At 44.7% G+C, this 52018-nt stretch overlaps 1 protein-coding gene across 1 annotated transcript; it reads left to right on the top strand.

Moving 5' to 3' along the window:
• The first annotated feature begins 8954 nt into the window (after nucleotides 1-8954).
• LOC308571167 (keratin, type I cytoskeletal 23-like) lies at nucleotides 8955-33691 on the top strand. Its single transcript, XM_081166656.1, has 8 exons — nucleotides 8955-9654; nucleotides 18564-18646; nucleotides 20467-20623; nucleotides 26629-26790; nucleotides 28912-29037; nucleotides 29771-29991; nucleotides 31562-31590; nucleotides 33329-33691. Exons 1-8 carry the CDS (start codon nucleotides 9241-9243, stop codon nucleotides 33427-33429), a joined length of 1293 nt encoding a protein of 430 aa, XP_081022782.1. The 5' UTR covers nucleotides 8955-9240; the 3' UTR covers nucleotides 33430-33691.
• Nucleotides 33692-52018: the final 18327 nt, after the last annotated feature.

Consider the following 52018-nt stretch of genomic DNA (forward strand, 5'->3'; position numbering starts at 1 on the left):
CCTCGAAGCCAAGTCGCAACTGCAGCTGCTCAAGCTAAGCACCCTTGGTTTTAACGGTTTTTGCACAAAGGAAACAAAGTCGCGAGACGTTTTCGTTTTGCGAAGCAAGCCCATAGGGGAATTCGTCTTGCGAGGCAAATCGCGGACGAAAAAACCTTTCGTCTAGCGAGTTTTTTGTCTTGCGAGGCATTCGTCTTGCGGGGCACTACTGTATTTCCAAGCCCTAATGCTACTCCACCTTGAAAGAGCTGCTGGAAACAAGATTGGGTAGAAATAGCCTCCCGATTTGCAAATGGAAAAATGGTGGAAGAGGTTGCCAAATATTCATGGGGAAAGAATTTTCCAGTAGTCTTTTTTTGGGGGGGGGGGAGGGCGCAAATTAAGTCTCACCAACTATTTCAGAAAATTCCCTTTTGAGAAATTTCAGGTTTGTCCATAATGAATGAATCTACAGTGTTAGTTCATGCTGATGGCGGATGACGGGTGCAAAGAGCTAAGAGAAGACTGAAAAGATCAGAGGCCAGGCCTGTTGCTTCCTTCTGCAAGAAGAAAATCATACTAAAATAGTATTAAATCGGCAATTTCTGCGAAAATTCTGCCATGCATGGGTTGAAATTCTCAAGTAGTTCAGAGGATGCACGAAAAGAAAATTCTGTGAGCAGTACTGAAAAATTCCTTTCCACAGAAGTTCAGCCAAACTCATGATGGAGACATCTTTTCCTCTTCCTTCCCCCACACCCCACTGTCACCTTTTTTGCAGTTAAAAGGAGATCTGCTATTCCCCTGTCAAAGCACTTATTTTATGCTTGGATGGAGATAAGCCTAGGGCCCCAATCATCAACTCTTCTTTTCTCTTCCACAGCTTAGAAGCAATACTCACTGTTCTGACAAGCCTGGCTTTGCATCTGAATGAGAAGGATTGCATCCCAGGCTGCTGATTGCCGCTCTATACTCAAAACATTTCACATTATCTAGCAGGGTCAGGTGAATCTGCTCTCCGAAGTCGTTACAGTCATGTGACTGGCTCTGCTCAACACTGCTGCATCTTGTAGTAACTTAAACCTGTACTGTTCTGCATGCACAGCTTATTTGTGGCACACAAGTCTTTTCAGTGACGTCCCCGGGGTCTGCTCTGCTTACCCCACAATTCTAGAACTAGAGTGATGCTGTGTGGATCACAACACCACTGCTTTGCAGTTCGATGTGCAATGCCTCTGAAGCAACCACAGTCTATGGATTCCAGCACCAGTTTCCTGGACCAACACAAGAGACCAAAGAGGAAGCGGCGGATTTGGAAGAGCTTCCACTCCAGTCAATCGAAAGCTTTTTCCACCCAAGGTTTGCATTCCCTTCTGGACAACAGGACAGCATGCTGGTGGCAGACAGAGCCAGATGCAAAAGCAGGTGGAGTTTCTACATGTCCTCTCACTTATCTATCCTCCATCCAGGCAAGGAAGAGACATTACCCAAGCTCAAGAACACTTTCCAACCTGACAAAAATACTCATGGAGGTACAAAGCAGGATCAGTTGAGGAGGTATGACTGGGGAATAGTCCTGAGGGCCAGATAGGGAGAGTTGGTGGGAGGCATTTGGCCTTGTGGCCAAAGGACCCTCACCCCAGATCCATACACACCTATTCCTCTTCGTGTTTCAGCTCCAGAAAAGCCACTTTCCCAAGGCTGTAGCAGCCACAGCTGGCTGTGCACAGTGCTGATTGGCTGACTCTGTAATGTCACCAAGAAACCCTCCTTCTGGGGACAGTTTTTAACTTTTCTTTATTTAAAAAAGCCATAAAAACACACAAATTTATGCAACTGATACATTTATAAACACAAGTAACTTCACGTGGCACTTTTAAAAATTAAAAAGGGCAAACAGGTTGCGTAGAGGAAGAACAAAGAAGCAGGACTGGTGGCTGAGCCTGTGTTCAGATGGCTGGCTTGCATGTCTATCATTTCAGCTGTGAAACTGGACTCACCCTGTGGTAGGAGAAAGCGCAGTGAGCAACCCTTTTCTGCCTTGACCACTAAAACTCAAACCATGGTGCTCTTTGTCTGAATCAACCTCAGGCAAATGCCTGCATAAATTGGGTTGCCCTGTGTCTGTGGCTGGATTCACCACCCCCACCCCCTCTTCCTATTTTGAGTTGGCATTAAATGCATCGTGCCTGGAAAACAGAAGATGGTTGGGTTCCTTCTGAGCTGCCAGCATTTTCAAACAAAGGGTCTGTTCATGGAACCAAAGACACGTAAGCATCCCACAATCCTGCTCACCCGGTTTAAATCCTCTGCCTTATCACTAGCTGCCAACAAGCATTATTATTTCGGTGCTGCGGGAATTGCAGTACTCCTGGTCTCTGCCATTCTAGCATGCGAGGGGTTTTACTGCAGGCAAAACAGCCCTTGGAGACCTTGGAAGAAACACCCAGAAAACGGTGCCAAAGAATGAAGCTGAGGGTGGCTAAGTCCTTGCTCTGTAGTATCCTAAGTGCCACAGGCAATCTCACTCCAACCTTCCTATCTCAGTGGAGTAAAGCAGTCTTCCTTTTATTTCCTTCCACTCCTAATTGCTAGGCAAATGGAGTTTCTATGCACTTAATACAGTAGCAGGGGGAAAACAAAAAAGCCACCCATAGAGGTGCCTGCAGATGACAGAGAAGGGCAACGATAGAGATCCGTCAACCAGCTACCATGTCTCTGTTATCAAATCCTTTACGAAATCCCTGATAGTGGATGGGCAGGCCCTCTCTGAGTTTCAAAAGCAGGGTATATTATTGACTTATGGAATGTATAGCCCGCCCTTCTTCACAAAAGGTTCCTGGGTGGTTTACTTAACCATTTGAATAAAAAGCGAGAAACACAATAGCAGAACAACAAGCTGAACAAAACGTGAATTAAGACAGCAGACAGAGAACTCCCTAAAAAGGCTTGGAAGAATAAGAAGAAGGTTGCCTGACACCTGAAGGTTGATCAGGTAGGTCTGGGGTGGGGAACCTCATAACCCAGGGGCCAAATGCTACTCCACCTGGCCCATGGGGCACTCCCCGGGACACAGCTCCTTCTCAAGTCCTGTTCTGCAATGGCCTTGCTCTGCACCCCCCCTTGAGTGCCTTGGCCTCTGAGGAATGTGTCCTTGAGCAGGTATAATATCTCCTGCTTTCCTGTCATGAGTCCCATGGAGATGTCATGGACTGGGTGGCCTGTTCCCAAGGAAGAATGGGAGGAGCTCAGAGAACTGGAGCAGGACGACCTTGGGAGAGGGTCCTAGAGGGGTAGGAGAAGACTTGGAAGGGGCTGATGGCATGGAGAATTGTGAGCTGGAACCCAGGGAGGATCTGAGCAGGCTAGCAGAGGAGTGCTCTGCTCCGAGGACACCAGGCACCCCTAACCAGACTCTGCCTGTCATAGAACCATTCCCAGAGTCTCCTTCCCTGTTAGTGATGAGCCTGCTTCAGAGAACAGGGCTACTGAGAGTAAACTGGATGCTGAGCTGCCATCGACTCTGACTCCATCTCCTAGGACACAGAGAAGCCAGTGCAGGCACAAACAAACCTCGCAAGCTCAACCCACCCAGAGCAGTGCCTGTTTACTTGCCCAGTCTTGGGACTCTGGCCATTTGCTGCCCTAAGTGCTGTGCCTGCCCCATCCTTCAAAAGGAAGGTGCGGGAAGCATGTCACTTGTTGACTCAACATCTTAGCTTGTGCCTAGACATGTATCTAATCTTCTTGGCACACCTGATGTACCTTGCAACTGTGCCTCGCTGATGTGCCACTCTCATTTAAGCATGAAAGTCTTGGGCATAAACTGAGCTGGGTGTTTGAGTTCTTTTTCTGGCGTTCTTTAGTGCCAGGGCTGGCTCAGATGCAGGTCAGCACTCAAACGCAGAGACGAGCCGGACGTTTAATTCTTTATTCAAGAAAACAGCAAACAACACAGAGAAGTTTCGAGGCAGGACCACAGTTGCACAGGACTGATGGTTCCGGCTTCCCACTTCCCCATAAGACCTCTCCTCCTCGGGAGACTGCCTACGTAGATGTAAACTATGACGGGAGGGAACTGTTGCTCATTGTTCAGCCATATGCATAGCTCTTCGTGTCCTTGGAGCTAAGGCGGGGTGTGGGGGAGCCTAACAATAGGACAGGCGAGCTCCTGGGAAGCCTCATGTGCTGAGTCTGAACTGCTTTCTGCCCTTGGCTCTTCCCTCTCACTCATGCCTGTTGCTTTTTCAGTGGCCAACCATTCCTCCTCTGCTTCATCCTCTGACCTGTCCTCAGTGTCCCACCCCCATCCCCTGTGCTCTGAACATTCCTCCTATGAGGCTTAATAGATGCATCTCACCACTCCTCTTTGTCCAGCCAGTTCCTGACATCTAGGCAACAAAAGGGGGCAACCAGCCAAGTGATGCCTTGCATCAGCAGCGGGTGAATGCTTTAAGTCAGTCTCCGCACTCTCTCCTGTAGGTCCTGCCCACATCCGCAGTGCCAGAACACAGGTGTTAAAGGCAAGTTGCACAGCTCTGCTGAAGCCAACAACGGATTTGTGCTGCAATTTGTCCATTGAAAATCACTCACCGCCTAGGAAATCCTACCACAGTATGAAGACACTGCGCAGGAGACAGATTTCTTAAAGGCAACAGGGCTGCCTGCTTGGAGGGAGCATGAGAAAAACATGGGATCCGCTGACACTGAAAGGAAGGTGTCACTTGGCAGCTTTTGCAATCTTTCAACCATAACAGAAAACGGTTGTAGGCAGAGGACAAGTCAGAATTTGTTTGGACAAGGCTTTGCAGAGCTTTGCCATTCTCTCTGCCGCTTTATAATTAGAAACCACACTGGGATTTTCTTCCTAACTGTTCTTAGCAACTCCATCATGTCATTAACACCTTGACTGTGTAGGAACTGGGGGCGAGGGAAGGTGAAATTACAGGGGTCTTGTGTCTGAAAGCACAGGAAGAAGAACCATCACAGAACAAACTCCAGAAATGGAGGGTGAGATAATTTGGCATCAAAGAAAAATATCTGCAGGTGCTACAGCTGCCCTTTGCATTCCCACTAGTTGACCTCATATCAGAGCATTTGATGTCGTGATTCCGAATACTATCCATGTGAAAACACAGTCCTTGTTTTTAAAAAAGTAATAATGGGCTAATACGTCGAATTTAGTTTCTCTTGGTTTCCCATTTTTCTAGTTCTCCACATTTCAACATCAGTATGCGATTCCCCTTCCATTCAACCCTCATGGAAATTCTTCAGCATTTTAGTGTGAATTTCTTCTAATACACACATTTGTATGTGCAAGTGTGTCTGCTTTTGCCAAGCGATTTCCTCTAATACAATGCATTGTTGCACATTCTTTTCATGAATATATGCATTTTTGTGCACATCATTTGACTGGATAACTCAAAATTCAAGAAAGTGTACATTTTGAAGGACGGCTGCGTTTCATTTGGGGTCTTGTTTCAGAAAATGTGCAGAGGCAGTTTTAGGGTAGCATGACCAGTTCAGCTGCACCGGCCAAAGTCTGCCACTGAAGTGTGAATTAGATAGGTTCGCAACCGAAGCCGCTGCCCCAATCCCTGTGATAGACAAACTCCCCCAAACTTGTCTTAGAATGAATTCAGTATTTATGAGCTTTCTCCCAAAATGTTCAGGGGCCAGGGAGCTCATCTGGTTTTATAATTCCATCCCAGCTCATAAGGTAGTTTCCATCTTAGGACACTGCCATATAAAAATCAAATACTCAAAATGTAATCGATATTTCATCCTAGCAATGGTAACTCATCACAACTCAGACAAAGCTCTGCAAAATCAGGGGCTATTGCAACTCCTGTATGTGAAAAAAAAAAGATAAGGTACCTTAGTTTTTCAGTTTAGAAAAAAATTGTAAGTAAGGTATGACATGATATAAAATTGTGTATGGTGTGAGCAAAGTAGGAGGAGATAATTTTTCTCATAATACTAGAGCCAAATAAGGTGAATGTTGGAAAATACAGGACAGACAGACATTGTGCATAAACTCTGGAATCCAGTATCACATGTAGGGTTGCCATACGTCTGGAATTTCTTGGACATATATGGAATACTATATCTGAAAGCAGTGTCTGGGCAGAAATTGGCTAAATCTGGACTTATGGCAACTGATGTCAGCAGTGTTGTTTTAGTCAATTTATTTGTGATTTTGCAAAAAAAAAAACACAAAAAAAAACTCAATAACTTTCCTGTCCAGATTTCCCCTTTTTGAAATATGGCAACCCTAACCACATGAGATTTATTTATACAATTTACAAACCGCTTAACTACAATAGTCTCTACGTGGCTTACAAAGATACAATACTCTAGAATCAAACATCAATTAAATTAATGTTGATGGCCACCAAGTTGGGTGGCTTTACGAAGAGGATCCGACATATTCATAAAACTGTTAGTGGTTACTTATCATGAAGGCTATATGTAATGGGCAGTATTCAGCTAAATATTTACATTAGCACGACGACTTGTAACTGCACAGTGTAGATTCCCTGACCTCTCTTTTTTTCCTACTACCTGCCTAAATCTGCTCCAGAGGGTTGGGGGGAAACCCAGAGCACATTTAGAGGGCACGCAGGGAGAGAAGAGGATGCACAGCTAAAAGTCATTGCACTAGTGCAACTGTTTAGTGGTCTCCCTGTTGCTGGGGAACATGGGGGAAGAGTGCTGCTGCTGCCCCCCCCGGTTGTCCTGCTCGTGGGACTTCCCAATAGGCCTCTGATTAGATCCTGCAGAACTCTTCTTATGCTGTTTTGTGTTTCAAAGGATGCTTTTTAAAGGTTCCAGGAAAGCCTCTCCTCCTCACAGAGGGGAGGTATTGTGAGCGGGAACCATTCCCACGGCAGCAGGGGGGCATGTTCGGCCCCCTGCGTCATCTCCCGGCTGCCACGCCGCTCTCTTGGCTGGCCAGCCAATAGGGCTGGTCTGGGGGAGGGGCTTAGTCTCATTCAAGCGACCATGGCAGCCTCAGCGCCTCATTCTTAACCTAAATTCTTGCATCCTTGTCTCTTATTTACCACCACGCGGGTTCGGTTCCTCGACTCACAAAAGGATAAGCCTGAGATTCAGGAATAAATGAGCTGTCCAATGAATTGATCTGACAAAGCAGGGATGTCAAGAGAGAAAATTTCTTTGAAAGTAATTTGACATTTGAATTAAAAAAACCAACACATATCAAAGTAATCCTCATGGGGGACCAGAACTTTGATTGACTTCCTGACACTCCATTTTTCTGTTCTTTTCATTACACATACATTTTGAATTACATATGCGGGACACCATAATCTTTTCAACAATTAGGTCCTCTAAAGGTCTTAATTTGGCCCTGGGTGCTATGTTGTGAGTATGCAAAACTACACTGACTTTCAACAACAGGTTGGCTCACTAGCCATCCATCATTTGTGGTCACTGCAACAAGGGGTGGCAGAGAAACTCAATTCAGCTTACATTTAAAAGTGAATCTATCAAATTTGCACTTTTCAGAATAATGAGAACCAAAACTCAACCATCCTTCAAAAGTTGCACTTTTCTGAACGCTATGATGCAGTTCTCCATTTAAATAATGCTTACAAAAATGGGTGGAAGAGGAAGCGTGCCATGTTAGTGAATATGACATTGCAAATGCCCATGTTAGCAAGAATGGCTTGCAAAAATGTGTACATTACTCGAAATAGCATACAAAGATGCATTTATTCGGAGAAATTCACACCGAAATGATGATGAATTTTCATGATAATATTTTTTAAAAAAATAATAATCAAATGACTGCAGAAGTGTAGGGAACTGAATGGAAGACAAGAAAAATGAGAAACAGTAATCTCAGGCATGCACAGAGGGCATGTGAGAGAGGGAGGGAGGGGAAGACGGGGGCTTCTCTCATTTGTGCAGGATATATATATATATATAGGCAAAGGGAACCATCCATGTCCAAGATGGCGCAGACGTCTTCTCTGCTCCTCACATGAGACAGTTGGTGGAAACTGCAAGGAAACAGATATTGGCCAGCAGCAGCAGCTGGTGTGGTGGATCTGTGGAACCGCTCTTCTGACACCTATCTCTCTGCTGCTCACCTGGATGCTGCAGGGATGAGGCAGGGAGGCAATGAGGTGAGGACCACATGCGGGCAGCTGCTGAAACAATCTAGCTCTCCTGATGATATGCCCCCACAGCCACATGATTGAGGTAAGCAGCAGCAATGCAGGTGCTGAGGCCAGCTCCACTGTGCAGTGAATGCTCCTGATTTGGGCAAAATGTTAGGAGAACAGACTCAGCAGCGGAACCGAGGCAATCTACAAAAAAATGCATATTGGGGAAAATGCATACAAAAAGCAGGAAATAGCATAAGATTGGGTATATTAGGGAAATGTGCACCTACATAGCAACTATTTATTTAAAATGAATAAATTGTGATAGGGAAATGCAGAAGACTGACCTTAAGACTGGAAAATGAGAAACATCAAGAGAGGCCAAAATGGGAGGATCTGTCCATCCCTAGAGAGGCTGTGGTTGACCTAGAGTCCCTGAACGGGTCTCAGTAACTTTTTCTTAAGTTCCTAAGAGATTTGTTGAAACTTCCATTTTTTAAGAGGTTTTATAAAACAGTCCATGTGCTCAAGGGAGTCACAAGTTGATTTTTAAATTTGATTTTTAAAGTTGATTTAAAAAACGCCCCCAAAACCATGATAAAAATGGCACGCAGAGAGCCCCGGAGCCTAACCCCTTTCCTGGCCTTCGGTGTTTTTGCATGTGTAATTCAGGCAGTTTTTCTTGCTGCTGCAAACAGCTGAACAAAACAAACCGAGCCATGTGATTGAAAGAAACCTGAAGCAGAGGCTGGGGCTCTCTCAGTTCAGCTCCACCCCTCCCTTGGGTGGCCACACCTCACTGATATCATGCAAAAAGCAAAATAAAAGGGAAGAGAGGAGGAGGAGGGAAGGGACGGGGGAAGAAAAGAGAAGCACCTTTGGTATGTCACCGGTGTTCCAGAGAATGACAATCATATTTGCCGGTTAATCAGGGTTTTGGAATTGACCAAGAGGAAATGCATGTTTTGTGATGATGACACAATCCTTGTTGGCATAGTTGTTTAACATGAGGGAACTCCCACAAGGAAAGGCTTAAAAGCACTTAGCAAGGGCTGAGGCACTTCTCAGACGCTGGCAGGAAAGAGAGGGAGTGTTTGCGTGTTGATTTCGGTTCCTAGTAGATGTCAGAATGAACTCCGGCCAAGGATTCTACCACTTCTCTTCTGGATCTCTCAGGGGTGGTTCAGGATGCAGCTTCTCACACATCGGCGACCCCTACAGAGCTGGCACTCTGCACGGAGGAAGTGGCTGTCTACCTGTCCCCATGTCCTTTGGAGCACCCACCTGGCTGGCCTCTGATGCCGGGGCAGGCTGGGGGGGCTTCGGCGGGAGCCACGGGGACATCTTCATGGGAAGGAACGAGAAGCAGATGATGCAGGACCTGAACGACCGCTTGGCCTCCTACCTGGAGAAGGTGCGTTCTTTGGAAGAGGCCAACACTCAGCTGGAGGGCTGCATCCGGGACTGGCACAAGAAGAAGTCTCAGGGCACCAAGCACGACTTCAAGGATTACGAACAAAACATCTCAGACATGCACGAGAAGGTAAGTCTGAGAAGGCGCAGACTGGCTTACATTCCTCCATGGGGGGATTCAAGCACTCGTTCAGCTCAGCAATATAAATATCTGAAATGGTTGCTTCTGTTGGGTGTTTGCTTAAGAGCTGTCCTCAAGGAAAGGTGTGGACTCCAAGGGTAGGAAAGGGTGAAGAGGGAGGGGAGGCAACCCTGAAATATATATATTTTAAAGCAAATTCTCCTAACTACCGTTTTGCTCAGGGGGGAAATGTTCATATTTCTATATTTTTTTTATCGCGTTGCAGTTGTGGATGATGTGGAATTTATGGGCTTGGCAGCACATTATGTTGAATTTGTCATGTTAATCTTTGGATTTTAAATTAAGAATTGTGCTACCCTATAAGTTTTTATTATATTAAAGAAGGTAAATTTGATTTGGGGTGGGGTGGGGAGGTTAAGGTTGGGGTTAACATTTCAGACTCAGACTACTCACTGTGTTTCCAATGTGCACAGAACACGATTTGAATTCTAGACAGATTGCTGCACTTCGCTCTTGCTTCTCAGATACACCGCGACTGAAATGATGCCAGCTATTTCTATATACATGCATCTCATGTATATATTATAAAGCATAATTTTTAGTTAACCTACATCTCCTGCAAGAGCACAATGTCTCTATCAGAATATGCCGGGATGCTAGTTTTAGAAGTGAAGCCTAGACACCCTTCTAAATCGTGGGTTAGCCCTTGAACAAGCTGAAAAGGATGACATGCTCCAATAAGATATGGATGGGAATCCAGGGGACGAGTCACCCAGTGAGTGCAGGGCATCAGATGATATCCCACTGACATCACAAATAGACCCATTCGAATGAATGTGCCTGCTCTGAGTATGACTTAGAGGGATATCTTGAGCAGCGAGCAGCTGAGACTGGGCAGCATTTCTTTACATAGTGATCTGTGTTATACTGACTTGGACCATTGGTCCCTATAGCTTAGTATTGTCTACACTGACTGACATCAACCCTCCAGTCTTTCAGACAAGGAATCTTTTCCAGCTGTACCTGAAGATGCCAGGGATCAAACCTGGGATCTTTTGCATTCAAAGCAGATGCTTTGCTGCAGAGCTACAGCCTATTCCCCACTGTTAGCAAGCGTTGTTGTTGTTGTTGTTGTTGTTGTTGTTGTTGTTGTTGTTGTTGTTGTTGTCATTGATTAGTTAACTATTCTTCACCCTAAGGTCCCAGGGCAGGTTACAACATTAAAACACAATACAGTGGTACCTCAGGTTAAGTATTTAATTCGTTCCGGAGGTCTGTACTTAACCTGAAACTGTTCTTAACCTGAAGCACCACTTTAGCTAATCGGGCCTCCTGCTGCTGCTGCTGTGCCACCGGAGCACAATTTCTGTTTTCATCCTGAAGCACTATTTCTGGGTTAGCGGAGTCTGTAACCTGAAGCGTATGTAACCAGAGGTACCGCTGTATTAAAAACCAGTTTAAAACAACTTAGAATCACATAAATGAGGTGGGCCCTAGAAATATACCCCTCAAGTGTCAAAAGCCAAAGTAAAGAGCACTGCTGAAGAAAATTAATTTGCGCATTATTCCCGTTCGTAAAGATGTTTGCTGCTTTACAGTTCTCTACTCATTCATCCCCTTGCAGTAACCTTGGCCTAACTATCAGAAACAGTAGCTGGAGATAGCCCTGAGCCTGGACTATAACACTTCAAACCGGAGGCAGGGGGTCTCATAATTGAATTTCATTTATAAAAAGAAATGTACCAAATGAGGTGGTGTGCAAGTGAGAACTTCCACACAACTCTCCTTGACATGCAAGCTTTCTATGCATAGGCATCTTGGGCGACCCCGTATATTTAAAGCACCACTTTAAACAGTCTTGGCTTCCCCCGAAGAATTCTGGGAGCTGTTGTTTGTTAAGGGTCTCAGAGTTGTGTGGAGACCCCCTATTCACCTCACAGAGTAACAATTCCCAGAGTTCCCTGGGGTAGATTTTTAAAACCATTCTGGCTGTTGTAGCTCAGTGAGGGGAATAGGGGCTTCGTAGCAACCCTCAGCACCGTTAATGAACTACAGCTCCCAGAATTCTTTGGGGGGAAGCCATGACTATTTAAAGTGGTATCAGAGTGTTTTAAATATATGGTGTGGATGTGGCCTGGGGGTGACATTCTCTCAGTGGAGCTCCCATCTGCAGCCTGAAGGTCATTACACAAAGGGAATGCACCTGGGATATAGTAACTCTGCAGAACTTTTTTGTCTGTGTCTCCTCTCGCCACTTCTCATTTCACTGCTTGGACTTTTGAAGATTTGTATGGAGGAAAAAGTCAGTAGTAAACAGCTGGAGGCATGAACTGGGTGAATTGCTGCCAAGAGCTCAGAAAAGTTGCAAGGCATATGTTGTCTCCCATAGTATGCCTGAGCTTTCCAGGGTTAAAGATATAGCCCTATCCCGACTATGCCATTTCATACTACCAGCTGGGCAACATATCATCAGCCGCATTAAGCTCAAGTCCCAATTACTGCAGTGTGCTCACCATGGGGTTACCCTTGAGCCTGGTAGGGTTCCTCCAGCTCATGCAAAATGCTGCAGCCAGACTGCTGATGGGGACAGTCCATCATGCAACTCTGGTGCTCAGAAGTTTGCAGTGGTTTCCCATATGCTACCAGGCTGCGTTCAAGGTACTTGCATTAAGCTACAAGTTCCTTAACTATTTTGGTCCAGGATACTTCAAGGACTGCCTAATCCCTTACATCCCTGCCCAATCCTGGAGGCTTTCGGGGGAGTCACTGTTGGTGGCCCCCCATGTCTTGGATGCATGGCTCATATCCATCAGGAACTATGCATTCTGTATTGGGGGCCCAATTTTGTGGAGCTCCCTTCCGGTGTAAGTCAGGCAGGCCCCTTCCCTACTGAACTTCTGGTGGCTGTTGAAGTTGTTGTTGTTGTTATTCCAGTAGGCATTATACTAGAGGTTTGATTTTATAGTTTTAACTGATCATTTTACATTGTACCTTTGTACACCACTCGGCAACTATTGTAGTTGAAATGTTTTTTAAAAATAAATAAAACCAGAATTGGACCTTTTGGTTTGACCTATATACTGTAAACTTGGCAGTCAGGGATTTTGGGTGCTGTATGTCACCCACCGCATTGTTTTCAGCGCATTTACGGAGACACAGTGGTAGAAGTACTTTGCAGCTCATAGCAAGCTGGGTAGCAAGAGATATACCCGTCCACATAAACCTCATTTTGGAAGGTTCCTTCAGTGGGCCTGCCTGCCCTGACTTCCTGTAATGTAGGAGGATGCTGGGCTGACCCTACCAGTTAGCAAAGTAAGGCAGCTGCCTCAGGTGGCAGATATGGAGACTGGGTAGTAGGGATGGAGTATTGGAGGACACAGTTCTGTGTGCCATAGGAACCACCCTGCATCCCCTTTCCCAGCCTTAATTTTAGTGAAAGATTCTGGCCCATCACCTGCGCAGAAGTAAGATTCAACAGCCAGTCTGGTCCAGTTCCATACATGGAATAAGCGAGCCCACCATTTTGCCTCTTACCTAAGGCAGCAAATTGTTTTGGGTCAATCTTAAGAGGATGGAGCTGCTATAGTGTCTCTGAGTACACATGAAGTTGGCTGTGCAGGAAAATACACACTTCCACTCTAATCTTACAAACAGCCCACCCTCTCAGCAAATATGTAATTTCCCGATAATTAAAGAGAATTTCTGGTTCTCACCAAGATTTCTACATTAAGCGTCAACTGAAGCTGCCTTCGTGCTCACATGTCTTCGTGCCTAAGTGGGGTGTTAATTGGGACTCATAATAATGCCCATTTAACTAGGCAATAATCCCTGTGACTAATCCTATTAATGACTTTTAACTCCATGTTGCTATATAAGGCAAGAAGACAGGCTTTTCACAACGGTGTGCTTTAGCTCTTGAAGAGCGTTCCGGTTCTGAATGAGGGTAATTTGTACCTCCCATAATCTTTGGGAGAGGCTGCCACAGAGAGCTCTGCAAAATGGCATCCAGCAGGGCCCCTCTCAGCAGAATGAGCAGGAAGGCCTATCTTACCACATTTTGAAGTAAAACACACGAGCACCTGAAAGACAGACCCTCATAGGATCACAGCCCAGGTGGTTCATGGGAAGTGATTCATAAAACAAAAATAACAATTAAAAATAACAATTAAAAATAAAACTGCCTAACTGTACTGCTGTATGCTAACTAACGCTTTCTGCATGGTGACAGCCTCTGTGCTGGCTCATGTGGGATTAGAGCTGGCATGATTTATAGCTAGAGGTAGCCAATGTGGTGTCCTTCAGAGGTTGTTGAACTACAACTCCCATCATCCTTGACTGTTATTGGTCATGCTGGCTGAGGCTGATGGGAGTTGTGGCCCAGCATTATCTGGAGGGCTACGATGTTGACTCCCCCATCTAAAGCAAGAAGCCTGAACTTGGCCAACCTGAACTTGGCCAACCACTCTTCAGCCACCAATCTTCTCAGCCCCCGAATGGCTTTCCTCAGACTTGGTTTAGAGGGTTACTGAAGCATGCTGAGGGCAGAACAAAGACTACAGCCAACAAATGAGGACCTTCCTAATGCAATCTCCCTTCCTCGTTTTTCCTCACTTCAGGTCCAAACTGCCTTGCTCTGCCAGTAAACTCTCCCCTAGCTTCTATTGGCTTGAACTGGGATTGCTACCCAGTGGAGAAATAATTTTCTTGGCCCAAGATAAAGGTTCATATTAGATCTTGGCGCCCACACATATACAGCAAGTGTGAATTTTTCTAGTGTGTTGGGGTCTGCTTCCATAGTCAAGAGAACTGTGAGCCAACTAGAAGGTTGGGATTAGCCTGCCTCCCTCCCAGACTTTGCTCCATAGCCTTCCTGTGTTAGGATTAATGGGCAAGCAGAGGGGAAGCAGTTCATTTTGAAAACATAGATACATGGGGGAGCAAGGAACCTCACTGGTTCAGGACACAGTTCTAGGAATGATGGTTTCCATGTTGTCAATACATTTTGCCCTGCTGTTAAGGACTTTTCCTCCCAATATGCTCTTTGGGATGCCCTCTGCTCTCTTTGAAGCACCATGAATAAGTTCAGCTAAAGCCAGGATGTTTTCCAAGATGTAGTCTCAACAGCACCTTATCACACCACCATCTAAGTTTTCTTTTTGTGTGGCTCTGCATGAGTTTTGTTTACACTCAAGGTACAAACTGATTGGCTAAAATCCCTGTATGTATGTGTGTGTTCTCCTGTAATATATGGCTTTGCCGTCTTGCTGAAATCATCTGGAGGTGTTTGCTGTGTAGGCTCTGTGCTTACGGCATCCTTTCTTGCATGCACTTGGGGAAGGAGAGGAAGAACAAGGAATGCTGAAAATATAGGTCATTCATTCCAAGATTTCCGCAACCGCCTTTTTCCTGTTCTACAGTTCAACAACAAGCGTCAGAACTTGGAGTGAAAAAGTGTTGATTGCATTTGTGAACTAACTTTGTGGCCTTCTGCATTGCTTCTTCTGGCAACCCCAGAGCAGTAGTCTATTTGCCAAGGAATGTTCCCTGTCATCGCTTAACAAACATATTCATGGCATGGATCCCCCTGGCTCTGTGATACAACTCAAGTCTTTCAAGAAAAGGCTAGAGGGGCTGTCTTAGTGATGCTTTAGAGACAGATTAAGGGTATCTCAGGTTCCAACGGTAAAAGTATATCCCCCCAAAAAGGTGTGCTTTGCAGAGAATGACACAGCAGCTAGGGACACAGAAGAAATTTGGTCTGGTTCACATTTCAATGTGAACTCATGTAATTTGCACTTCCCAAAACAATACATGAACTGGGAGTAAGGATATTCCTTAAGTACAGGAATATTCAGTGGTTTCCAAACTTCCTGACACACTTTGAGGACTGATGCCTGTTGTGTCATATCTGTTACAGCAGTCAACAATTCCTGGCTTGCCTTGCTGGCTGAAGGGATGGAGGTCTTTTCTCTGACTTCATGCTACAACTGTGAAACACAGAGCATGATGTAATGGGGAAATATCTTTCTCCTCACTCCAGCTCTGAGCTTGAAGCTATGAAGTGCAGGGGCCAAAAACAATTGCTGGTTCTCACAGTTCAAAAATGAAGAGGAGACAGAGGCTGCTGGCTTATGAGTGCAGCTGAAACTTAGAGTACCAGTTTGGTTCCAAGGCAAAGTGATGGGGCCTCCCTCTTCCAGGTCTGAGCTGGGAGATCCAGAAGCACAACGGCTTGCTCTGTCTCTGTGCCTGAAGGACACTCCTAGTTCAAAGAGTTGGACAGGAGAAGAAAAGCATTGAATATTCTCAGTGCCAACGCAGTAGTGGAGGAGTTTTATGTGTCCTGCAAGCACAGAGCCTAAATGGATCCAAGGCTTCCACTGGCGTGGGGGTTCATTTCCTCTTCTCTTCAACTCTAGGCTTCAAGGGAGCCTCAGGCTCATGTGGTCACTTGCTAGAGCTCCTCGCTCTCAATGGAGGGGGGTGCAAGTCAGGTCACTGAACCTTGATCCCTAAGAGTGTTACCTTACAAAGGTGGGAGGTCCTAGAAATATGCCAGTCCTTTTTAGCCAAATAGCAGCAGCATTGTAGAAAGAGTTCAGATTTTATGGCAGACTGCAGTAAGAATAAAACGATCCAGAGGAATTCTCCAAATTCTGGGCTCAGGGCACAAAATTCAAGACACTTTTATAACATTCTCTTTACATGATGGGGTCATGAACAGTCCCTTTCAGCAATATGATTGGATACCAGAATGCATGGACCGCTTGTGGACTCCTCACACTCACTTCTAATTGGTTTACAAAAAGCACACTCCTATCCACTAGTGATACCATGGCAACAGTGAGCAAAGTTTAGAAATTTGCTATTCTTTAGTCTCATACAAAATGTTGTTTTTCTGCTATCTGCTTACATCAAGTTTTCCGAATTAGTGTGAGTTACTGTTCTGGGGCTTAGTCTGCAAAGGTCAGTGAGCTCTTGGCATATCTCGCTGAGCTGATAAGAAAATGAGAGGCCCTGCTTGCTAGCAAAAAGACAGAAACGCATCTTCTATTCATGGGTGAGGGAGGGGGCTGCAGAGAGAAAAGAAAAATAGTTTTTAAACTACTTCACATCCTTTTCCCTTTGGAGGTGAGAAAACGGAAAGTTATTTCTGAAGTCTTCAATCTGGGATTAAATGAACAAATGCAATTGCATTAAGTGTGCAAAACAATTGCATTAAAAAGAGACAGATGCCTATATTTCCAATACATTTCCAGTACAGCACAATGGCACAGATACTTTGTGGTTGGGACTGTCTGAGAACGTGTTTATGCAGACTCAGCACTTATCAGGTTGAAGTCAATTGTGCATCAGAAGCATGTTCTGTGGCAGACGGGGTGAGCATAGGTTTGTGTGCTGTGGGTTCTGACATGCTTCCTGGTCCACAACAGCCACCTGGGTTACAGGTCATGACACCCAGGTATCAAGAGTCTATCTGTCAGGGACTGGACAGAGGAGGAATGGTGGAGACCGCCTCCCCAGTCTGACCCTTCCAGAGAAGGAGGCAGTTCAGAATTACAACAGGGGTTTGAGGGAGATCACAGCTCAGAGGAAGACGAGGGGAAAAGTTGGGAAATTATGGGAGAGGAGGAGGTGGCAGAGCTGGAGCAGCTGGCTGACACATTATCACTAGAAAAAATTCCAGACCCACCACCTCCCAGAACCTGGTGAGCCTTAAAAGTAGGAGAGCAAAGGGCTCGGAAGCAAAGGACCCTCAGCGCCACCAGTAGAAGGGATGATGAATGAGGAAGTGGGAGTGAAGGGGAGGGGAGGGGAGATTTACTCGGGGCAATGCCATTATTCCAAGAGACTTCCTTTCTAAGCCTCTCTCTCTGTGAATATTGAATGAAAAGCTGTGGGTAAGAACTTTCCTTGTCTTATCCGTTCCTGGCAACCTACCATGGGGGTTGGATCCTCTGACGCCTGACACTATCATAGAATCCCTCGGCTGTGCAGAAGACTCTGAACCCTGTTGCAGGGCACACACTCAGTTCACAGAAGGCACTGTTGGCCCTCCTCCTCATCTCCTGTGAACAGGTGGTGTGTGTCCTTTAACATACCTAAAGCATTCATCAGTGGTTGAGCATCACAGAAGAAGATCAGTTGTGGTTTGCAAACTGCCTTTCAGCTGCTGCTGCTGTTGTTGTTGAGCATCTGATAAGCAAACAAAGACTTCTGGGATCCTCTGGAAACTCTTTGAAAATAGCTTGTACCTGACAATTTGATGGCATTTAATGGTCGGCAAACAATCGTCGTTAACATCAGGTTGCGTTGGGTAACTCACTTACATTAGATATAGTGTCCAATAGCATCTGGTAGGTAAGTAACAACCATTCGTATTTGGTAGCTGGGAATTCAGAACTGAAGATGGCCAAAACCAAAATGATCAAGAGATACTGGCAGGTGCAAACGTTTCCCTTTTTGACATTTGATAAAAAATTTCAGAAGAACAAGGTGAATGTGAATTTTGTGAAAGTTGCATTAAAAATATGAAGCTTAACAAAGTTAGAACATTTCAGATGTTTGCAAGTGATAGGTGCAGCTCATGAAAAGGCATTACGTCAGAGAACATTGCTTGCAAAAAATAATAATTGCACATTATATATTAAATAAATATACTGAAATACTGACCAGTTTTTGTGAGGACATTTTTTAAAAAAGGAAACTGATGCATAAATGTCATGAACTGCACTTTAGGTTGGAAAAATGAGACACAGAGAGAAACCCAAATTGAGAGATCCATCCATCTGTTCATCCCTACCAACCAATCACAACAACTGCCAACCCCCCCCCCAGATATTGAGCTTTTCATTCCACATTTGCAATGAGATGAGTTCTTTCTTTCTCATTTACAGATTGAGACTAAACGGGTTGCCAATGCGAGCATCGTGCTACAGATTGACAATGCTAAAATGGCCACTGAGGACTTCAGGCTCAAGTAAGTTATTCCTTGAACTCCTTGCCTATTCATGGAAACAGAGATGGGCAAAGGACATAGAATTTGGCCTTAATTCTTCACAACCTGATCGTTTGGGTGCAATAAAGCCAACCTATTCCCCAAGTAATTTAATAAATGTAATAAATAATAACAGTAATGTTAGATGCACCACAGGTTAAGCCTGGTTGAAATCATCTCCATTGGAGTCATGCCATTTATGGTGCCCTACTTACTAGGTCCTTGGCCAGCAACTAGGCTGGCTAGCAGGCCAATCTCGAATGGAGCGTAGGGTTGAAAGGGGTCTTATCTTCCCCCACTGCTTCTTACTCATTTGTGGCTGCCACCACATAATACCTGGCTGAGGCTGAAAGCTCAAGGCAGGTGTGTTGCCTTTTCTGGATAGTAGAGGAAACCTCAGGAATTATGTAGGCACCGCAGCTTGTTTCCTTTCCATTTCGCCTGCCTCCTGAAACGAGACTGGTGCTATTAATGGCTACTAGCCCCAATGGCTATCTTCAGACTCCACTGTTGGAGGCAGTCGCTAGGAATCACAGGTGGGGAGATGCTGCTGCTCCTCCTCCTCCTCCTCTCAGGTCCTTCTTGTGTGCTTCCTATGGGCATCTGGTTGGCCACTGTGAAAACAGGCTCATCTTATCATGGAATCATAGAATGGTAGAGTTGGAAAGGACCGTGAGAATCATCTAGTCCAACTCCCTGCAGTGCAGCAGTATTTTGCCCAACGTGGGGCTGGAACCAGCAACCCTGAGATTAAGAGTCTCGTGCTCTACCAAGTGAGCTATCCCTCAGGGGATCCTATGACTAAATGGACCAAATACAGCCTTATCCACCAGGCTCATCTTATGTTCTTAAGAGGGTATATTCATCATCAAACCTGACATGTATTTACTCAATATGTATTTGCTGATTTACCTAAAAAGACAAGGTTAGTGAGTGTGCATGGAAGGGAAGTGGAAGCTGCCTATTTCAACTTCCCCTCCCTCTGCTCCTTTAAGCTGTTTCCCCCACCCTTCCAGAATCACTCACTTCCAGTGTCTGAGTGGGGTTGTGGGGGGGGGGTGGAATTTGAGAAGCTGAAGGGCAATGGCAATTTTTTCGCTTGCAGAAATAGCCAGTGCCAGAAAGCGTGTGCACTCAGTTTTGAATGGGACAGAGGAAGCTGTAGGCTTCACCTTTTGTTGCAGTTCTGGTCTAGATGCCCTCCGCCGCAGTCTGCAGTTTGTACGGTGGGGGGAGATCCCATTTGCTCCCATGGAAGCTTCCTCCCCACCTTGTGGACCTGGTGAGGTGTGTGCGTCTAGATCATGACTATAATGGGCAGCAAAGGGCTGAATCACAGAACTGAAGAGTTGGAAGGGGCCCAAATAGTCATTTAGTCCAACTTGCATGTGTTCCAGTGTTCCAGGCCAAATTGGAGCTCCTGCTCAAGCTGTTTCTGCATAACAAACCCTGCCCTCAGGGCACATGGCTTGAATAACATCATGTGTAACTTGGCCCGTAGCGAAAATTGGTTTTAGGAACCAAGTCTTTGAGCCCATCTTTGTCGAATACCAATCGAAAACTCAAGAGCTGCTCAGTTATCTATGTAATGGGTGTATCCAGCTTCACTGAACTTTGTGAATGTGGAAGACTAGACTGAAAGGTCCATTGTGCCTTTCCAAATCAATATTTTTATTGTGCGAGCATGGAACTCGGAAAAGGGCATCCAATAGGTAGGCTAGCTGAAGTCTTCAAAGCTATAGGCTCCGTCCTCATGTGTCTCCAGTCCCCTCAACTGTTTTCCTTTGCTCTCCTTGGCTAAGATATGAGGCAGAAAAGGCCCTGAGACAAAGTGTGCAGGATGACGTCGAGAACATTCGCAAGGAACTCGACAACATGACAATCATCATAACAGACCTGGAAATGGAGATCGAAGCTCTCCGTGAAGATCACATCCTCAAGAAGAAGGAACATGAGGAGGTAGGGGAAATTTCCAGATCTGCTAAAATAAGGCCATAAGATGACTTTCATGGATTTCATTACAGTCTTATTGCTTTTGAAGAAACTAATCCCCAAATCAAATCCTTTTTGACTCATTCTCCACTTGAAAGCTGAGTTTTGGATAAGCCATATCATAATTATATTGAATTCAAACAGGAGATTGTGGACTACATTAGCACTATCTGTTGGGTAGTGTGAGTGGAGTTTGTTTTGCACAAAGTTCACACACTTTATTTCCATTTTAAATTTTGGGCATGCATTTCTCTCTTTAAAATATCAAGATAAACAGTCAAGATAATCAGTAAAGGGCCTTTCCACCATAAAATGGCTAGAACAACAGGAAAAATACCTGTTCACCCAAATTCACTCATATCGCTAACAACCGAATTCCTTCCAAAAATATAATTAGGGAAGAAGTGAGGTGGTCTTCTCTGGGCAGGGAATCCAATCTTTGACTGCAGCCATTAGAAATACCTTCTCTCAGTCAACTGTCCCAAACAGTATATAGGTTTAAAGGCGATAACCAATACTTTCAATTGGCCTGGAAGCCAACTGAGAACCAGTGAGGCTGTTTCAGCAATAGTGGAACATACTTCCAATATCCAGTTCCAGTTTATAGCCTAGCTGCTGTACTTTGAAGAAGCTGAAGTTTCCGTACACTCTTTCAAAGGCAGCCCCACATATAGCACATTTCAGTAGTGGAGACATTATGTGACCGAGGTACATTTTACCACAGCCAGATCTGTCCTTTCCAGGAATGGGTATCATGGGCACAACAGCCTACACTGGGTGAAAGCATCTCTGGCCAAGTCCAGAAGCCCTCTTAAACTACCTTAACCTACCTTATCCCTCTTCAGTAGAACACATACATATATAGATTGGCACAGCTATCCCATGGTCCATTGCTGAGATTACGACAGCACAAAGGATGTTGCATATTTCAGAAAGATTCCCTTAACCAGTACAGATCAGAGAGAAATTCACTTCAGTTTACATTTAAAGCTGAATTTGTTACAGTCACACTTTCTGGAAGAGTATGAGAACTGAAACGCAGCCTTCGTGAATTTTGCAATGTAGTTCTCCAACCAAAAGAGCATTTGCAAAAATGAATAATGAAAGTGAACATAGAAAAATGCATTAAGAGAAGTTGCTCCCCCCCCCCAAAAAAAAGTACCTTAGTCAAAGTTTTTATTTGGAGAAATTTGCAATAAAATACTGGCGAATCTTCATTAGTATTTTTTAAATAAATAAATAAATTTCAAATTACTGCAGAAACATGGAGAACTGAATTTAAGGTTGAAAAAAAAATGAGGAAAACAAGAAAACAAGAGATACAAAATTGACAGATCGTTCCATCCCTGCCAGCCAGCTTCAATGTCCCTGTAATGCTGGGATATTGCTTGTGAAAAGGTGTTAAGAGAACAGAATACAGAAATGCGTACATATTTTCATGTGAATTTTTGAAATAAAAATGTTTGCAAAAGTGGGACAAACTGAACTAAATATTGGGGGGGTGGGAATGAGAAACTGAAATAGATTCGTCATTCCTTGTAGGTAGTAATATCTAATTTTTGCTACCATAAGTAAAACACAGCTATTGCAACCTTAAAGTGTTTCTAGTGGTAGTTCTGTAGAGTTATAACTATCAAAGGGGACACAGTTATATAAATGCAGAACATGATTAACCATCATGCATTAGTGTTCCATTGGCTGGTGTCATTTTATGCTCAGAAACCCCTTTTCAAAAATGTATTGCAGTTGTCCCCTGCAGCCAAGCAATCAGCACAAAGCATCACAGTTTTCATGTGCTCTGAACACTGGCTGGTTTTAGCATCCTCCCCTTAGCTTCCCAAGGGCACTGTCACTATGTAAACCACAGAACGATATTGCAACGAAGGGAACTTTACCATACCAGTTTGGCTTGTTTAATAATTAGGTTGTTTACAGAGTAATTATGTGTTTTCATTCAGCTGCTCCTGCGGTAATTACACAGAACCTTTATAGCTTTTGCAGCAAGACTTGGTAAAGTACAGATACATTTTTGTGTGTGTAAAACTATTGATATTAGATGAAAAGAACAGTTTCAGGTTTTGAAGAAGAATTCTATCCCCCTTCCCCCCAAAAAATCAAGTTACCGTATTTTTCAGTGTATAACACGCCCCTGTTTATAAGACACCCCTTATTTTGGGGGACTAAAATTTAAGAAAATGGGGGGGGGGGGAGATTGCCCTGCTCGCGGCAGCAACCAAGCCCCCGTCCCACGTCTGCACAACCCTGTATAGGACAACCCCCCATTTTTTATATTATTTTATCAGGAAAAAAACCTCATCTTATACACGGAAAAGTACAGTATGCTTAAGTAAAGATCCAAGATTTTTAAAGAACAATTTAACTGTTCCTCAGGACTCAGTTTTTCTACAGTACGCCCCAGCCCTGGATTTCATTTAAAAACAGAAGTCCACCTATCAGAAGATCATATACTTGCTATCTATATTCTGTCTCCTATTTTAAAGAAGCCCTCCAGATTTTCTTGCACAAACACTTTCCCAGTTGCAGAGCACATGATTGATACAAGAACCTTGGACCATCTCAGGCATCTCCAGTTGCGTGTTGAGTCCCACAATTGCCACCCCCCAAAAAATTCACACTTCACACATCATTTTTTGTTTAGGTTTTTGGCATAATTTTGGCCACAACTTTATTCAAGTACAAAAAATGTGAGTGGTTGCTTAGGCATTGGTTATGACTATCTGTCCATGTCCTCAGGGACAGAGCTGGCATTCCGGACACCAACGGAAGCCAGTGTGGGAAACAAGTATTGGGTGAGAAGTGAAGTCGGGCATCAATCTCCCACTACTCACCCTCATGTTCCTGTGGGGCTTGCACGGCCCAAGTCCATCTCCATGAACAAGGACGAAAGAATGGCAAGCCCCTGGATTCCTTTAACGGAATTCCCATCGCATCATTTGGAGGGATAGGCACTTACCCCTCCAAGCACCAATTTAACCAATGCCTAACCGCCAACCTTACAAGTTGTGACGATTTGCTACGCAGTAGGCGAAAACCAAATGGCACCAGCCAATCAGCCAGATGGCAAAATTCCTACCAGGCCCCCGCACCAAGGCGGACGACCCCATGACAGGCATAGCAAGGTCAAGCGAACCGTAGAACCATCCCATTAAAGGGAGGGAGGGCGGGTGATCCGATGCAAAACGGCCAAGAGGACGTCTAACGTCTGGCCCCTGTATTTAAAGACTCTAACCCCTCCTCCAAATTTGGCAACAACAAAACTGCCCCAGCAACCCAATCTTAACCCCTTAGGAGGCTTGGGTCTCTCACAAATCATGCCTAGTCATGGCAAGGTGGCTTGTTACCCCAACCGCAACACGTGCTCTCTGTTAGGGAGAACACGCTTTACTAGGCAAATTCGATTGTCATATATCGGATTAATAAGGCAAGATAGGAGCAACCAGTAGCTTTGGATATTAAGCCAGAGTTTAAAGATGTCTCATTATCTTGGCTGGTTCTGAAGTTGTGAATCACAGTTTCCAGTTTGGGGTGAAATGGGAAACTATACTTAATGAAAGACTTCGCTATAGTTGATTCCCTTATGCACACAAAGGGGCTTAGTGCTTGACCATAAACTTAGATAGGATCTCCTGGACTTGCCCAGTCTGGACATCGGCCGAGCCCAAAACCTCCATGTCATCCCCTCCCTTCAACACTTAGCCAAAAATATTTAAATTCTCTCTCTTGGGAACCAAGTCCTGCAGTCTGTCCTCCACATTGCTTAATTTGTTCTTATGCAAAAAAAGTGGGCTGCCGAGGCACAGGAATTTTGATCTGCAGGGCAACCTCTGTGCCTTACTTCTGCACTTCTTTGCTAGTTAAAGATTAAGACCGACAGGGAAACAATTGTCTGTGGTGAGCTAGCTTTAAGAGGAAGAAACAGTCAACAAGTTGGCATGTGTTTCCATTGTTTTGATATTTTGATCTGAAGTTGCCGGGAGACCTCTGTTAAAGGGCGGGATGTCAGTTCTCAAAAGAAACAATAACCAGCAAGCAAACACCTAAAATCACCAATTGTACAGATTCTCCAGGAACAAGCACATGCATGCACCTATAACAAATTAAATTACATCAGTGTAAATTTTCTGCGGAAGAAATAAAGCAAGCCTAGAGAAGCTGTGGCTCTCCAGATGTTTTAGAACTACAATTCCCAGCTCTCCTGAGCACTGGCCATGCTGTCTGGGACTGATGGGAATTGGAGTTCAGGAACCTCTGATGAACCACCTGTTCCCCGTCTCTGGAATAAGTGGGAATGAGATACAGGTGGAGTATTTTTTTATGACAGCTAGGAAGGGGAGAATCAAGATAACAAGGGAGCTTTCTCACACTCAGGCCCTGACCCAATTTTCTCTTCCCTTGGAGCACAGCTAAGTCAGCTCCTGTTGAAAAGGCAAATATGGGGAAATCTCATCTGCTTCTAATGAGGTTTAGGGATCCTGTTCTACCAGCACTGGTCTCCCTGGGCTAGAGACAATTGCTGAGATCTCTCCCCGGGCTAAGATTCTGGGTTTTCTTAATTACTTTTTAATGGATGGGCATTGGAGCCAGAGATACACCTGTAAGCTGTGCTGAACCACCTGAGCTCCACCTCACCTTGTTCTCCTTTGTCATCTCAGCTGTTTATTTGCCAACCAACAATGGCAACTCCTCTAAACTTTGTTTCAATTAACTGTACATGATCATCCGTCCTGGAAGCTGCTGCGCTTCTCTTAGGCCACGTACAGGGGACAGTGCATTGTTGGCAATGGGACCACCGGGAAGGAGACAGGCCCATCACTCCAATTTTGAGAGTTCGCCTTTGTTACTATTTCCTCCTTCCCTTGAACTGCACCCCAACACATTCAGTGTGGATACAAGTAGAAGACCGTGCAAATTCATGGAAAGCAGAGGGGTTGGAGCAGCAGATCTGCTCAGTGGACCACTGGAATATCTTTTAGCATTTACAAAGCCCTCCCTCATAATGTTGGGTTGGATGCACATGGAAAAATCCATAAATGCCTGATAGATCCATAAAGTCCCATCCCTCTCTCTTCCTCTAAAACTTTCTAAGAGAGCCAGGGAGGCCCCAATGAGCATGAGACTCATCTCAGGGTTGTGGGTTCCAGCCCTATCATTGGGCAGAAGATTCCTGCAATGCAGGGAGTTGGACAAGATGGTGGCAGTGGCCCCATCCAGCTCTACAATTTTATGATTCTCTGTGTTTTGGTGCAGACTCTTTGAAAGGAATGCCTGGATCAATTCCATTTCTGTTGGCCTTAGATTCTGTCCATGTCCCCTTGTTTTGCTCTTTCCAGCTCCAGCAGACCACATACAGTGTTTCCTCCTTGCCAGTTGTTTTGACAACTTCTGCTAATCCAAGGGGCTTCCCTTGGATGTTTTGCATTTTTGCCCCAAGAACCTGATTTGCAACTGGCGGCATCTCATTTCATCACCTTGTAATTTTCCAAGTTTGCTGCAGCTAGGCCTGCTCAGGGCTGACATCTATTCATTTCAGTGAACTGGAGGCACACCTGTAGCAGTTGCTGTCTCCAAAGGGAGAGCAACAAGAAAGGGCTGTTGCCTTCATGCACGGCTGGTGGGCTTCCTCAAGGCGTTCAGGTTGGCCACTGTAAGAAATAGGATCTGATTAGGCTTTGGTCTCATCTAGCAGGAGTGTGCCCTATTTTATTCGGCAATCACATTCTTTAGAGACTTTCAGAGAAGGTGAAACTGCTTGGAAGAGAGACAAAGTTCAGATATGAGATTTGCAAACAGCAAGAGGGAAGGACAAGGAAGGACATCATTCTTAAAATAATTATCACCTCTCACCCAAAGAGAAGAGGGAGGACAGATTGGAATGTGGCCGTCCCATGGGCTCCTCTTGCTTCTGATGATGTCCTTTACGTTAACCTCCATCTTTAACCCTTCATGTGCAGGACATGCAAGCACACGGCGCTTCCAAGGACTTCAAGGTGAATGTGAAGGTGAATTCTGCTCCACAAGAAGATCTGGCCAGGATCCTGGCAGGGATAAGAGCGGATTATGAAGCCATTATTGAAAAGAACCGCCAAAGCCTTGATGCCTGGTTCCAGCAGCAGGTAAACTTTGACATGAGGGAGAATGGAGAAAGCCCTGTTGAACTACCCTGGACCCATATGTGTATTTTTAAGTGTTGTGAGCTAGGCATGACCACAAAATGGTTGCCATTTGGTGGGGGGGTATTCAATGTCCTTTTCTGTACATGTATGTATCTTTTGTGTTTGTGTGCTTTCTTCACACCAAGGGAAAATGTACAGAGAGAACAAGAAAACAACAGGCACACACAGAGAAGGAGCAAAGCACAAAGAGAGACAACACACAACTCCCCAAAATTCACTGCAGGAGGCTGGACTAGATAACCCTTGAGTCTCTCCCAACTCAATAGTTTTATGGTTCTGTAACTCAGCGGTGGAACAATTTCTGCACTGACTTGAATGGGAGGGGTGCCTGCACCTGTAAAAATGGCTGGGGAAGCTTTGTTTGAACAACAGAGCTCTTGGAAAGGGTGAACTTCTCACCACCAGCCATTCTTGGAGTGGGACAGCTTCCCTCTCCATATGCAAGTCAACAGAGGCATCGCACCACAAAGTTACATAAGTGGCAAGAGCCCGGTCAGTGTGATGGCATGGCCTGATGGGGTGGCACACCTTTGGGGATACTAGGGCTACAATTTGATACCTTTGCCACCCACAAATTAGGAACTGGCTTCAGGGTGCTACGAGGGCATGCTGGCTTAATCCTATTCCAGGAATCGACAGTGCCCCAGGGAGTTCTTCCATACCCATTGTCCCTGTGATTATGAATAAGCTGACTTCCAGGCAGGCAAAGTGCCTGCTTAGGTGTGAATAGTTAAGAAACGCCACCTCCCGATATGAGGTAATGCCGTTCACTGCTGCATGGACGGCTTTGCTAGCACCCAAACCTCGAAGGAAGTGCCACAAAGCTGATTTCCTCCCTACCTGGGCACATGCTGGCAAGTGAGGATATGCCAGCCTCTGCGCCTAATTGATGCCATCTCCAGAAGAGTCATTCTGGGGGGAAAACAAAGCGTTTCCTGGGATGGGGGAGGTCACACAGCAATCTTCCAGGGGAAGGATGGTGAAACCCTAGAGTAGGACCTGATCCCTTCTGGGGGGCACATGCAAATGGTCGGCAGGGCCAGAGGCGAAAGTGGGCGGGGCAACAAATCTCCATTCTACCTTTGTGCAGCAGGTGAGTTTCTACACTCACTCAAATCCTTCCATCCCGGCAAACAAGAAGCATTATTAGAGTTGAAGGACACATGCCAGTCAGGGCAAAACACTTTGTCCTGCAAAGTAGGCTGCAAAGCAGGGACAGTGAGGGCTGACCCCTCGAGGGAGGTTCCCGAGGGCCAGAAACAGGGCTGCATTCGGCCCCCAGGGCTGAGGTTCCCCACCCTGATGTAGGCAGGTCAGAGGAAGGATTCTCAGTGAGAGCTCACAGGATCCCGTAAGAAGGGTGTGATGCTCCAAGCAGGCTCAGGCGAGTCTGTTCATGGCAACAGCACAAACAAAAGACTTTTAAAAATATTTATATTTTATTGAACATTTTCAGTAGAGAGATGCAGTGGAAAAAAGTGGGGGGAAACTGAACACAAAACAAAACAAAACAAAATTAGGGGAAACTACTTGAAGCTGTGGTACAATACAATATAAAGGTATATAAACAGTGCGGTTATCCTATCAGGTATAAACTTATTAACAAGTCATTATGCTTTTTTCTAAATGCATTCCAAATATCATTATATTTTTCCATACACGATCTACCTATAAAAGCAATCAGTTTGTATGTTGCAAGAGTAGTCATATCTTCTTTCTATCTATCATTCAAAGGGGGCCGTGGTATTATCTTTCCAACGTATCAATATCAGACTTTTAGCAGAAGTAAGGACGCAAAGAATCCATTTGCATTGACCCACTGTCAAACCACATAATGTTGGTATGTGGTTTAGGATAATATTATCGTCTTACAATTTTAATTCAACCCCCCCCCCCAAAAAAAAGTAGGCTTTATAGATCTTAATACTTTCCTCCCACAATTTGTCAGCATCGGACAATGCATAAACATGCATGTTGTTGTAGACAGGCCCTTTCTGTGCAAGAGTAGCAGAGTCTCCAACAGCACAAACAAAATGTGTTGCTACTTTTTTTGTTCCACAGGTCGCTAGTGAGTCTATGGAAGATGCGCCCAGCCAGGAAGAACTACAGAACAACCGGAAGGAGATCTCAGACCTGAACCGCACTCTGCAGAACCTGGAAATCGACCTGCAGACACAGCTGAACAAGGTAACGTAGCCAAAGATAGAGAAGGATGTAACAGACATGGTTCACGAGGATGATGGTCATTACAGTAAGTGGTCCATAGCTCAGTGGCAGAGCGACTGCTTTGCCGACAGAAGGTCCCAGGTTCTGTTCCTGACATCTCCATGTCGGGCTAGAAGAGACCCTTGCCTGGAATGCTGGAAATACTGGGGTAGGAAGGTCAGTATAAGGCAGCTTCCTAGGTTCTACATTCCAGCAGCCCTCAAGAACAAAGTTCTAGTTAGAGGGCCAACGTTGTTGTGAAGATGAAATGAGAAAGAGGAAAACCAGTTGAGTTCCTGGGATGGGGAAAGGTAGGCTAAAAATGCAATAAACAAACAAATATTCCACACACAAGGAACAATATTTGGTACAAAGGGAGAGTAATTAAGCCATGGCACTACTGACATGAAAGTATGTAAAGGACAGGCTCCTGCCTTAAACAAATTACATTCTTAATTTAGTTAGGCAGTAGGGAAGTGGAGGCAGAAAGAAGACAACAGATGATGGATAATCTAGTTATTGCTCAACCTGACAACCATCTAATATGACTATAGGCATGTTAAAGATGTGAATCCTGCAATTGCTGCTAGGCTGAGCCCGTCATTTACAAATCCTCAAATAAATAACTCTCGTTTCTGGGGTTTCTCTTTAAATCACCACAAATATTTTACAGAAGATGATATCATTGGATCCCCCACCCTTCTCTCTTTTTCAGAAATTCGCCATCGAAAACACCTTGGATGAAACCAAGTCTCGCTACGCCTTCCAGCTTCAGAGCATCCAACACGTCATCTCCAGATGTGAAGAAGAGCTCAGTCAGATCCGCAACGACCTCAGGTCTCAAAATAACCAATACAAGGTCCTCCTTGGAATCAAAACCCGCCTGGAGAAGGAGATTGCGACTTACCGCGAGCTTCTGGATGGAAAGATTGATGGGTGAGGGAAAGTTAATATTGAGTCAGGCAAAGGAAAGAAGAAATCTAGCACTGGTATCTACATAGAATTGGTATGTTTTTATGCAGACAAAGTGCACGGCAGGAAAAAATACATTTATGTGGCACTCAGGGATGCTTTTAGATGGCAGGGGCGCGAGTGGCACTGTGGGTTAAACCACAGAGCCTAGGACTTGCCAATCAGAAGGTTGGCGGTTCGAATCCCCGCGACGGGGTGAGCTCCCATTGCTCGGTCCCAGTTCCTGCCCACCTAGCAGTTCGAAAGCACATCAAGTGCAAGGAGAAAAATAGGTACCGCTCCAGCGGGAAGGTAAACGGCGTTTCCGTGCGCTGCTCTGGTTCGCCAGAAGCGGCTTAGTCATGCTGGCCACATGACCCGGAAGCTGTACACCGGCTCCCTTGGCCAATAAAGCAAGATGAGCGCCGCAACCCCAGAGTCGGCCACGACTGGACCTAATGGTCAGGGGTCCCTTTACCTTTACTTAATCCCAATGCACTGCACATTACCCCTTCAGATGTGCAACTCTCTCTATGCATGATAGAAGGTAGCATATATGCAATTCCCTACTCAAAAGTTACAGAAGTTTTCAACCTTTTTGAGTCCATGGCTCCCTTGACTTTCTGTGGTACCCCTGTGGAGTTCAGGAGCCCAGTTATGTCACTCCTTGTCTGCAGAGCTGGCAGCCTCTCACTCTTTTTTGAACAGTCTTCCTTGTGGAGTGTTCCCTCAGCCTCCTCTCCCCTCTCCTTGGGAGTCCTCTGGGCAGCCTCCACAGCCATCCCTGGTCTCTGAGCCACCTCAGCTCCTGGCAACCAGCACCCCATGGCCAGCCCCAGAGACACCATTCGCCTGGGGAGCTTGTAGCCATGGCTGCTGCAACAAACAGCTGTGCAAGCCTTTGGGAAGCAGAGATACGAGGGGGCATCAGAGGAAGAGGGGGAAGGAAAAAGGGACAGAGGCCAATGTTATCGGTGGCATCCCTAACCATCATTCAAGGCACTCCAGGGTGCCCAGGCACACTGGTTGAAAACCACTACACTAGGCAATGCACATGTGACCACATTTGCTTGGGTCACCTGTCTCCATACACACCTGCAGACTACATTTCCATATTCAAAAAGATAAGCCTAGCTGAAACATAAATGAAGGGAGATTTTAGCTCATATGTGCCAGGGGAACTTTCCCCCCTGGCCCTATTCTGCTGGAAGACAGGCTGGTGTCTGTATGGCTCAGGGACTAGCATATTTTCTGAAGGCAAATAAGCACAACATGAGTCACTTTGAATCACTTGTTCCAGGTTGCAGAGTGCCCTTGTAAGGAACTTGGGGGAGCAACAGAGACACAATCAGAACTTTTCCAGAAACGGGATTTTATTGTGAAGGACTAACAAAACGACAACTTAAAAGTCCCAGACACAGAAAGAAGAGGGGGGACACCTGGCTGTGTACAGTGCCCACCCCCTAACACTAATTAAGAAATAGAAATAGGGTTGTATGAGAATTTGCATTGTGCATATTAATTTATGCTGGCTTTTTTTTTTGTCATTTCATAGAATGACGGGCTCCACTTCAAGCTCTAGAGGTAAAAGTCTTGATAATTGTTGGAAAAGTCCCAATATTCCTTATGTGTTTTGTTTATGTTTGCATCTGGGTGGATTTCCGTGGATAATTTCTATCTCTATCCTCTAAATGAAGGGTGGGGGGTGAGGGGTGTGCATGGCTGGGAAGTTGTGTCCTGTACAAAGGTAAGGGTCACATCCATTGCTCCACCTACATCTGGCATGCAGCCACTGAATGAGGGTCACTTAGGAGGGTCAAAAGGGTTCCACATCCTTGCTGGATCCAGAGGTGAGCAACATCTGGCTGTGAATATGAGCTAGGTGTGTGGATGCTCCAGCTCACTGGAGTTGCATTCACAAAAGGCTTCTTGTTAAGCACCATACCCTACGTGAAGTAAGATTCAAAATGGCGCCAGCCCTGTGGAGCACCTGTCCATCAGATGTCAAACAGATAAACAACTGTATGACTTTTAGAAGACATCTGAAGGCAGCCCTGTATAGGGAAGTTTTTTTTAATGTTTGGTTTTTTTATATTTTGTTGGAAGCTGCCCAGAGTGGCTGGGGCAACCCAGTCAGATGGGCAGACAAAACTACTACTATTATTATTATTATTATTATTATTATTATTATTATTAAATGTAAGTCCATTGTGAACAGACGTTTCGCTGTGGGGATTTAAAAGGAGAGAAGTGGAGGGAGATATATTCCCACCCCCTGGGCATCTCTTACATTTAATAAGATAAACAGAACCCCACACCCCTCAACAGGTTTACAAAGTTTGCCCACACTCCACGAAAGAGGCAGAAACACCTCCTTCATGAGGAGCAAAGTTTTTCACAAAACTAGAGTGGGATCGCAACAGTGTGAAGGAAGAATAATTTCCTCAGAATTCAGCCTTCTGCTCTGCGTATGTCTTGGCTTGGTCACTGCCAAAATGTTTATGAGGTAAATGTCATGCTTACCTCAAGTTAAGGGAAACTTTTCCATCACAAGGGCCACATTCCCTGCTGGATAGCCTTCCAGGGGCCACATGACAGAGGCAAAAGTGGGCGAACCAAATGTTGCCTTCACATGGTAGGCTAGTTTCTATGCACTTTGGTTGGCCCTTCTCTGGCCTCTACTGAGGCATTGTCAGAGTTCAATGACACATTTCCAGTCAGGCCAAAACACTGGGAGGTGAAAAGCAGAGCCATTGAAAGGCATGGCCTGGGGAGACTTCTGAGGGCCAGATAAAGTGGCACGGAGGGCCGCATTCTGTCCCTGGGGTTGAGGTTCCTCGCCCCTACGTTCAATATCAGAAGGGCTGCTGCATGGAAGATAGAGCAAGCCGGGACATGAATCAATGGATTCAAACTGCAAGAAAGGAGATTCTGACCATACATTAGAAGGCAGCTTCTGATGGTAAGAGCTATTTGAGAATGGAACAGACTCCCTCAGAAGGTGTTGAGCTGTCCTTCATTTGAGGGTGGATGGCCACCTGTCAGGGATTCTTGAGCTGTGATTCCTGTATTACAGGAGGTTGAATTAGATGACCCTAGGTATATCTCCAGTTCTACAATTCTATGACTCTGCATCTTGTTCTCATATTTTTCTAGAAAGCAAGGCATTCAGGAGCCTGTGTGCCAAGGTCAAATTTATAGGGCGGTGTTATAACAATTCTGATAGTTCACTTGGGTAGTCCCTCAGTCCCAAACATCTTTATCTATATAATAGAGCATGCCTCGCTTCTTGCATAATAATGTGTCCCCACGTTTGTTCCAGGATATGGATCTCCCAGCCAACATCTAACAAAAATCATTCAGGATAGTGTGGATGGACAAGTGGTTGCCACACATACTGGTGAAATCAAACGGCAAGCTTGAGGTCAGCACTTTGAAGAAAAGAAGCACTTACACGCAGGAAAGAAACCCCACAGAAGTCCAGCTTTCTAAGAGAAAAAACCCTGCTCTTCATTCACTGATATACTTTGGGAGCCTTGAATCTATTTCCCCCCTTTTGCCATTTACATGTTGTCGCCCAAACCAATTCTAATTTTATTTAATATGAATGCAAATAGTTTGTCCTCTTCTCTTGGCTCCTACTTCTTTAAAGAACACATTACAAATAAATTAAAAATGTCATGGAGTTATTCTTCTTCATAGCAGTTGAAGTTTAACCAATCGGAGAACAGACTTTCAGATCCCAAAGGCTCTTAAATGCTGCACAATTCTGTATTTTAAACAGGTTGGTCTAGAGAAATACCACAATGCAAGCTATTCAGGAGTATAGGATTTGCATGAAAAGCCATGAGGGGATGGATCCAAAGAACCACAAGCAGGAAAATAGCTAATAGGTTTTCCCCACAAAACACTAGCACAGGGCTGGTTAACCCAGTGCTTTTTTTCTGGGGGGACTCAGGGGTGCACATACCCCTAAACATTTTGTGAATCTAAGTTTGGCCTCATTGAGGGGCAGTACTTCAATATGAGTAGGAAAATGAGAGTGCCCCTAAACATTTTTTTAGGGGGGAAAAGCACTGGGTTAACCTATAGCCCTCATGCTGTTGTTGGACTACAACTCCCATCATCCCTGACCATTGGGCAATGCTACAACTGATGAGAGATGGAGTCGAAAAACATCTGGAGGGTCATAGGCATGCCATTCCTGCAATGCTCTTCTATGTAAATTCCATAGCAGATTTCTTGGTCCCACATTGTGGGACTTGCATAGAGTTCTTGTGCAAGTAGAGGAACATCTTTGAATTTACTCATGGAACATTCCACCACAAAGTGTATCTCAGCTTTTCCGGGCACAAAAGATATCCTCCAGCAGCTATTAGGAATTGTCTAAGAAAGCGCTTTGTCAAAAGTAATGTTTTCAAACAAACTCAAAGGCCAATAAAAAGGGGAAAAAGTGAAAGCAGCTCTGGAGAGTTTATTCATCCCCCTGACTATATATGAAGTAGCTGCTGAAAACTAGCAGATTGTCCTAGATCAGGCGTGTGCAGTGGCTTAGCGTGGGTTGCCAGCACCCAAGGCCATGCAGAGGGGATGGGTGGAAGGGAGGGAAATGGACGAAGTACACATGCACATTCAACTGCCTAACAGTGTCTGTGTCACCCAGGAGATTACAGCCACAGATGTAAGAAAAGAAGAGTCGTTCCATTGTCTGGAGAGGTCACTTCCTGGTTTGCATGGAGCCCAGCAACAGAAGCATGCAGCTCTACTGAGGCAGCAAAGGATGTTGAATGTTTGCGCCGCCTAACAATTTTGCACCTGGGGCAACCACCCCCTGTGGCCCCTCCCACAGTATGCCACTGGGTGTTGTACGACTCCAATTCCCATCAGCTCCAGCCAGAATGGCCAATGGCACTCAGGGATGATGGGATCTGGAGTCGATCAGCAGCATATAGAAGGCACCATGTTGTGTAGGATTGCCTTTGATACAAGTGAAAAGAATTTTCAGCCCTACTTGAAATCTGATGAAATTAGCAGATTGGAGAATTCAAGAGAGAACTTCCTTCTGTAAAATCTCACTCAGCACTATTGAAACACCCATTAAAAATGGCTTTTCTCACCCAAGGCATCCTGGTTTCAAAGTTGCTTTCAGCACTTTTGAGTGTTTACAGGGGCATGCCAAAAGCCAAATGCTACCCAATGCAAAGGAAGGATGTATTCAAGTGCCTTACAATGGACTGGATTAGTTGAGAACCAGTCCGGGCAAGACTTTAATTATAGCCCCCATGCCCTGAGTGCGGGTGAGGACAGATAAATTAAAACTCTTGCGGCCCTCAGCCTGATGAACAGGAAATAGTGCTTTCAACCTTTTGAAAAGGTTCCGTCCTTTGAAAAAGTTCAGAAAGATCACCCTTCCTTGCTTGTCCTTGCTTAATTACATGTCACTCAGCCGCGTAATTAGTGGGCTCCGGGCCTGGAAGGAAACGAAAGGCAAGCAATGAAGTAATTAACCATAAGGGTCCTTTGTTCATGCACTGCATAAATATACACAGCGCCTCCCCAAGCCAATGGTCTTTCGCCTTGCAGCAATATAACAATGTGGGACGTTCCCAAAGGAAAAACAACAATAAGTTGAAAATGTAAGCCAACGAAAAGCCAATCTGTTTAAACTAGCACAGGGAACACCATAGATAAACATGAGAACTGACCTGGTCCCTGCCCAGGCCGATCAAAATAATAATAATAAATAAAGGCTTTTTGGCATCCTTCCAGGTGAAGCACCTGGCCCAGCATGTTTTATGGGAGAGAGCTTTCCACGGGCGAGGTGCCCTGCCCCTGGCAGAGAGGCTGATCTAACTTCATACCAGGGTTCCTTCTGCCTGATGTTCTGAATGCTCAGGGAGACTCGCTGGGGAGGATACTGGACATAGCACACGATTGCATTAAGTTGTAGATCAGACAATGCAGCGGAAGGGCCGTGGCTCAGCAGTAGAGCATCCGCTTTGAATGTGAAAGTTCGCAGGTTCAATCCCCAGCATCTGCAGGCAGCGCTGGGGGAAGACTCCCTTGCAAAAACTCTGGAGAGCCAGCACCATCAGTACAGATGTTGTTTAGTCATTTAGTCGTGTCCGACTCTTCGTGACCCCATGGACCAGAGCACGCCAGGCACTTCTGTCTTCCACTGCCTCCCGCAGTTTGGTCAGACTCATGCTGGTAGCTTCGAGAACACCGTCCAACCATCTCGCCCTCTGTCGTCCCCTTCTCCTTGTGCCCTCCATCTTTCCCAACATCAGGGTCTTTTTCAGGGAGTCTTCTCTTCTCATGAGGTGGCCAAAGTATTGGAGCCTCAGCTTCACGATCTGTCCTTCCAGTGAGCACTCAGGGCTGATTTCCTTAAGAATGGATAGGTTGGATCTTCTTGCAGTCCATGGGACTCTCAAGAGTCTCCTCCAGCACCATAATTCAAAAGCATCAATAGGACTGTGCTATTTGGGCCGACAGTCTGACTCAGCACAAGGTTGCCTCCGATGGGATCTGCCACAAAAAGTTGTGGCGTGGAATGCTGCAGTTCAGGATTCCAGACACTCCATTCCATTTCCTCTCCTTCCTCCCCTTGCTTTTGGTCTATTCCTCCCACGACCAGTTGGCTGGGCAGGTTCAATCCTTGTTGGGCTGTTTTAGCTTTAAGACTGTTGGTACTTCTGCAAACCTTGGCATTCGCCCTGTCCTGCTGATACATCCTTACTGTGCTCAAGCTAGCACCGTATTGGTTACATGAGCAACAGAACGTACAGAGGGAACAATCAGTCTCTTAAGAAATAAAATCATGGCACAGGTAGAGAGCAATGCCTCCTGCACCCACCCTCCCTGGCTGAGCAAAACCTACCCCACCTTGAAAGGGAGTTCACATCCACAGATCCACAGATCCCAGAACCCATCTCTCCTCTTCTATCTCTGCCTACCGCCCAGCTCCAGCACTAAGTTCACATCTGCACCATACATTTATAGTACATGGGTCCCCCGCAAAGAATCCTGGGAACTGTAGTTTGCCTCTCACAGAGCTACAATCCCCAGCAGCCTTAGCAAACTACAGTTCCCAGGATTCTTCCGGGGAAGTTGGGTGCTTTAAATGTATGTCGTGGGTGTGGCCTAAGCCTATTTACAAGAGGAGTTGTGGGAAGATGGGCATGATCTGTGGGGAGATGGGCAGGAAAATAGCCCGGTTTCACTAGGCAGGCTTGCATGAAAATGTCATTTTACTTCCTTCTGCGATGTGAAGTCATGCAAATGCTCCCTGGTAGTTTGAGAGGGAGTGCCAGCGTTCAATGGATTCCTATGTTTCGGTTGCCCATAAAGGGCTGTATACAAAATCTACTTCCATGAGCCACATCTTTCTCTGGGCAAGTCAAGACCAGTTCATGACCACAACCCAAGAGATTCCAAAAGACCTTGAGTGGATTACCTAATGCTTTCTGAGTAGAACGGGTAATACTAGGTAGACAACTCTAAGCTAACTGACATATTCTTTCAGCTTTATACCCAACGTGAGCCCAACCAGCTAGAACATGGGCATGGCTGTCTAATACTCTAACATTATTTACAAACTTGGACCATTCTATTCAATCATCTCAAAAGATGTAGGAGTGGTGGAGAAGATGTGCAGAAAGAGCAAGCAAAGTTGAGCTTGTGGCCCTCCAGATGTTGTTGGACTCCAGGTCCCATCATCCTCAACCACTGTCCATGTTGGCTGTCCAACAGTTTTTGAAGAGCACCGGGTTCCACATGCCTGACCGACTGTACAAAGAAAGCCTTTAACCAGGTGTGACAAACCAGGTGAACTGGTCACAAGCTGCATCCTAAGCAGATGCTCTCCCACTGAGCTACTGAGTCTCACCTTTGGGGACCAAGAAAAGATGCTGCTTGCTCCAATCCCTGGGAGACCCGTCTGTGTTGCTAGGAAACCACCAGGTGTTCCTTCTGCCTAGGCAGCCAAACAGGCCCCACAGGGACTCTCACACCGCTTCTCGGTTGGCCCTGGGAAGAAAGCGTGAGAAAGATTTATGAGAGGGTATCTAGGCTCAAATTAACAATTTCTCAACATGCTACAGACTTGGCGTCGTCCTGGGTTGGCAACAGGTTCAGAGTGAAGAAAAGGCAGGAATCCTTCACAGGAACAAACCCATGGAACTCATTGCCCACAGGGCCTGCTGGGATAACTGGGGGCAAAGATGGCTTTGAAAAAAGACACTTAAAAATATAGGGAGGGTTGTTCTAATATCAGAGTGGATAGCTAGAAAACAGACCATCTATATTCAGAGGAAGGATAACTTGAATTGACAGAACAGGTGGTAGTGTCATGTTTGTTTAAGCCTGAATTTTTTGAAGGGGAGAGATAAAGACGACTACTTTCTACCATCAGGTTTTAATGAGAACCTTATTTTCTTTTATGAAGTCATAGAATCTTCTCTCTGCACATAAGCAAGCTCCACGGACAGATGCCAAACTTTCACAGGCTACCCAGAGCTCTTTCATTATGCCAATTGAGAAAGAAGATCAAAGGTGTCCATAATTAATTTTCACATGTGATGTTTTGCCTGCACAAAGCTCATCACATTCTTAGAATACCCAGCTGTCAGATGATGGATTTTAAAACTCTCGGTCTCTTAACCAACAACTTCAGGAAATATGGAAATGAAAACACTTTCCTTCCTCCTTTTCCAAGAAGAGGGATATTCAGTGAAGCTTGGTTGATGTTGTGTGGGTTTTTGTGTGTTTTTTAAAGAAAGCTTTCCCAAAGCTGGGATGCCTCTAGAAGAAGGCAAACAACAACCGTCTCAAATGTAGATCCAGCGCAGAATCAGACTTCCAGGATTCAACAAGTTCTATGAACAGCAGGCTGCTTTGGTCAAATCCACCATTCAATATAGTGTCTAAAAACTCTTTCTCAGACCCCATCTACACTTTTCATTTAAACCTGTATCATGCCACTGCATGCTGCTGCTAATAATAATAATAATAATAATAATAATAACAACAACAACAACAACAACAACAACAACAATAATAATAATTTTTTAAAAAAACAAATTGCACCCTAAATAATCTATAGTTCCCAGGATTCTTTGGGGGAAGCCATGGCTGTTTAAATTGGCATGATGCCACTTAGTACAGATGAGTCCATACACACTCAATACACCTTAGGAGTCATCTGTATTCATAGCAAACCATTGGATACAGGCTGTCTTGCCTCAAAACAGGCAGCTGAGCTGAAAAGTCGGAATTCAGTGGTGCAGCACATCTTCCACATGCATTGCAGATGGTTTCAAGTTTGATCCCTGCCATCTCCAGTTAAAAGGTGCTGAGGAACAGTGCTGACAAAGACCTCTTTCCCAGAGATGGAAAAAAGCTAAAGTTCCTATTATAGAAGAATGGCAAATTAAGTTGATGGATTATGCCGAAATGGCTGAAATGTCTGGAATAATCAGAAATCAAGAAGATTTCACTAAGGAGTGGGGGAAATTTATAATTTATCTTAAAAACCATTGTAAACAGTTAAAATCATTAGTATGATTGGAATAACACTTGTAGTTTAATGGTGAATTTTGGACACAATGGAGAGGTAAAAGATCTGGATTATTATAAAAGATACAGGAGGAAATGATTAACTATAGGACCCACAAAGGAGAGGGTGGAAGTCCAGGAGATTCTTTGGGATCTTGTTTCTATGTTGTATGTTGTAAAATTTTAAACTGAAAAAAACAAATAAATAAATTTAATTAAGAAAAGAGGAAGACCTCTCTGTCCCAGACTGCCTAAAGCCAGTGTTTGAGTAAACATCAATAGACCAATGGCCTGATTCAGTATAAGGCATCTTCATATGTTCTTTCTAAGGCTGTGATTCAGTTCTATCACATCATCATTCTTAACCAGTCCCTGTTACAGAACTGATACTCAAAACATATGCTATTAACTTTCTCAAAGCCACCCAGAGTGTCTATGGCTTCGCTTGGATTTGAGATGCAATTCTAACTCTCTATCTAAGTACTTATCTAGCACTAAGTATCTAATGACTGCAAGGAGTGCACGGGTGGCTGCCAATTAAAACTGTCATCGGTTTTATGTAATTCCCCAAAGAATCTTCCCATAAATCTTTGCAGCAATTATTCCGCCTCCTCTGAATTCCCTTCCCTCCTTCTCAAGCCACATAAATACACCCTCGCAAGGCCAATGGACCTGCACGTATCAGACGTTCAACTCTACCGCCAACACGGTTGAGGCGTGCACCCAACATGGTGCCAGCTGTGGTTGGACTGGAGCTCCCTTCAGCCTTAGCGAACATGGCTGATTGTCAGGGAATATGGGAGTTGTCATCACTCATACACTGAGGTGCTTGAAACACCAGTTCAGAAATCTCTTATACTTGGTTCAGGGATTGGCAACTTCTAGGCCATATCTGGACACTGAATGGTATCCTCAAGTCCTGTGCTTGCCAAACAAGTGGCAGAAAGGATATCTGGAGGAAGTGGCAGCTGTAACTACAGTGGTGCCTCGCAAGACGAAAAGAATCCGTTCTGTGATTCTCTTCGTCTAGCGGTTTTTTCGTCTTGCGAAGCAAGCCCATTGACGGATTAGCGGATTAGCGCTATTAGCGCTATTAGCGGCTTTAGTGGCTTATCGGCTTATCGGATCAGCTGATAAACAGCTTAGCGGCTTAGAAAAAGGGGGGAGGAAAAAACCCCGCAGGAACTCGCAAGACATTTTCGTCTTGCGAAGCAAGCCCATAGGAAATTCGTTTTGCGAAGCACCTCCAAAACGGAAAACTCTTTCGTCTAGCGAGTTTTCCGTCTTGCGAGGCATTCGTCTTGCGGGGCACCACTGTATGGAATTGACTGAATGAAATGAGTCACCAAGAGGACACCTGGCAAGAGGCCACCCTGTCAAAGTGGCCACCCATTAAAATTAGGCCCTCTTTTCCCCTCATAGAGTGGTAGTTCTCAGGGTGGTCTAAGAATCAGTTCCTTTTCCCAGGGAAATCGAGAAATTCTAGTTCTATGAAAGGAATAGCTGTTTCCTAACATCTCTCTCTCTCTCTCACTCACATTCTCTCTCTAATTTTCATTATTACCATTTCCAAAATCACATTCACGTTCAAATATACATTTCCACCATTAATATCTTTCTTTATAATAAAAACATTCAGTGACTTTTGTTCTTTGCCTTCCCTGGCTCCTTTAATTTCCCCACCATTCCTGCATATTCTTATATATCCATTTAGATATGTATTACACTGTTGAATTTACCTTAATGCTGCTAGCGTTTTCACTTGTTTACAATTATTTTCCAGATACTCCACAAAGTTTTTCCACTCCTCTTTATATAACTGATCTTCTTACTCTCTTATTTTACTTGTTAGGCCTGCTAACTCTGCATATTCTATCATTTCTAATTGCCAATCCTCCTTTTTAGGGACATCACTCACCTGCTACTTTTGGGATAACAAGATCCAAGCTGCTATAGTGGCATACATAAATATTTTTTTTCTGACTCCTGGGTACCATCTGTACCATTCCCAGAAGGAATGCCACTGGGTGTTTTTTTGGGGGGGGGGATATTTTTTAAAACATTGTTTTCATCTCATTATATTTCATTTCCCAGTACTCTTTAACTATTTTTGCATGCCTACCACATATGCAAAAATGTTCCTTCTGCTTCTTTACATTTCCAACATACCTCAGATTCTGATTTATATATCCTAGCTCATCTACTCAGAGTTAGATACCATCTGTGTATCATTTTCATACAATTTTCTTTCAGTGTATATAGCATGCAGTAAATATTCCATAATTTCTCCCAGAGGTCAAATTCTATATTATGCCCTATATCTCTTGCCCAGTGAATCATTGATGATTTTACCAGCTCATCTTTCATTTCCCATTCAAGTGTTTTCCTAACAACTCTCAACACCCTTAGCAGACTACAACTCCCAGGATTCTTTGGGGGAAGCCATGACTGTTGAAAATGGTATGATGATGCTTAAATGTGTAGATGGGCCTTGTTTGCAGATCAGGATTCTATAGAGTACCAAGTTAGATGGACCATTTATATCTTCAAAACCAGAACTGTAGCAGTTAAGACAGATTATATTTCCACTTTGCTGAGGGTCATAATATAGAACAAGCAGGTAATTAAGAAATATCTTTCCTTCTGCATCCTCTATGTCTTCTGGTCGTTGGAAAGCGGCTGTGGGTCAAACTGTATGTGATGTGGGAGTTCTGTGGCTGGTAATCTTTTCATTCTGCAAAAAAGTAGCTGTAACACCCCACTACCTCCAATTTGGACCAGGGTTCCAGCAGAAGGAGAGGGGCGATCTAAACCTCTGCCCTTGTACCATGATCCCGATCCAAATTCCCTACAAACCTGCCTTAGCTACGGAGGGAGAAACTCACAGGCTCATTTTCCTCTCTATGCCTAACAGCGCCTGGAATGGGTAGATGCAGTTTGGACCAAGCCTGTGGTGTGAGGGCAAAGGGTTAAATCTCCCTTCCCCAATCCAAACACTTGCACACTGCCCTTGGTAGTTGCTACTTGCAAAATGGAAAAATAAACAGGCATTAGGAATCACGGAACTGAAACAAACCATTTGGCCAGAAGCAAACCTCAAAGCAGTAGCTTCTTACTATGACAACAGTCTTAAATGTTTAGGACCTGATGTTGTTTCACTCTTTCCCTGGGCTAGTTCATCATTAAATCCGTTGCTAGGATGTCTTCCTGTGTCAACAAGGTTGCGTGGAAAGGAAGCAGTGCAGAGGTGGCGTATTGCCTCAGTCTCAAACGTCAATGCCAAGCCACCTTGGAAGTGCAGCTGTCTCTACCCACAGAAAATGATGCCACGATTAATCGCTCAGGGACCATTAACCACATCATCACCTGGGAAATGTCTCCCAATTTAAAGATTAGCCTTTAATGTGTCCCAAAATGACACAAGGAAAAAAAACCATCGTTTTCATTTCGAGCCAGTCCTGGTAGCTGATGAATAATCACAACCCATGCCTGTAAATTTGGGGGTGCATGTCTATTCAAAAGCAAGTCCCCCTGTGTTCCTCAGGCTTACTCCCAAACAGGGAATAGGGGTGTCTATTTCTTGTCTATGTCATTTGTGTATCTGTTCATTCAGAGGTCTGTTCCATTCTGTTTCCACATTCATCTGTGTTTATGTCCAATTGCACTAACACTCCTCCTGCACAGATTGTTTTTCTCTCTAATGTGATCGACTCCATATTACAATAAGTTCTGGTAAGAGTAAATGGAATCATATAAACTGTAAAGTGTGTCTTACCAGCCAAACTATAAACTCATGTGCTCTGTAAACTGGGGCCAATTCTTCCCAGCCAAAATAAAAGGAGCGCTCTGCCTTCGGACACTTTGGGTATTGTTGTAGGCGTCCTTACTTTACCAGCTTCAAGCTTGCTGATTTATAAAAGGAGAATAAAATTCACTGAGCCAGAAGAAGCAACATGGGAAATAATTGTCTGACTTGTTGTTGTTGTTGTTTTTGTTGTTGTTGTTGTTGTTGTTGTTGTTGTTGTATTTCGCCATTAAAATTTATATACAGCCCTTCATCCACAGATCTCAGGGCGGTTCACAACATAAAATCACAAAATAAAAACCATAAAATATATAGAAAAAATAAGAACAACAACAAACCAACAATCCCCCTCTCCCATATCTTTGAGGAGCTACATCGTAAGCAGCAGTATTCATGTAGCCCCATTTCCAGCAATAGCAGGTCAGTCCCCTGGAAAATGTATGACCTGCAGGGACCTCATGTAAATGTTTACACAAATTCAATTGCATATAATGAGGACAGAGCCTGGTGTGCTGGAGCTCACGTCAGAAGCTCACATCAGTTGGGCATAGTGCAGCCCTGAGCTACAATTGCATTTACAGTCATACCTCAGGTTACAGACGCTTCAGGTTGCGTTTTTTCAGGTTACAGACTGCCGAAACCCAGAAGTACCAGAACGAGTTACTTCCGGGTATCGGCGGTCGCGCATGCGCAGAAGTGCTAAATCGCGCTTTGCACATGCGCAGAAGTGCGCGAACGTGCATCCCACACAGATCACATTCGCAACCCGAGCATCCACTGTATTGTGCAAGAGAACACAGCTACATGGCTATGAATGAAGACATTGCATAGGCCTCTGTGCCTATTTCTGTTACAGGTCTGCTACATTAAAAATGTGCTAGACAAATTTGACAGAGAAAAAGCACACAGTGGAAAGTGAATTGTTTATTGTATTTTCCTCAACAGCTGTGAAACTCAAAAACCCAAAGAGCCTAAAAAGTGAAAAACACACCTAAGAAAGTGAACTGGAAGATGAATGGGAAATAGTGCAAAGTTCTTAACTGCCCGCCCCCCAAACAAAACAAACTTAATTCCCATTCAGTTCACTCTGCAATTACAGGAACAACTTTCAGCTATAGTGCAGAGATTTTTGACATATTTGGTGAATCTCATTAAACAGAACTAGTTTGTTCCAAGCACTGAACTTTTACTAGTTTTATAGTTGCACGGGTGCTAAAAATCCAATGCCATGGAGGGAGACAGGTGTGCAGGTGTCAGGCAGCAGAAGAGCATGAGCAAAAAGGATGCAGGGGTGTGCCTATTAATGCTGGGGTGGAGGGAGACTGCAGATACAAAACAGTTGTTGAGTTCTTTAATGAGAAGTAAATATATGCTACAGGAAGCTGTCAGGCTAGAATTATAGAAACAAAAATAATAATCCAGCAATATGGGTTTTCCCACCTTGGTTTCAGGTGCAACCAATGAGTCACATGAGAGTATTCCTTTAAAAATAAAAAGTTCACTGGATGCAACATACTGTATTTAAGCAACTTCCATAGAAACTTGTATTCACTGCTTAATCTTTTCCTGATTCTTAATTACACATGGGTTTTAGGTTTCCAGCCTTTCGTCTGTTACCTGATCTGCTACAAATGTCTCTTAATCTGTGTAGGTGACGCAAAGTTCTATGGATGAGTCAGCTGGAAGCCATTGGGGTTCATAAACCGGAAAACATGGAGAAGATCAAGCTTTGCAGGCACACACATAATGCAAAACAAACAAAGAACACCACATTACCTACAATATATTTTAGAAAGTGTTTGGTCCATCTGTTTGTCTGTCTGTCTGCTCTCTGTGGCATTCAGAGACCTCTTGAGAGATTACCAAAAACCTGGCACAAGGACTCCCAAGTTGGAGGTGGTGTTCTTCACCAACATTTGGACCCCAGGAGCAATTTGGAATCAAGATGGCAGACCATGTTTTCTGGCTCTCAGATGGACAACACAATTAGTTAAACCCTTGCATTGTGTGGGGCAGGCTTCCCGAACCCAGTGAGCTCCAGAAGTTTGGAACCTCAAGTCCCATCATCTTTGACCATTGACTTTGCTGGCTGGAGCTGACAGGCGCTGCAATCTAGAACTGGAGAGCATCAAGTTGGGGCAGGCTGCTTATGTGTTTCAGAAACAGGACCTCCCTGTTGGTCACCGATTTCCTATTATACTTGTCAGGAGACAAACATGAGTTTTCTCAAGACAGGAATGTGACATGATAAGGCCATTGTTTTCCTGGGTGTACACATGCATTTCTTTTGTCCTGCTGTTGCATCTGGTTAAGCAGGTTTTGCAAAATATTTTTTTTAAGCCTGTAGAACCTGAGAGCAGAGACTATAGATGGATGTGTTCGCACCCCAGTGCTTACGTCACACCACTGCCAGTCCTCTGAGAAGACACCTGACTACCCTCAGCCAATTTTTCTTTATAAGGAATTGTTGCTGTTCTTCTAAAAGCAGCAGCACTCGGTTCCACTTGGCATTCCATTTCCACAAGACATGCTTGTTTCCCACAGTTTGCAGGCAACCGCCAAGGTTATCCTAAAGTGCAAATATTGATTTAGGCTTCTTTTAGTGAAAGACTCTTCATCAGGGAACCGGCTCCCTGGGCTCAAAACCGAAACTGATGACTCAGAAGCATAAGCCCACTGAAAAAGTGCTCTTGGTTTCAAGGGAGGGATAAGCCTCTGTTTGGAGGGATAAGCCCTTATTTGGGCACTTGCTTCACATGATTAACAATTTCAGGCTCCTAAATTCCAAAAGGGGGGGGGTCTTATGTACGTACAGCAGGCTCTCAAATAGAAACATGCCCCCCATCTGTGGATAGTTGGTGGACTGGGGTTTGTAACAATGTGGCCCATAGGTGTCACCCCACTCTCTCCTTCCACCTGATTGTTAGTCAGTCCCCACCACCAACTATCCACTGGGCTTTTGTGAGGATAAAATGGAGAGGGGAAGAAGCTAGTACACCACTGGGAACCTGTTTTCAGCCTGCGGGCTGCTGTCACAGGAGCGTGAAGTCAGTAATCACACAGTTCAAAGACGGCGTTAGCTCTTCATTAGCAAAAACAGGATCTCCACAGACTTGGTTGAGTGTCAGGCCTAATGAACAGAGCAGCTCATTCCCAGCAGTCTTCCTCCATGAAAATCAGTTGTCGAGAATGACAGTCCCCACCTCGTCACAGCAGTCTAAATCCCCTGCTCTCCAGGGCTTCTTCCAAGCAATCAGAGATTGCAACTGCATACAGCTAACCTCTCCTCTGCCCTTTTCATGCCTCTTCTAGTTCTAGGAGACAAGCAGGAAGGAGAGCTTGTCTCAGCAGGAGACCAGTGACTCTTTACCAACCTGACTTATCTCTGCCTCTTGGCCTCTATCCTCCCCTGTTTCAGCCTCTGCCTCTGATTCCGGATTTCTCTCTGTCACAGACTCTCCCTGCTCACTAAGCCCTGTTACGTCTTCAGCTTCCAACACCTCCTCTTCCCATTCTCCTCCCTCCTCTCCCTTTGTCGTCCCACCACTACTCCCCAGGCTCTGAGCCTTCTTCCCTTGGTGGTTCCCCAGCTGGTTCCTCCCACCAGTCCCATGCGCCCAACCAGTCCATGACAGCTGCCTTCCCTTCCGCAAAGGGTGTATGGCCTTGGGAGAGACATAAGCAACCAAACCCAGAGGCCTACCAGACCGCATTTGGCCCACGGGCCTAAGGAGGCCCATTCCCAGGAGTAATGAACATGTAGCCATTAATTTGCCTTTGGCTCCAAGAGTCGGAAATTGCAAATGAGTCTATAACACCGGCAAGGTACAGTTCCTAACACAGAGAGGTTATTTTGTCATTTCTAAGGAGCAAGGTGCCAGGATTTTGAGCCTGCTTGGAATCCGCTCTGCCTGGCCTGCAACCGGCAGCAGTGACTCAAGTGAAAGTAGAAATGTACACATCACGCATTGCATGGTACAATCTGTGCATGAAGAAATGAGGAAAACACACACTTTAACACTTCCTTAACCACCTGCACTTTCCTCTGAGGAAGAGTGAAAAGATCAAGATCAGCGCCAGGGACTGGCAGGACACTGTCGAGTGTGCACTGGGGGAAGTGGGGTGGAGTCTGACTTGGGAGAAAGGGGTCAGTGATTTGTGGGGCACTATACTGGCCAAGAGGCAAGAGACAGAGGAAGGGGAAGCTTCAGAGCTGAAGGGTAGCGCACAAGGTGGGTCAAAAGAAGAGGAGGGTGAGGCAGATCAGGCAAGTGAAGGGCTGGATGCTTCCCCATCCTCTCCTGCCCCACTGTATCCCAGAATCAGGAGGGCATTGGGCTTCATTAACTACGAACCCCAAAATCTGGGATCCCCTCGAAACTGGTGCCAAAGGTTTGCAGTCATTTTGCAGCGAAAACATTGCATTTTGCAGTGCCCCACAAATGGAGTAATTCATACAGAAAACCCAGATTCGTGGTCAATGCCCCCCCCCCAACACAACATTGTCTGATTCACTCCAAACCGGCACCAAACTTTGGCAAAAGTGTTTGTCTGAAAATCCCAACAGCAAATGGGAATAGAACTTAAGAAGGTTTTCAATGGAAAGGAAAGGTGGCGACAGCAGAACTCTGGGACTGTTGCTGCATCAGCACAAAAACCTCTGGGAAAGCCAATGACTTAAACAATGATTTTAAAGAAAAGAGGAGGAAAATACTTCCTTGGAGGGGGGGGGGATAAAGAAGAACAGAATGAGGTGGGGAGGGGAGAAGGAAGAGCACACTGAACTTAAGATTGGGAAAATGGCAAATGTGTCCTCTTTTTTGCAACCCTAGATGTGGCATGATCACAGCATGTGGCTGGCAGCTGGCATAGGAGATGGGGGAGTTGAAATCCCCCCACCAAATCACCTTATGGCATGGAGCTCATTGGTTTTGCTCATTTTGGTTGAATTATTCCAATTGCAGGATTGCAGGAGGCACGCTCTAGAAGGCTAAGGCAGGCAAGGACCCACAGCCCAGGTGGGGCTCACTAGCTGAGGGAGGAAGTATGTGATTCCTCATCTGGAGTAGGCTCAGGACAGGCCACATGCCTCGTTAAGCCCAGATGCTGCAGGGATACTGCATCCTGGCCAGCTTAACCTGTGTAAGAGCTACCTGCTTTTTGCAGATTCCTTTGTTCTTATAATAAAACCATGCCTCTTTATTAATCAATAAACTATCGTGTGTCTTCACTTGGGGTGGGGGCGTTATGTACATTCCTATTTCAAATGCTTCTCCTCCACTTCCGCTTTGATTAGAGATCAGCTTAAACAGGGAGCATTTAAGCCATGCGCTAGCAACTTGTAGGCAGATGGCGACCTCTAGTGAGGAAGGAACACATATATTATGTCCGGTGAAAAGGAAGGCAGTCCCACTTCAAGCAATTGTCAGTAGGAAGAGCACATCTATGATAGGGATGGAGAGATAGAGAGATGGTAGATGACAGATAGATAGATCTATAGATCGATCTATAGATAGATCTATTGATCTATAGACAGACAGACAGATAGATGATAGAGATAGATAGATAGATAGATGATAGATAGATAGATAGATAGATAGATAGATAGATGATAGATAGATATAGATGATAGATAGATGATAGATAGATAGATAGATAGATAGATAGATAGATAGATAGATAGATATAGATATAGATAGATGATATAATTACAACAACAACAACAATAACAACAACAACAACAACAACAACAACAACAACAACAACAACAACAACAACAACAACAATTTATTATTTATACCCTGCCCATCTGGCTGAGTTTCCCCAGCCACTCCCCAGCCAATGGAGTGTTAAAAACAATACAGCATTAAATATTAAAAATTTCCCTAAACAGGGCTGCCTTCAGATGTCTTTTAAAGATAAGATAGGTGCTTATCTCCTTGACATCTGAAGGGAGGGCGTTCCACAGGGCGGGCGCCACTACTGAGAAGGCCCTCTGCCTGGTTCCCTGTAACCTCACTTCTCACAATGAGGGAACCGCCAGAAGGCCCTTGGCGCTGGATCTCAGTGCCTGGGCTGAATGATGGGGGTGGAGATGCTCCTTCAGGTATACAAGACCGAGGCTGAGATAGATGATAGATAGATAGATGATAGATAGATAGATAGATAGATGATAGATAGATAGATAGATAGATGATAGATAGATAGATAGATAGATAGATAGATAGATAGATAGATAGATAGATAGATAGATAGATAGAGATAGATGATAGATAGATAGATGATAGATAGATAGATAGATAGATAGATAGATAGATAGATAGATAGATAGATAGATGATAGATAGATGATAGATAGATAGATAGATAGATAGATAGATAGATGATAGATAGATAGATAGATAGATAGATAGATAGATAGATAGATAGATGATAGATAGATGATAGATGATAGATGATAGATGATAGATAGATAGATAGATAGATAGATAGATATGATAGATAGATAGATAGATAGATAGATAGATAGATAGATAGATAGATAGATAGATAGATGATAGATAGATAGATGATAGATAGATGATAGATAGATAGATAGATAGATAGATGATAGATAGATAGATAGATAGATAGATAGATAGATAGATGATAGATAGATGATAGATGATAGATAGATAGATAGATAGATAGATAGATAGATAGATAGATAGATAGATGATAGATATAGATGAGAGAGAGAGAGAGAGAGAGAGAGAGAGAGATGATAGATGCATTTCAACAGCACACATTTTCCATAATTCACACGTTTTGAAGAACAACATAAGACCATAAGAAGAGCCTTTGACAGCCTCATCCCCCACAAATTTGCCTAATCCTCTTTTAAAGATATCCAAGTTTATGGCCATCACTACCTCCTGTGGGCGCAAGTGCCATAGCTTAACTTTGCCCGGGGGGGGGGGAGGGTGGTCTTCTCTTGTATCTGTTCAGCTTCACAGGACCTAGTGTTATGAGTTTGTAACCCGAAATGTTTGTAACCTGAAGCATTTGTAACCCAAGGTACCACTATAGTATGTTAACTTGTATCAATGTAACTGGTGGGCATTTGGGGGGTTTGATTTCCCCACCAACAGGGATTAAAGCTTTTCATTTCAACATATTCATGATATAAATCACCTTGCATAATAAAGGAAGATAATTTGCAGCTTGCTCAACTAAAAAGAAAATTTAAAAAAAACAACAACCAATTTGAGCTCCTTGGAGAAAAACTGGGATCTAAAAGCAATACACAGGTAAATACAGTGGTACCTCGGGTTAAGTACTTAATTCGTACCAGAAGTCCGTTCTTAACCTGAAACTGTTGTTAACCTGAAGCACCACTTTAGTTAATGGGGCCTCCTGCTGCCACCGCGCCGCCAGAGCACAATTTCTGTTCTCATCCTGAAGCAAAGTTCTTAACCTGAAGCACTATTTCTGGGTTAGCGGAGTCTGTAACCTGAAGCATATGTAACCTGAGGTACCACTGTACACGTTTTGCATAAAAGATGTACACAAGCTGTGTCTCTTACTGGGGAACGCATTTAGAAAAACACACAGGAAAGTGTGCACTTCACATTAAAAGTGCCTATTTTTATAAGGAAACCATGCACATAATGTGTGCAGAGTGCAAGGGGGAGGGATGGGTCGAACAGCATACAAGGGAATGGAACGGTCCCATGGCTTTGACTGAGACCAAAATGGGATGGAAAGAGTTACTTAGTGCATCCCTGCTCCACAACAACTGTGATCTAATACAGTGGTACCTCAGGTTACATATGCTTCAGGTTACAGACTCCGCTAACCCAGAAATAGTGCTTCAGGTTAAGAACTTTGCTTCAGGATGAGAACAGAAATCGTGCTCCGGCGGCACGGCGGCAGCTGGAGGCCCCATTAGCTAAAGTGGTGCTTCAGGTTAAGAACAGTTTCAGGTTAAGAACGGACCTCCGGAACAAATTAAGTACTTAACCCGAGGTACTACTGTACTGACTATAGTTAAGGGGATTGCTGAACCTTGTTCAAGGTGGGATTTCGGCTTTTCCTCTTGCCACCGCCACCTCCTCCTTCCTCCATGTACTCTAAAATGGAAGCAGCACCTGAGAGTTCATGCCCCGAAAGAGTTGTCTCTGTTCGCTTGCGCCTTAATGGTTATTTTAAAAAGTGGATGCTTAAGTAAACCCCAATGGCACGCATGACGCCTGGGTGAGTCACTAGCATTATCTCTACAAATATGCCTTCACCTTTGCCGTGCTGCTGGAAGCGCTGTTGGGAAAAGGAGGGGGGAAATATCAAATGCTTCTCTGTACCGCTTTACCAGGTAACAAACAGCTCTGAAGCTTGCCTTCCTCTGAAAGGTCTAGCTATGTTGAAAAAAATCTCCTTTCTCGGGGAGAAGGATGGGTTGAAGTGCTTATATCATTTCTGCAGATTTCTGTGGGAACTGAGCAGCTCGGAACATAGGCTGCATTCACCCCATACATTTAAACAGTCATGGCGTCCCCCAAAGGATTATGGGTGCTGCAACTTGTTAAGGGTGCTGGGAGTGGTTAGGAGACCCCTGTCCGCAACTCGGTTTGAAAAGGACTCTTTACAACCTGTTACACTGAAGCTGGGGAAG

The sequence above is a fragment of the Podarcis bocagei genome, assembly GCF_964188305.1.
Source record: "Podarcis bocagei genome assembly, chromosome: 13".
Taxonomy (NCBI): domain Eukaryota; kingdom Metazoa; phylum Chordata; class Lepidosauria; order Squamata; family Lacertidae; genus Podarcis; species Podarcis bocagei.

What these genes read in the sequence shown, in the direction of transcription:
- LOC308571167 (XM_081166656.1), top strand. Translation starts at nt 9,241, where the DNA reads ATGAACTCCGGCCAAGGATTCTACCACTTCTCTTCTGGATCTCTCAGG. An exon ending in ATGCCTGGTTCCAGCAGCAG is followed by an intron (nt 26,791 to 28,911) that starts GTAAACTTTGAC and finishes TTTGTTCCACAG; the next exon opens with GTCGCTAGTGAGTCTATGGA. An exon ending in CTCCACTTCAAGCTCTAGAG is followed by an intron (nt 31,591 to 33,328) that starts GTAAAAGTCTTG and finishes CGTTTGTTCCAG; the next exon opens with GATATGGATCTCCCAGCCAA.